General features: G+C 36.8%; 1 protein-coding gene and 1 pseudogene across 1 annotated transcript; one reads left to right on the top strand and one right to left on the bottom strand.

The window, feature by feature from the left end:
* Positions 1 to 40,335: 40,335 nt before the first annotated feature.
* On the top strand, positions 40,336 to 60,246 carry LOC130467264 (L-type lectin-domain containing receptor kinase S.4-like; annotated as a pseudogene).
* Positions 60,247 to 60,420: 174 nt separating this feature from the next.
* Positions 60,421 to 62,754, bottom strand: LOC110788873 (40S ribosomal protein S5). The gene is made up of 4 exons (XM_021993505.2): positions 62,559 to 62,754; positions 61,468 to 61,739; positions 61,055 to 61,258; positions 60,421 to 60,687 (listed from the first exon to the last, which is right to left on the bottom strand). Exons 1-4 carry the CDS (start codon positions 62,652 to 62,654, stop codon positions 60,633 to 60,635), a joined length of 627 nt encoding a protein of 208 aa, XP_021849197.1. The 5' UTR covers positions 62,655 to 62,754; the 3' UTR covers positions 60,421 to 60,632.
* Between the last annotated feature and the right edge of the window lie 9,335 nt (positions 62,755 to 72,089).

Genomic DNA, 72,089 nt, shown 5'->3' with positions numbered 1-72,089 from the left:
TACGTAAACGGATCAAGTATTTAATGGCATTAAATACTCCATCTATGAATATTCGGAACCGACGGATCTTGGTTTCAGTGGGAGCTAAGATCGTCACAGGCAAGAAATATGAATATTATCCAAGTCGTAGATGTTACCGGAAACGGAAACATGGTACGTATCGGAAAATATTGTTGGAAATGGAAATATTACCAGAATCGGAAATATTGCCGGAAACGGAAATATTGTCAGAATCGGAAATATTACCGGAATCGGAAAATAATTCCGGAAACGGAAATATTAAATATTTGTTCGAAACGGAAATTAATTCCGGAATCGGAAATATTAAATATTGTTCGTATCGGAAATAGATTCCGGAAATGGAAATTTAATCGGAAGCGTATCGTACGAATTAGCATCGGACGAGGCCTGCCGGACGAAGGCCCAGCACGAAGCCAGGCCATCGCCCAGCAAGCACGCACGCCACAGCCCAGCGCGCACAAGGCCGCGCATGCGTGGGCCGCGCTGCGTGGGCTGCTGCTCGCATGCGTGGGCAGCCCTTGTGGCTGCCGTGTGTGTGTGAGTTTGAGCTCATGCGAGATTCCTGAATCTGCAAGAGTCAGTGTATGATTAAATGTCTATTCCTATTGGATAAATTGATTAAGTAGAATTCATGTAGAATTCTAATTCCAATTAATTCGCATCCTACTAGGATTACGATTCCTTTTCCATAACTCTATAAATAAAGGCCTAGGGGTCATAATTTATATACAAGTTTCAAAGTATTCAAAAGTGAGTTTTTGAGAGAAAATTAAAACCCATCTTGCCCCAAAAGTGCCGAATTTTCTGAGTACCTTAAGGGCGATTCTAGTTGGTCAATCTTAAGGCGGATCCGGACGTGCTGTGGACTTTCTACGGAGGGACGACACTTGGAGTCCTAAAAGACTTGTTCTTGTTCGGTTCGGGCGCAGCTAGGGAAGGCACGCAACAAAGAGTATGCATCTAAACTATGCTAAATGATTATGTGTAAATAATATGTTTTCTGGGTTAATGGTTGTTTCCGCATGATTTATGTAAGTGTCATATGTATCATAACCTAACATAGGGTTTTTGGGAAGTGTCCAAAAACCTTAGTTATATGACTGGCTGATCTTTAGAGATGAAGACATGTGTCCTTATCTGGTGCGTTTTGAAATAAAGGGCTTTAAGGTGCCTTTTTAGGATTGGGCATGTCAAACGAGTTGGGCCTTCGTGCCATTTATGGAGGACATGTGTCAAGCTATCATTGGGACACGATGTCCAATTATTTTTTGCCACATCAATATTATATACGCATGATGTGATAATCCAGGCCATCCGGGTTTAAGAACACCCGTTATGAGAATTTGAAAATTTTATGTGCTGACACTCCCTCATATGTTGTATATATTCAAAGGCAAGACAAAAATGATGAGGTTGAGTTGTATTTCAATCGAATAGTTATAATGGATCGATTGAGAAAATAAATACAAGAGATATTAATGATATTGAAAAATTGTATAATGATAGGTGATTTAAAGTTCACCATGATAATAAGTGACCCGAAGTTCACCAGAATGGTAGTAGGTGACTTGAAGATCACCAATAAGTTTACAAGTGTTTTGTGATTGATTTAAGTATCATAAATAAGCATCTTAAATCTCTTGATTGGGGCAATCATACGTCAGCACGAAAAGAGAAAATATGAAGAAAATAACTGCATATTATATCTACTCCCCATAAACAATGTTGATCTCCAGAAGAGAATAAAAGTATGTAATATTTATCACAATACAGGTTGAAAAGTGTATTATTTAGTTGGTGAAGTTTTTTTATGCCCCATAACATATTGAAAATATTTTCCAACTTAGGGGGAGACGAGCAAGAATAAGTTGGCCAAATTGAAAGATAATAAATTGATCCCCATATGAGTAAGTGTACATGCCAACTTTATGTCCTCGAAGTATGTTTGAACATAAATATCTATGACTTGATTGTGTTAAATTGTTACATGTTCAAAGGCATAAAGGTGTATAATAGTCATTGTGCTCGATGTTACATATAGTAAGTGTTGAGAAATATATCTCTTGCCAATATTTATTTAAATCTCTACACCTGAAGTGTAGATTATATATACGGTTCCAACATAGTGATTATATGAAAAGGATGGCAAGATAATGCAGTTGATGATATTTTTGAAAATAAAGAAAACACTATTAATTATATAGTGTATGAAATACCCTTGAAGTGGTATAGATATCTGAACAATAATAGATGGCCCGTGAGAAAAATGAATGGTACCTATCGAATAAGTATTCAGATATCATTGCTGAATAGCATGCAAAGTATATGTTGAACAACTTTAATGATACCGGTAGATGATGGAACCGAAATATAATGCATATGTGAGAAATAATGGATTTTGAATAGGGGATCGTAAATCTATGTCTGTTTCGATGTAGACATAACTATAATGATCAAATGAGCTCATGGACCTGAAGTTCAACAAATTATGGATTTGAAATATCCACACTGTACAGTGTTTTGCATTTGAGTCTTACATTCATATACATGTGTAGTTAATAGGTAAATGCATCATTCATCATACATGTAGTTTGTTTTATGTTTTATCGTGGTATGTTGTAGAATTATCTAGTTATAATTTCATATAACATGTTTCAAAACTATTATGATGTCGTATATGAAATATGAATCCAAATAATGGTAAGACGGATTTGCAACTTTATGGAAATTTACAAGATGAGATTCCTGCTTCATTGGGCTAGTAGTTGCAAAAGAAATATAATATTGATTTAATAGTATGTTATGAATCATGCAAATAAGAAAAGTTCCTGAAGAACTTATTCATGATGTTCTTAAACATCTAGCCTTTTGAGTTTTGCATACAAACATCCCAACATTGATGAGATATTATCAAAACTCTAAAAGAGTGTTTTGGAATGTCGTCTCAACCAGTAGTTTGAGTACTTGAGAGTTTTGAAATATACATATTAATTTATTCATGAAAGAATTCTTTTACAAATATGAATCATCTTAAAATATAAGATAAAGGTATGTAATGTCCTTCCAATGGATATTATGTCATGGTCCAGAAGAACCATAAATAACATTATTAGCTATATTATACCTCCAAGTTGGACGATGATATTGTTATTTATCATGTATTTCCATGAAAGTATGACCAAAAAGGTTTGATCAATATTGATCAAAAACTACAATTTATGACCTCCAGAAGAAGGTATATATGTCCAATATGTATGGATAAGTTTCATACAAGAAAATGTATCTATCTAAGGTGAAGCTAAAGTATTATGCATCGAGAAACTCGGAAACAAACGTATCGAATGAGATAGAGAAAAGCAAATGATCTTACAAGCATTATTTTCAAAGAATTTCACCTCATCTGTTCAAGTGGAGAATTGAAGATTCAACTTAAGGTTTGGAGAATCGATTTTCAAGGAACTCAATACTGCTACATTTAAGAAGCTATTCAACAATGTTGGATCGATTGCACCAGAAGATTTCAAATGATGTATTCATCAGGGGGAGAAATACGCGTTGCGCTCTTTTTCCCTTAACCAAGGTTTTGTCCCACTGGGTTTTCCTGGTAAGGTTTTTAATGAGGCAACATTTCAAGCGTATTATAAAGAGCGATGTACTCTTTTTCCTTCACTCGGTTTTTATCCCACGTGGTTTTCCTAGTAAGGTTTTAACGAGGCATAATATTCAATAATGGACATCCAAGGGGAAGTATTATGAAATATTATGTGGATGCCCATTGTACCCCTAGTATCTTTCTGGAATATTCCAGATCTAGGGTTTATTGTTCTCCAAGCATACCCTATTATATTGTATGTATATATACCCTATTGTTCATGGAATAAAACATACCATTGTTCTCTCCCAATTTCTCCTCTCTTTCTTTCTATATCACAACACAAACGAACTTATATTCAAATTCTAAACCTTTTTCATGATTCATATGATTAGTTATATGTTTATAAGACTCATTTCAAGTTCGTTATGCACGCCTATGGTTCATTTGGGTCGATATAGGTTATTTATGGCCAAAAATGGCATTTTCGATCTCAACTACCAACAAACGAACCTATTTTCATATTCTAAACATTTTTCATGATTCATATGATTAGTTATATGATTATAAGACTTATTTCAAGTTCGTTATGCACACCTATGGGTCATTTGGGCAGATATAGGTCATTTATGGCCAAAAATGGCATTTTCGATCCCAACTACCAATAAACGAACCTATTTCCACATTCTAACCCTTTTTCATGATTCATATTATTAGTTATATGATTATAAGACTCATTCCAAGTTCGTTATGCACGTCTATGGGTCATTTGGGTCGATATAGATCATTTATGGCCAAAAATGGCATTTTCGACCCCCACTATCAACAAACGAACTTATATTCAAATTATAAACCCTTTTAATGATTCATATGATTAGTTATATGTTTATGAAACTCATTTCAAGTTCGTTATGCACGCCTAAGGGTCATTTGGGTCGATATAGGTCATTTATGGCCAAAAATGGCATTTTCGATCTCAACTACCAACAAACAAACTTATATTCAAATTCTAAACCTTTTTCATGATTCATATGATTAGTTATATGTTATAAGACTCATTTCAAGTTCGTAATGCACGCCTATAGTTCATTTGGGTCGATATAGGTCATTTATGGCCAAAAATGGCATTTTCGATCCCAACTACCAACAAACGAACTTATTTCCACATTCTAAACGTTTTTCATGATTCATATGATTAGTTATATTTTTATGAAACTCATTTCAAGTTCGTTATGCACGCTTATGGGTCATTTGGGTCGATATAGGTCATTTATGGCCAAAAATGGCATTTCGATCCCAACTATCAACAAACGAACCTATTTTCACATTCTAAACTTTTTTCATGATTCATATGATTAGTTATATGTTTATTTAGCCTAATTTTAATCTACATAGGTATATTTCGCCCACCAAAAGATGGTAATTAAATAGTGTTTATAGTTCCCACCAAAAGATGATAATTCAACTGAAACCTAACAAATATTATCAAACCATGAAAGAAATTATTTGTTTCAGTCTAATGGCCTTAACAACAATATTCACCGTTGATAAAAGAGTTGGCACAACTCATTATAGCCACCTTAATGGTGAAGAAACAACAATACTTTTAAAATTTTATGTCTTAATACAAAACAAAAGATTCCATACCAAAACCTTTCACTAAAACTAGCTACAATTTGTAATCGAATAATGTAATTCCACACCTTAATAATATTTGTAGAAAATTAAATACCTAACTTAAATATAGGACGCCATTAATGATAATGCACATAGGTAACAGAAAAACAACAAAGTTCTCACATTAGCCAAAGTCCTTAAGGTAGTGTTTGGTAACTTAGATTTCATTTGAAATAATTGAATTCAAATGTGGAATTTGAAATGCTACATTTGAATTCCAAATCAAGTGTTTGGCAAACACCAATAATTTCAATTTCATAATTTCAACTTCACCATAGAGTTTGATTTTTGATATTTCAATTTTATAATTCCATTTTTTTTAATGCTTCGAGTAGAAAATGTGTATATCATAGCTTATATTTAATTGACATTGAAGTCTAAAAGTTCCAGTTAAAATAACAATAATAATAATAATTTTTTTAAAAAAAAAGAAGAGAGAGAAAGTGGTGTACAGGGGAAAATCACGATTGATTTTCTGATGAGCGACATTTATGTCGCTCTTAGCTTAGGATTTTATGTTAGTTTTTATACTTTTTTATTGTTTTTAATAGCTTTTTGTGTGAATTTTATAAGTTTCCTTCCATCTTGTGCTTTATAGGTGATTATGATGAAAAGTGATGGAAAACAAGTAGAATCAAGCCAAAACAGGGCTTGTGCGATCGAGTGATGGTTTGTGCGCCCGAACAGAGGAGTGCAAATGGGCACAAGGAATATCCAGTTCTGTGCGATCGAACGTGCTCTGTTGTTCGGTCGCACAGGATTGATTTTTGGAGGCAGAATGTCTCTAATTTGGGATGCGATCGCACAGCCTACTATTCGACAGCACAGGTTTTGTGCGACCGAACGTGCTCTGTTGTTCGGTCGCACATGTTTGGTTATTGGAGGCAGAATGTCCCTAATTTGGGATGCGACCGCACAAGAGTTGTGCGCCCACACAAGGCCTTTCGTTCGAGCGAATCATGCTGCAGAGGAATTATGAGCCAAAGAAACCCCATTCGACCGAACAGGGTTCTTCGTTCGGTCGCACATGACGAAGGAAATGTTCTTCGCTGCCTTCGCTCGCACAGGACCCAGTGTTTGCTCGAATGACTCTTTTACATTCGGTCGCACAAAAGGTCTGTGCGACCAAATGGTTGCGCGCGCGGGCTGCTCTTATTCGAATTTTGGCTTCTATTTGGGGAAACTTATAAATATATTTTTCGATTATTTTGTTAAGGATAGAATTTTAGTTGATAATTTTAGATTCTAAAAGTTAGTTTTTCAGCATTTCTAGAGAGAGAAACTCTCCTCCATTGAAGCATCAATTTATAATTCTCTAAACTCTTCTTCTAATTTTGTGCAATTCAATTCAATTTCTTAATTCTTTCTTTTATTTTGATTGTTGATTGTTCTATAATTCCTTCAATTCTTGAATTCTTCTTGATTTTACTTTAGTTACTTTGATCTTTAATTCTCTTGTTGATTGTTCAATTGATTGTTCTAGTCTTTGATTCTCTCTTCCTAATCCTTCAATTTCATGCTTGCTAGTGTAGAATTAATGGATTTCTTAATTCCTAGAATGGCTAGTGATTAGATTTAGGTTAGGGAAAGGGGAGAATCTAGGGGCTTAATTAGGGGAATTTGATGATTTAATTGATTAATGATTGATGTGATTAAATTGATTTAGTGCTAGGATTTTCCATGATCAATTGAGTAGTAGTAGCAAATGCTAGTTGATTGAGTTAGATTGGAATGTATGATTTAGGTTTGGCAAGACATTGTGAGCCTAGTTCATGCAAGTGAATGATAGTTCCCATTATATGCAAGCTAATCTAGCTTGGGACTATGCGAAAGCTTTTCTATAGGCTAGGTTGCTTCGCGTGCTCTATCCAAGAGGTGGCGAGTACGTCATTAGTTTTCATTCCCCTATGTGCTATTTCATTGCATCATTCATGATTACTAGATGGTAGTTCATTTCCCCCGATTTCCCTAGACTATCCCCAACTCACTAACGTTTAGTTTCCTTGATTCAATCTAGTTTAATTATTATTTTGGCATCTTAGTGATAATTCAAATCAAACCTCTTGTTGGAATTAGCTTGACATTTAAACTCGAGAACCATCGGTTCTTTGGGACGATCCCTTTACTTGCCACTATAGTTCATATAGTTGGTTAGTCTAGTGGTTCTATAAATTTTGTTTGATTGTGGCGTTGATCTTTCAACAACAGAAAAACGCCCTATCATTTTCTTTGGTTGAAAGTGCAACAATAGCAATATGCAATTGGAAGTTACTCATTTAAGCTTTATGCATACTAAGTAATGAATTGGTACCACAAATAGAAGAATAAAATTGAAATAATTGAGCAAATCCTGAAAATTAAAGTTCTAACGCCGGCGAAGGAGTGGGGCAAAGTTCTTGAATTTCACGGTGATAGCAACGAAGAAGATGATTAGAGGTGGTTGTCGCAGTCGTGAAGGTGGAGGCAGCTAGGAAATTGTCAGGTAGGTGGATGGGGGTGGTTATGTAGGCGGCCGATGTGAAGGCGGTGGTGGAGCTGGTCGGTGTAAAGGCGGTAGTGGAGTTGGTCGGTGTGAAGGTGGTTGTTGTTGACAGCAAGAGATGAAACTGGAGTGGTGGTCGAGGCTTTTGTGGCGGTGTGAATTTGGGTGAGGAGAGATAAAGTACTGAGTTCTCGAATTTTGTTAATTTTTCATCCTATTTCGTTCGTTTCCCCCTAATTTTACCCAGGCGTTCTTAAAGATTTTGGGGGCCTACTCTAAAACTAAAAATTGGGCATTTCTCTGAGAATCAATTAGCAGTTAAATATTTTGCTCATACGCTTTTGATACCCAGATTCACATTTTTAGGAGGCATAATTTAACAATATCGAAGCGTCAAATGGATTGAAAAACCGAGAAAAAAAGTCATATGGTGCATAAGGCCCTGTTTAGTTCACCTTATATCAGGACCTTATTACTTATTTCAGATCTAATCAGATCAGATCAGACCAGATCAGAAAAAATAAGTTCAAATCAGATCAGATCAGAAAAAATAAATTCAGACCAGATCAGATTAAATCAGACCAAATTATTATTATTATTATTATTATTATTATTATTATTATTATTATTATTATTATTATTATTATTATTATTATTATTATTATTATTATTACTACTATTATTACAATTATTACTTTATTATTACTGTTATTATTACTATTATTACTACTATTATTATTAGAATTATTATTACTATTATTATTAGAATTATTATTATAATAATTATTATTATAATAATTATTATAATTATTATTATTATTATTATTATTATTATTATTATAATTATTATTTTTATTATATTATTATTATTATGGGAAAACACCAAAACGTAACAAGCTTAACAAGCTACAAAGATCAAGTGAACTACAAGAAGTTGGAGGGGAGCCGAGATACAATCTGGGCCCCCACTCCTCTAGCTATGGCGAACCCGATCCTGCTGAAAATGTGGGCAGCTGCTCGTGTCCCAATGTCGTGAGCCCTGGAGTACGTCTGGACCCGCTTCAGCAAAGAAACAGCCCCTTTCTCTAATTCCCCAAAAGAAGAGAAGGAAAAAGGAAAGAAACCGTAACCCAAAGCCCTACAACGTGCCGCATACTTATCCTGCTTCCGCTGCGCTGCAACCGCCACAACCCAACCCGGAACGAAGCCTGACAACCCAGATTGCGTCATAGGGGAAGACCCAGTCAAGTCAACACACACATCTAGACCGCCATCCCATGAATAAAGAAATATATCTGCAGGACGAAGAGCTCCATCACTCTCACTAGTCAGCCAAACATCAACCTCCTTGCGAGCAGAAATCCCCGACCGATAGCAAATATCCAAAAGGGTATCACGAACAACATTATGTCGATGTTTGATACCCACAATCCCAGCACAAGACACGGCATGATCCTCATAAATGTCCCCATCGAAAACCCGAGAGCAAGCAGAACACGGCGTCGAATCAGAGAACAACGGAATACCCAACCGATAGCAAAGAACCGAACGATAAGTCTTACCGTTCATAGTCTGGCCTAAACCCGAGATGGGGACTGCCCGCAACCAAGCTGAGGAGTGATCCCCCTGCTGTGATTTCCATGGGGCAACAAGACGTGAAGATAAGGAGTAAGCGGATTCCGCACCAGCAGTAACCTTCGTGAAATATATGTCTGCCAATTTCTTCATGAGTGTGGGGGCAGCGATCTCACTAGGGCTACTCATAAGGTCGGTCTCCACGGTCCTATTGGAAAGACCAAGAGCATCATCAAAGGCCGGTCCCGGACCATCAACACCTGAAAGCCGAAGAAGCGAATCCTGCAAACCAGAAGACTGCAAACGGGATGCAAGAAAAGCATTATTATATTATTATTATTATTATCATTATTATTATATTATTATATTATTATATTATTATATTATTATTATTATTATTATTATTATTATTATTATTATTATTATTATTATTATTATTATTATTATTAATATTATTATTCTATATTTATATCGTTGTTATTATATTTAATATTTTATTACTATTATTGCTTTAATAAAAAGAATTTTGTTGTCAGCGCAATTAAAATCTATTACTTAAGGCATAACAAAACATTCAAATTCATCATGTCCAAATTAAAATCTTAAGTCCAGATCAGAAACAATATGATTAGGTCATGTCCATATCAGAACTGATTTTTATACATCAGAACCATTATATATCTAGACTAGAACTTATAGGATCAGATAATATCCAGATCATAACTGATCTGTACAGATCATGTCCAGATATTGTTCAAATCTGCAAAGATTTTGTCTACATCAGAATCGATTCTTACAAAACCAATATGTTCAGATCAAAACCGATTTGTACAGATCATGTCCAGATTAAAATTGATATGTGTAGATTATAACTAGTCTAAATATCGAATCTGTACAGATTATGTTCATATTAGAATTGATCTGCAAAGATCATGTCCATATCAGAATTGATTGGTACAGATCATGACCAGATCAGAACTGGTCTATACAGATCATGACCATATCAGAACTGATTTGTACAGATCATGTCCAGATCAGAACTGATTTGTACAGATCATGTCTAGAGAAGAAATGATCTGTACAGATCATGTCCAGAGAAGAACTGATATGTACAGGTCATGTCCAAATCAAAACTGAACTATATAGATCATGTCCAGATCATATCTGAACTATATAGATCATGTCCAGATCAGAACTGAATTGTACAGATCATGTCCAAATCAGAATTGAACTGTACAGATCATGTCCAAATAAGAACTGAACTGTACAGATCATGTCCAGATCAGAACTGAACTATACAGATCATGTCTAGATCCGAACTGAACTCTCCAGATCATGTCCAGATCAGAACTGATCATATCCAGATCAGAACTGATCTGTACAAATCATTTCCAGATCAGAACTTCTGTACAAATCATGTCCACATCAGAACCGATCTGTACAATTCATTTCTAGATCAGAACTTATATGTCTAGATAATAACCGATCTATCTAGATCATGTCTAGGTCTATCTAATATAAGGAACAGTTAAATCATGAGAAAAATCAAATAAATAATAACAATATTATAAATTTGTGTTACATTTATTTTACACGTAAGTTGCTTAATATTAATAAATGTAGATTTTTGTTTAAACTTAGTTATAAAGAATCAGATCAGATCAGACCAGATCAGATCAGATCATATCAGACCAGACCAGATCAGATCATATCAGAAAAAATAAGTTCAGATCAGATCAGACCAGACCAAATCAGATCAGGAGAAATAAGGTGAACTAAACAGGGCCTAAGGAATGATTTCTGCTCCAACTTTTGATTTCTCTTCAAATACACCCTAACCTTCACAATAAGTAGGTTAAAAAAATTAGAAGTTATATATATATAGCACTATAGTATTTTTGCATAATTAGAGTACTGTTATTCTATTAAATATAAAAGTAAATAAAACCATTTGAGATTACTGGAATAAAATTAGGATGCTTACACAAAATCAAAGTCTTCTTCATCATTCACTGTTCGAAAAGTTGAAGTAGGGTTGCTGTTGCAATTCGAACGTTTGATGAGAAATATTTGGGAAAATCAATATTAAGTGTTCATAGCCATGGTTAATGGAGAACATGCTAAATTTTTATTTTTCCGTTGAATAATATGATATTAAAAAAATGCTATATTTTTCCATTGAAAATTGGGAGATTAATAGGAATTGGAATGATTTATTTTTGTAATTTGAAAAGTAGAAGTATTGGAGAAGATGGAAGAACAAAGTAGGATGGAAGATTGATGACGATGGCATGAGAAACTCCGAGGAAGGTGACTTTCCTCATCAAAGAGAGAAAAAAGAACCCAGATTTCTAAGTACAATATAATAGCGGATACTAAGGGTATACTTGTAATTGTACTACTGTACAATATTATTATATATATGAGTCCCAGACACCCGTATTAGGGTAAGCCGTATCATTATATTCACGTGGTATCAAGAGCCCTAGGTTTTTCCTTTAGATCCTAAAACCCAAAATTTAAATTTCTTTACAATTAAATTCGCAATTACCGAGAGCATTGCAAATACCGGATAATTTAATCTGCAATTACCAAGCACGCAATCTTTAATTTCAACTCTTGATTTTCTTGAAAATTAAACCCCATTAATTGATTTGCAATTGCAAATTCCAAGAATCAGATTCTTTGCTGGACTCTTTGTCTCGCTTCCGCCCAATTCTACAAATATTAAAGACGTTGACTTTGACATATAAGGGAAGATACATCTCCATTAACGACGTCCATGGATTTTCCGGCCACCCCTGCGCAAGGCTCCACTCCCCTGCAGTGATCCATCGAGAATATCCACGCAACTTCGTCCGGTTCGCAGCCATGCCCCACCACTGGCGCACCGGCTATTGGTGTCACCCAGCCACAACATGTCGGCGAACATCAATACGCAACTACCTTCATATGGAAGCCCTCAAACCCGACCCCACGCCGTCTATTTGAGGTTAGCTCGGCACAACATGGTAGTTCCCCTTCTGGTGGACACGGTGGCCTGACCGGTGGCTTCGGTCTCGTCAATTTTGGTTGTGGTAATTACGGACCAGATGGCGTGTTCCCTATCCAATTTGGTTCTTTAGAAGTCTTTCATCAAAACCCAGGCCCCACATGTGGATTATTTGGTGGTTCCACTTTTGTAGGAAGTCAGGGGTTGTTCCCACACGTCCCTACACCGTCTGGGTTAGGTCCTCCCCCCGGCTTTTATCCTTACGGCCCGAACTTGTCTCAATTGTCTGGAAATTTGGTAACTTCGACATCTAATGTTAAAAATATAGTTACTATTGTTCTTACTACTGTTGAAAATTATTTACCATGGCGTACACAGTTTGAATCTTTTTTGGTTTCTCATGGTCTGTTATGCTTTATTGATGGTTCTATTACTATGCCGAATATGTTTGTGATTGATAATCAAAACCGTCAAACTATGAATCCTGATTATTATCATTGGTTACGAATTGATCAAACAATACGTTGTTGGTTATTTGCAACTTTGTCTCAAGATATGCCTGTTAGGTGCATGAAGTTAAGTTTTCGCATTTGCTTTGGGAAAGACTTTAATCTCGTTTTATGCATGCTAGTATGGCCCGTTCTATGGAGTTGAAAACTTTGTTACAACATGTTGCTAAGCAAGAATCTCAGTCTATGGAGTCATATTTGCGTGAAGTAAAAATTCTAGCCGATTCTCTAGCTGCGATTAACTCTCCAGTTTCTACTCATGACTTGATTTTGCACACTGTGATGGGTCTTGGTCAAGATTATGATGCCTTGACAAGTCAGTTTATACATTTTAATGGTAACATTACCTTTCATGATGTTCTTCGGGCATTATTAAGTCACGAACAACTTATTAAAGGTCGTCAGGCTAGGGAACAAGGTTTTTCCACGCATCAGGCATTCTTGGTAAGTACTCGTTCTGTCTCGAATAGATCGGATAACAACTCCACTTCCTCTACTACAAGGAATAATTCTGAGGGATCCCGTAGCAACAATGGGGGTCGTGGGGGTGGCAAAGGTCGTGGAAAAGGTCGTGGTGGTCGTGGAAAAGGCCGTGGTGGGGGTGCAAATCAAACACAAGCCCAAACAAAAAATTCAGGAGGTACAACTTTATGTAATTCAGTTTTGTCATCTGATAGTGTTGTTGTTGCTCTTGCGTCCTGCGATACTAACAGTTTATTTGCAGGGAATTCTAATGTAGTGGGTGTGTTTGGTCCTAATCCTACAAATATAGTCTGTCAAATATGTTCCCATCCAGGTCATTCCGCAATTGCTTGCCCATCTGGTTATTCTCAGAATTCGAATGCCGCTCTTGCTAGTCTCACAGGAGAGCATAATGAGACTACTTGGTTTCCTGATTCCGGAGCATCTTCTCACATGACTAACGACCTAGGTATGTTATCTGATAAGTCTATTTATACTGGTCCTGTTCATGTTGAAGTAGCAAATGGCACTAAAATCCCAATAAAACATGTAGGCAAGGTCACATTAAACTCAAACAGTCGGTTTTAAAACCGTTTACCATTGTCCCAATATTAAATTTAATCTAATGTCGGTGCAAAAGTTAGCTAAAGATAACAACTGTACTGTGAGTTTTAATGGTTCTCATGTTTTTGTAAAGGACAACCAGTCGGGGGAGGTGCTTCTCAAAGCTTCTAGTCAAGGCAGTGTCTATCCCATCACCCTCACCAACCAACCTAGGAGATTAGTGGCTTTTGCGTCAATTACAGCTTCAGGTCCTACGTGGCATCGTCGTCTTGGTCATTGTGGTGATAGAGTATTAGGTGCTCTTAAGAGCAATAAGGCAATTGTTTGTGCCAGTAGTAATGAGTTTGATTGTGTTTCATGTTGCTTAGAAAAGTCTCATAGGCTACCTCTTTTGATAAACCTTTGCAATTAGTTCATTCGGATTTGTGGCAATCGCCTATTTTGTCAAACCTTGGTTTTAAATATTATGTTTGCTTTGTTGATGATTTCTCTCGCTATACTTGGATTTATCCTTTAAAACGAAAATCGGATGTGCATGCTCGATTTATGGATTTTAAAAAATTAGTTGAGAATTTATTTGACTGCAAAATTAAATATTACCAAAGTGATGGGGGTCGGGAATTTGATAATGCTCCTTTGCTTGATCATTTTCGAAAATGTGGAATATCTTTTAGAAAATCTTGCCCAGACACTCAACAACAAAAAGGTGTTGCTGAACGAAAGCATCGACATGTAATTGAACTTGCTCGAACGATGCTCATTGAGTCATACCACTTTGTAACACCCTAATAATTCCTTGCTTTTATAAAACTATTTTCCAACTTAAAATAAAGGAATTACTAAAGTATTACCGCCACCGTGATAACGGTTAAGGCTATTACCAGAATTACGCAGCGGAATTTAATGACAACTAACTTTTCAAAAACATAAATAATAAATTATCGAGGCCTCCTACAAGTTGGAACCATGACGGCCCAAAAACCAAAGTATATAAAAAGTTCAACGAATTCAAACATAATTAAAGTATTAAATAAAGTAGTTCGAAATACGAAAGCATGCAACTCTCTCAATCATCCCAAGCCACATGATTTCGATCTACCAACCTGCTATATTATTCTACTCCCCATCAATGCAAGTGCAAATGATAGATCATCATAGGGTCATTAAGGCAAAGGCCATGACCAAAAACACAAAGCACGTAGTCAGCAAAAGCTGAGTACTTACAAGAATAGAGTGAAACAAAACTAAAAACATACGTCACTCGCTAAAGTTCTAATCAACATGCAAAAGCCATTTAATAAATAACAAGCAAATCATGAATACAAGACTCGACTCTTGACTCACAATTTAATTAGAATAAGCTTCGAACGGGCCAAAAGAATATTCCATAAAGGAAAAAGGTGATGGGAACCAACCATACACCAAGTAATAAATAATAAAATCGGGCCATACCGAGTGTCGGGCCATACCGACGGAATTCCTGCGCATAATATAAATGAAACAACGTCTTGTATCATTAGTAGGAGTATGAGCTTTCCGGCAAGACTCCCCCCATTGTTCATACTCAAGGTATATACGTTCCAAGAGTTTTGAAGCTTGTTCTGGTTGCACTTTACGTTTATTAATATTTTATTAAAGGTGAACTCAAGACTCAACAATGTACACACATACAATTAATAAACAACAACCAAAACAATCTTATTTTAATGCCTTAAGACTTGTGATCAACCAAGCAAGACTCTTGTGAAATTACTACCATGTTCCTCCTCACGAAAGTGAGATTCCACATCATGCCCATTAACATGAGGGTTGTGCCCTTGCACGACAAATCCTAATTAATTTCATACAACATATTCCCAACTGAACCCTACATGTGCGGTGGCTTACGTGAGCTAACCCTTCACATGTGGTAAAATAAATAGTACAACGAAGTACGAATAATTAGCTTAAAGTATGCTAGCCATCCCGTACAATAGCATACAAATAAATAATCCATCCATTGCAAGTGAAATAAACCATACATGCATAAATATTGAACAACATGATTGACAATGAAATCCATACTCATAATAACCCCAACATGCTTGTTCAATCAATAATTCGACAATTCCAATAATATCAATCCACATGATCGTTCACCAAAGCATATATGAATCCACATAATATAATTCACATCAACAACAATCATGTAATGTCCTTGACAAAAAGTGTGGTCGCCCTAGACTTGTACGTACCTGGAATACCTAAGTACGGGGGCCACTGTGCGAATCACAACTTACTAGAAATCAACTCCTATAAACACAATGGAGAAACTTAATTATTATCCATGTTTACTAAATTTTCAGCAACTTTGTTTAGTTTTAAAACACTTGAATTAATTAGAACTTAATCGTTCATTAATAAAATAATAGTCTCAATCAATCGTTTAAAACCATAGCATGAAATTAATTTATTTTCATGTATAAAACCATTAAAAGTCGACGTTTTAAGTCTTTACAATATTCTGAAAAATATAATTGATTATCATAATTAAATTCATCATCTAATTATGCTAATCAATCGCCCATAAGGCTTAGATTAAAACTCCAATCATAGTTTGTAATTAAAACCATTAAAACTAATAAAAATTGAAGCTTTAATATATACTTCAAATCTGAAAATTATAATATTTCAATTCAAAACATTCTTCAATAATTCAAACATACAAATCCTCCAAATTCGGTGTTCATAACCGATCCCAGCATTTTAATTAATCAAAACCAATAATAATAATATAATTTAAATACGGAATTGAAATAGAATAGGCAAGGAAAAAGAGAATTATAGCAATCCGGCCTATAGCACGGAACAACCACGAATTGAATGTGATTGGGCGAAATAATTAAACGAACGAACAACACACACAAACACACGCACCTTGTGCGTGTGCGCGCGCGGGCGAGAACGAAGGCAACAGCAGGGGCGCGCTGGCGCGGGACGAGAGGGCGAGCAAGAGAGACGAGTGTGTGTGGGCGAGGGCCAACAACGCACAGAAACAACAAGAACAACACACATCAACAGCACGCAGCTGTGCTCTGCGGGTCGAGGGGCGTAAGAGGCGAGAGAAAAAGAGGGAGTAAATTACTGCAGCAGGATTTTAGCACGCTCATAACTTTTAATCTACTACTCGGAATTGATCGATTTGTGAGGCAAAGTTCAAGAACTTTTCGAGATCTACAACTTTTAAGGAGAAACCTTTTTCTGAAAACGAACGGAAATAGGAGAAAAACGGCTAAACATAAGTTCGACGAAAGAAAAGAAGAATTTAGGGTTAGGGTTTTATTTTTAGATTTAATGAACAATAGGGAGCGATTTTGAGGGTGAGCACCTATATTTATAGGCTTAGGAAACTCAAAGATGGGCTAGGCTTTAGGATTCCCTTTCGGGCTTCATTAAACATAGGATGGGCTTGTTTAATTTGTTTGGACTTGAACTCGGAATTAAATTGGGCTAGATTCATTTGAAATCGTTTTACTTTTTGAAACCCAATTAAATTCCCAACATTAAATAATAAATTCGTTTGGTAATAATTAAACTAATAAATATTCTAATTAAATAAAATACATTTAAATGCGTTTTCAATTCTAAAAATCATAAAAATACTTTATAAATATAATAAAATATATTTATAAAATACAGAAAAATACGAGGTATTACAGTCTACCCTCCTTAAAAGAAGTTTCGTCCCGAAACTTGGGCTCTGAAATCAAAACTTGAAATAAAAACTTGAGACTTTATGATACTTTATTGCGTTTTCTTTGCAAAAAGTTTTAGTTGTTGTACTCTTTAAGTAATTCAACATGACAATATGAAGTGCAATATCCATAGAAGGCACTAAATTAAGCACAGAATGAGGGAAAATAAGGTAAAAGCGCGAAATTCTACCGCACTCTACCCCCCATAAAAGAAACGAGTTACGACCCCGTAACACAACTACCCTTGGGAAATAGCTAGGGATAATTCTTTTTCATATCGTACTAAGTTTCCCGGGACCACAAAACTTCATTAGACCACAAAACTTTCATAATATTAACACCCTTAGTTCGTGTACTACGACTTGACAATCCAGGACTTTGAATGGTCTTTCCTTGAAAGATAAAATTTGGTCTAATTCTATGGTTTCCGGTTGCAACACATGCGACTTATCCTGAACATACTTTCTCAATTGAGATATATGAAACACATTATGCACTCTATGCAGGTCCATTGGTAAGACTAGTCTATAAGCTACCTTTCCTATCCGTTCTAGGATTTCATATGGGCCTATATACTTGGGCTAAGCTTTTCTTTCTTGCCAAATCTTATCACATATTTCATTGGTGAAACTTTGAGTAACAATTTGTCACCCACTAGAAACTTTTGTCAAGTATGCATAGCTCTTTTGGCGATCTTGCGCTGCTTGAATCTTTGATTGAATAGTTCTCATTTGGTTCACTGTGTCCTCTATCATTTGAGGTCCTAACACAATTGTTTTACTAGCGTCGCTCCAACATAGTGAACTTCTACATTTCCTTCCATACAAGGCCTCAAATGGTGTCATTCCTATATTGGCATGATATTGTTATAGGAAAATCAATCAAATCTAAACTATCTTCCCAACTTCCTTGGAAATCAATTTCATGTGCATGAAGCATATCCTCAAGTGTCTAAATGGTTCTCTCAGTTTGTCCATATGTGGATGGATGGAACACTATACTTATTTTCAATGTCGTGCCAAAGTTCTTCTGTACACTTTCCCAGTAGATTGAAAGAACCCTTGAATCCCTGTCTAGCACGATATCCTTAGGAACTCCATGTAACCTCACAACATTCTTAATATAGGCTTTAGCAAGTTGTTCCATTTTCCAGGTTTCCTTCATTGGTATAAACACTGCTGACTTAGTCAACCTATCTACCACCACCCAAATTGTATCATTCCCAGTCTTTGACTTAGGTAAACAAGTGACGAAGTCCATAGAAATACAGTCCCATTTCCAGCTTGGAATCTCTAAAGGTTGGACCTTCCCTTGAGGTCTCCTATGCTCAATCTTAAATTTCTGACAAGTCAGACATCTAGCCACAAATTCAGCCACTTCGTTCTTCATCCTTGGCCACCAATAGACCTTCTTCAAGTCCTTATACAACTTGTCACCACCTGGGTGCACAGAATATGGCGTATTATGCCCTTCTTTCATCAATCTCTCTTTCAATTCTCCACACTGTTGAGGCACGCACCACCTGCCTTTGTACCTCAAATTTCCATCATCATGGATTCGGAATTCTAACTCCTTACCCTGCGAAATCTTTTCCTTGATTCGCTCCAACTTTACATCACCATCCTGATTCTCTCTAATCTCATCAAATATCGACGGTTGGATGGTTAAGGCATTCATTATTCCCACAAGGCGTTCACCACTTACTATTTCAAGGTTCAAATGCTGCATGTCCTTACACAGCTCGTTAGCAACGACTAACGCATTAACACTATGACTTGATTTCCTACTGAAGGCATCCGTAACTACATTGGCTTTTCCCTCATGGTACTGGATATCCAAATCATAGTCCTTAATTAACTTCAACCACCTTTGTTGGCGCATATTCAAATCCTTCTGTGTGAAGATGTACTTCAAACTTTTGTGGTCCGTAAATATCCTACACTTCACACCGTACAGATAGTGTCTCCATATCTTCAATGCAAACACTATAGCAGCCAGCTCTAAATCATGGGTAGGGTAATTGGATTCATATGGCTTCAATTGCCTTGATGCATACGCAATAACCTTCCCGTTCTGCATCAATACACACCCTAAACCATTCTTAGAGGCATCACTATACACATCGTATGCACCACTCTCATCTGGTAAGGTTAATACTGGCGCGGTTGTCAATCGCGTCTTTAAGGCTTGGAATGCTTCCTCACACGGGTCACTCCATTCAAACTTGGTTTCCTTCTTCATCAAGGTAGTCATGGGCTTGGCTATCCTAGAGAAGTCTTGCACAAAGCGCCTATAGTAGCCAGCTAATCCCAGAAAACTACGAATGTCAGTCACACTCTTGGGTGTAGGCCATTCACTAACAACTTTGATCTAAGCAGGATCAACTGCCACTCCTTCTTTTGACACAAAATGTCCCAAAAATGCAACTCTTTCCAACCAAAACTTACACTTTGAGAACTTGGCATACAACTGGTTATCTCTCAAGGTACTCAACACCGATCTCAAGTGTTCCGCGTGATCCTCTTCACTCTTCGAATACACTAGGATGTCATCTATGAAAACCACTACAAACTTGTCCAAATAGGCATGGAATACACGGTTCATTAAGTCCATAAATATTGCAGGGGCATTGGTTAACCCAAAAGGAATAATAGTGAACTCATAATGTCCGTATCTAGTCTTGAATGCGGTCTTTGGTATGTCATGGTCAGCGATTCTCAATTGATGATAACCCGAACGCAAATCGATCTTTGAAAAGATTCCTGCTCCTTTAGTTGGTCAAATAGGTCTTCTATCCTAGGTAATGGATACTTGTTCTTGATTGTGACCTTATTGAGCTCCCTGTAGTCTATACAGAGCCTCATACTTCCATCCTTTTTCTTCACAAACAACACTGGTGCTCCCCAAGGCGATGCACTTGGCCTAATATAACCTTTCTCCAATAGATCCTCTACTTGGCCTTTTAACTCATTCATTTCTGCTGGAGCCATTCGATAAGGTGCTTTTGAAATAGGGCGGTTCCAAGCACTAAATCTATGGTAAAGTCAATAGGTCGATTGGGAGGCATCCCCGGGATCTCTTCTGGAAATACATCAAGGAATTCATTGACTACTGCAATATCCTCAGGCTGATCCTTGATCACATGCTCTAGGTTTCTCACATTACATAAGAAGGCTGGGTTCCCTTTACTGACTAGCTTCACGAGTTCCATTGCCGTGATGATTCCTATGTTCTTAGGCTTACCAAAACGACGATATTACACTACTTTGCCTAGGCTAGACCTCAAGTGAACCTTCTACTTCTCACAATCTATTTTGGCTTTGAACTTGGCCAACCAATCCATCCCTAGAATTACATCTAGCTCTCCTAACTCAAATTCCATTAGGTTAGATAGGAACACGGTCTTGGCTATGGTCAAAGGCACATCTCTATGAATTTTGGTACACTTCACTATACTACCAGTAGGTATGACTATAGGTACCTCAATTGGTTCAGGATCTTTCAACCCTAGTTTCCCCAAAGCATCTACTGATATAAAAGAATAAGTCGCAACAGAATCAAATAGAACTTTAACTAAAACGGAATTAATAGAAAAAGTACCCGCTATGACGTCAGAGGAAGTCTCCGCTTCTTGCCTAGATATCACATTCAACTTTCCTTGGGCAACTCCTTTGCTATAGCCACCTCCATTGGTGTTCCCATTGTTGTTTCGGTTCCCATTATGCTGTTGGTTTCCTCCAGGCTTTCCATGGTTCTGGTGGTTGCCATTGCTGTTGCTATTGTTACCACCTTGGTGGTTCCTTTGGTTTCCACCTCCATTTCCCCCATTCTGGTTCTGATTGTTCCGGTTATTGCCTTGGTGGTTACCTTGGTTAGGCTTTCCATTCTTAGAATAGCATTCATACTCCCTATGGCCTAACTTTTGACAGAATCTGCAAGTCACCAAATTTCCATCACAATCCTTTCCAGGGTGATTCATGTTACAATGCCTACATTCGTAGGTCCGTACTCCATTCCTTCCAGACTGATTTCCACCACCTTGGTTGTTGCGATTACCACCATTGTTAGCCCTAAACTGGAAATTCCCATTTCCTTTGTGCTTCTTAAAATTCCCCTGATTCTGATGGTTATTCCCTTGATTCGAGCTTCCACCATCCTTTCTCTTTTCAGCACTACCATTCTTCCTTTGCTGTAACCCATATAGGTGAGCAGCTTTTCCGTACAGGGTGTCTAATGAGGTAAAGGTCTCTCCAGACAACAACAGCTATAAGTCCATGGTCAAACCATTCTCAAATCTTTGAGCCCTGAGCTCTTCCGTTGCCACCACTTCAGGTGCAAACCTAGACAGCTCTATAAACTTAGAATAGTATTCCGTCACAGACAGACCTCCCATTTTGAGTTCAATGAACTCTTGCGCCTTTTGCTTTTTCAGATAAGGTGGGTAAAACTTGTTCCTTTGTGCGGTTTTGAATGCTTCCCATCCAAAGTTAGGTGTGGCTCTAAGGGTATTTTCACATCGTTGCCACCATAAATCAGCTTCACCTCTTAGGTAGTACACAGCACTATTCACCCTAAGGTTTTCGGGGTAATTCACAGCTACAATGAGTTTATCAAACTCTCTCAACCAGTTCTCAAGCACACTGGGTTCAATCTCTCCGCTATAGAGTGGAGGCTTGCTTTGAGCTATTTTCTTAAACATTTCCCCAGCCGGATCATGCATTGGGTTGGCTCTGGTTTGAGCTAGGTCTCGAACTACCTCAGCTAGTTGTCTAACCACTTCAGAAATCTCTTGGTTAGCCATATCCCTTCTCCTGAATAAATAAAAAGGCTAACTTTAACATTGGTTGGACATGACATTATTAAGGCACTAGTTCAACAACGAACCTACTCACAACAAGAACACATTTAGGCGCAACCTAGGGGAAGAGTTGGCGCCATTCTTGGGCCTTCTCACCCCACTATTCGATGCAAGTAAATTTAGATGGTTGCTACTAAACCACCTTGCACATAAAATTTCATTGAAGAAATAACAAGTAATCCCTTTGCGATACCCACAAGACTCAGAATTGAGAATTGAACTTAAAGGATAACGAAAAAGGAAATTCTATTCTTTTATTAAAACTCCAATGAATAAGTCTTACATCCACTAATGCCATAGCATTTATTCTCCAACTATGATAAAACTAAAACCATAAATAGTAGCTTTGCCACCTTATTAATCAACGAAAAATAAAACTAAGGATTACATTTCTCTAGAGACTAACGTCATCACGACGATCATTTCTTTCCTTGTATTGCTCTGGAGTAAAGTCTTGATCATTAGGATCATCCAAGTCTTCTTCCGGATCCGAGTCTTCATCCATAGCCTCATCATTTTGCTGTGGCTCACTATCCACCACATTATTCTCTTCAAACTCATCTTCAGATCCACTGGATATCTCAATAGTGGGTTCAGGAACTATAGGGTTAGGATTTTCAATCTCTACCACATCATCATCACTATCCTCCTCAACCTCACTAGCTTGCTCGTCATGGATCATGCCATCCTCACCATCACTTTCTATTCCTCCATAGCCCATACCTAGACCCGCAGAGTACTTCCCATCCTCATAGCTATTTTCTGCAACCTCTAAGATAGTAGCAAGAACCTCAGAATCATACTTCCACCTACCATCACTAGTCCCATATTTGTACCAATTAGGGGTACCATCACCAAAATGCATGTCACTGAACTTGTTCTTGAGGTCTATGTAAGGGTTCTTATGGGGTAAACAATGTATAACCATACTAGCCATCATATCTTTGTGCCTAAGGTGGGGCATATTCTTGGTCGAAGCCAAATAGTCACAAGCAAACACGATCTTCTGAACATACGTGCGAGGAGTCTCATTATCCATCTTCTCTAAGTATCCTAGACTGGTGAACTTAGAAGGTAGCATCCTTAATTCCTGAAAATTCACAACTCAAAAGTCTTACTAACGCGTTTCCATAGAAATTCCAACCCCAAAAGGATACAATAAATAGTTCGTGGAGCCATACAATTTCAATGCACAAATATATCCTCAACATTAAATATGATGCAATTAATCACATAAAGCAAGATAAAACATGGTTAGAACATATTCATGGCACTTAATAAATCACATTGTCACATAATATGCATTCTTAGACTAATATGCCCTTCTTAGTCTACCCAATTCTCACTTGAACATAATATTAATTTTCGAAATTAATTAAGAAATAACTCCTAACTTAGTTGAAATTATTTAAATTAAAATCGAAAATTAATAAGAATTATTGATTAATTAAATAAATAAATAAATAAATTTCGGATAATTTAAAATAAAAAAAAAGAAATCCGAAAAATTTAAAAAAAATAAATTCGAAAAATATTCGAATAAATAAATAAATAAATAAATAACTAAATAATTAAAATAATTCGGATATTTAAATAAAATAATTTCCGAAATTATTAAAATAAATTTGAATTATTTTCGAAATTTTCGAATAAAAAAAAAATTCGGAAAAATTAATTAATTTTACGTAATAATACAACTTTTCAACTCATTTCAAACGATCCAAAATAATTGATATTTGACCTTTAAAATATTGAGTACTCAAAATAATACGTTTTGACTTTAGAAAATTAATTTTCGAAAATCCTAAAGTTCCGCAATCGTAGTTTAAGGATTTACCACTTTGCACTATTAGGTAATGCAAAGCAGCTCTCAAACTAGAGCTCTGCAAATACCACTTTGTAACACTCTAATAATTCCTTACTTTTATTAAACTATTTTCCAGCTTAAAATAAAGGAATTACTAAAGTGTTACCGCCACCGTGATAACGGTTAAGGCTATTACCAGAATTACGCAGCGGAATTTAATGACAACTAACTTTTCAAAAACATAAAAAATAAATTATCGAGGCCTCCTACAAGTTGGAACCATGACGGCCCAAAAACCAAAGTATATAAAAAGTTCAACGAATTCAAACATAATTAAAGTATTAAATAAAGTAGTTCGAAATACGAAAGCATGCAACTCTCTCAATCATCCCAAGCCACATGATTTCGATCTACCAACCTGCTATATTATTCTACTCCCCATCAATGCAAGTGCAAATGATAGATCATCATAGGGTCATTAAGGCAAAGGCCATGACCAAAAACACAAAGCACGAAGTCAGCAAAAGCTGAGTACTTACAAGAATAGAGTGAAACAAAACTAAAAACATACGTCACTCGCTAAAGTGCTAATCAACATGCAAAAACCATTTAATAAATAACAAGAAAATCATGAATACAAGACTCGACTCTTGACTCACAATTTAATTAGAATAAGCTTCGAACGGGCCAAAAGAATATTCCATAAAGGAAAAAGGTGATGGGAACCAACCATACACCAAGTAATAAATAATAAAATCGGGCCATACCGAGTGTCGGGCCATACCGACGGAATTCCTGCGCATAATATAAATGAAACAACGTCTTGTATCATTAGTAGGAGTACGAGATTTCCGGCAAGACTCCCCCCATTGTTCATACTCAAGGTATATACGTTCCAAGAGTTTTGAAGCTTGTTCTGGTTGCACTTTACGTTTATTAATATTTTATTAAAGGTGAACTCAAGACTCAACAACGTACACACATACAATTAATAAACATTAACCAAAACAATCTTATTTTAATGTCTTAAGACTTGTGATCAACCAAGCAAGACTCTTGTGAAATTACTACCACGTTCCTCCTCACGAAAGTGAGATTCCACATCATGCCCATTAACATGAGGGTTGTGCCCTTGCACGACAAATCCTAATTAATTTCATACAACATATTCCCAACTGAACCCTACATGTGTGGTGGCTTACGTGAGCTAACCCTTCACATGTGGTAAAATAAATAGTACAACGAAGTACGAATAATTAGCTCAAAGTATGCTAGACATCCCGTACAATAGCAAACAAATAAATAATTCATCCATTGCATGTGAAACAAACCATACATGCATAAATATTGAACAACATGATTGACAATGAAATCCATACTCATAATAACCCCAACATGCTTGTTCAATCAATAATTCGACAATTCCAATAATATCAATCCACATGATCGTTCACCAAAGCATATATGAATCCACATAATATAATTCACATCAACAAAAATCATGTAATGTCCTTGACAAAAAGTGTGGTCGCCCTAGACTTGTACGTACCTGGAATACCTAAGTACGGGGGCCACTGTGCGAATCACAACTTACTAGAAATCAACTCCTATAAACACAATGGAGAAACTTAATTATTATCTGTTGTGGGCAAAATTACCATGCCTTCGTGTACCAATGAGGATGCGACACATGGCACGTATTACGCACCCTAAGCAGAAACCATACGAAGACTAGTCCACGGCATGGGTATCAATCTACGTATCTACAATGTATATGTATTTGTATTTAAGAATGTATAAATGTATGTAATGTACCTATACCTGAAAAGGGCCTAAGTAGTAGGTATTCCAAGTAGTATGAATAAGCACAATAGGCCCAAAAAGCCCACTATTGCCAAAAGGGGCCAGGGAATTGTAAGGAGAAAGGACACATGTCCTCCTCCCATACCCTAGCCAATCATGTAAAGGGAATATTAGGTCATTCCCACAAAAACCTAGTACTATAAATAGAACCACTTCCCTAGAAAAAGGGGTCACAATCAATACATTCAAGAGCAATTGCTGCTCTGCCTTCTCTCTACTTTCTCTCTCTATAAAAATTCAATCTTGTGAAATCCTTAGAAGTTACCGGAAAACCTCCAAGGTATCTCACCGGAAAAACCCCACAACATTATCCATGTTTACTAAATTTCCAGCAACTTTTTTTAGTTTTAAAACACTTGAATTAATTAGAACTTAATCGTTCATTAATAAAATAATAGTCTCAATCAATCGTTTAAAACCATAGCATGAAATTAATTTATTTTCATGTATAAAACCATTAAAAGTCGACGTTTTAAGTCTTTACAATATTCTGAAAAATATAATTAATTTTCATAATTAAATTCATCATCTAATTATGCTAATCAATCGCCCATAAGGCTTAGATTAAAACTCCAATCATAGTTTGTAATTAAAACCATTAAAACTAATAAAAATTGAAGCTTTAATATATACTTCAAATCTGAAAATTATAATATTTCAATTCAAAACATTCTTCAATAATTCAAACATACAAATCCTCCAAATTCGGTGTTCATAACCGATCCCAGCATTTTAATTAATCAAAACCAATAATAATAATATAATTTAAATACGGAATTGAAATAGAATAGGCAAGGAATAAGAGAATTATACCAATCCGGCCTATAGCACGGAACAACCACGAATTGAATGTGATTGGGCGAAAGAATTGAACGAACGAACAACACACACAAACACACGCACCGTGTGAGTGTGCGCGCGCGGGCGAGAACGAAGGCAACAGCAGGGGCGCGCTGGCGCGGGACGAGAAGGCGAGCAAGAGAGACGAGTGTGTGTGGGCGAGGGCCAACAACGCACAGTAACAACAAGAACAACACACATCAACAGCACGCAGCTGTGCTGTGCGGGTTGAGGGGCGTGAGAGGCGAGAGATAAAGAGGGAGTAAATTACTGCAGCAGAATTTTAGCACGCTCATAACTTTTACTCTACAACTCGGAATTGATCGATTCTTGAGGCAAAGTTCAAGAAAGTTTCGAGATCTACAACTTTGAAGGATAAATCTTTTTCAGAAAACGAGCGGAAGTAGGAGAAAAACGGCCAAACATAAGTTCGACGAAAGAAAAGAAGAATTTAGGGTTAGAGTTTTATTTTTAGATTTAATGAATAATAGGGAGCGATTTTGAGGGTGAGCACCTATATTTATAGGCTTAGGAAACTCAAAGATGGGCTAGGATTTAGGATTCCCTTTCGGGCTTCATTAAACATAGGATGGGCTTGTTTAATTTGTTTGGACTTGAACTCGGAATTAAATTGGGCTAGATTCATTTGAAATCGTTTTACTTTTTGAAACCCAATTAAATTCCCAACATTAAATAATAAATTCGTTTGGTAATAATTAAACTAATAAATATTCTAATTAAATAAAATACATTTAAATGACATTTAAATGCGTTTTGAATTCTAAAAATCATAAAAATACTTTATAAATATAATAAAATATATTTATAAAATACAGAAAAATATGAGGTATTACATTGCTTCCCGGTCAATTATGGGTCGATGTTGCGTATACGGCAACATATATAATAAATCGATTGCCTATCCCAGTTTTGCAAGGTGCTTCTCCTTTTGAAAAATTATTTTCAAAGCAACCTGATTATTCATTTTACTAGTGTTTGGTTGTGAGTGTTTTCCGAATTTTATTGCGAAACCTTCAAACATGTTAACTCCGAGGTTAGTTCAATGTGTTTTTATTGGGTATGCCCCGGGCTATAAGGGGTATCGTTGCTATGAACCAAAGTCGAGTCGTGTTTATGTGAGTCGTAATGTGAAATTCCATGAGTCGGTATTTTCGTATAGAAATCTAGTGTCATCTCGTCCTTCGCCGTCGACAAAATCTAGTGATACGGATCCATCTCTCCTCCTTTTATCGTCCCCTCTAACTCATAGTGCACCCCTAGTGCCCCCTAGCGTCACCCATTCGTCGAACCTTCCGTCGAGTCTTGGGTCGCCTAACGACGTAATTGTGCCGAATGCTTTTCCTATAGAACAATTAAATAGCTCGGTTAGTGAAATTTCCAAGGTCAAACAACAGGGACCATGGCCTGCCTGTGGCCTAAGTCCTCGTGCCACAGTAGTACCGTGGCACTCACTGCAATGTGAGAATTTTTCTAGCTGACAAATTCATATTCCAAGCCCACAATTACATTCTCCCTCTCCCTTGCGGTCGGCCCACCCACACCAAGAAGCCCACCAATCCAACGGCCCAACGTGATGATGAGTCCCCAACTCCCATAACTCAAACTCACGTAATTACACCAACATCCCAACATCAAAGTAATGATTTTGTCCCCTTGTCCACCACTCAATCATTAAATGTTGTTCCCTTGTCCACCACTCAATCATTAAATGACCCCAACACGTATAACCATTCTTTATCAACCTTGTCTCCGGTGCACCCTCACCTGCGACTACAACTCCTTCGACTGGTATTTTTGCGGCTCCATCTACGAGCAATGTTCACGAAATACGAACACGTGCCAAAGATGGAATTTTTAAACCAAAATCGATATTAAATCTCAGTACAGTTGAAAAAGAAAAAGCACCAACTTGTTTTTCAAAAGCTAATAAAATTCCGAAATGGCGTGAAGTTATGGCGGAAGAGATTAATGCAATGCTTGTCAACAAAACTTGGGATTTAGTACCATTTAATGCGTCAAAGAACTTGGTTGGTACAAAATGGATTTATACGATAAAAACTGACGAAGATGGTCATGTGATTAGGCCTAAGGCTCGTCTGGTTGCTCGTGAGTTCGGACAACAAGAAGGTATAGATTATTCTGAGACTTTTAGCCCTGTTGTTAAATCAACTACTATTCGGTTGGTTTTGTCTTTAGCTCTTTCCTCTAATTGGGTCATTCGTCAATTAGACGTTAAAAATGCGTTTTTACATGGTGATTTAATTGAAGAGGTATACATAAAACAACCTGCAAGTTTCATTCATCCTGATTTTCCTAAACACATTTGTCGTCTTAGGAAAGCAATCTATGGTTTGAAACAGGCTCCTAGAGCTTGGTATCTTCGCTTCAGCAGTTTCTTGTTACAACAGGGCTTCTTTTGTTGTCAATCAGATAATTCTTCACATTCATTATTTATCTTCTTCTTTATGTTGATGATATCATAATCACAGGCAACTCGGCTCCTTTAATCACCAAATTTATATCCCTTTTGTCTGCCGAGTTTGCTATGAAGGATTTAGGTGATCTACATTACTTCCTAGGAGTGCAAGCGATACGTACTTCCAAAGGTTTATTCTTGTGCCAGAAGAAATATGTTCTTGATTTACTTCTCAAATTCCATCTGCACACTGCTAAACCTGGGCGTACCCCACTTCCTAGTCGTACCACACTTTCGATTACAGACGGTGATTTACTATCTGATCCTACTGAGTATCGCAATATGGTTGGGGTTTTACCGTACTTGACTATGACAAGACCTGATATTACATATGTTGTGAATTTAGTTTCCCAGTTTATGCATGCACCCCGCACATCTCACTTGTTGGTTGTTAAGTGTATATACAGGTACTTGCAGGGTACTTCAGACTACGGTCTATGGCTTCGCCCCGCCCCAGACATGTCAATCATGATTGCCTACTCAGATGCGGATTGGGCTGGTTATCCTGATAGTTGTCGTTCCACCACTGGTTATGCAATATTTCTAGATGGCAACCTAGTTTCCTGGCGCTCAAAGAAGCAACCCACTGTCTCCAAATCTTCCACAGAAGCAGAGTATCGCGCTGTTGCATACACGGTACAAGATACTCTCTGGATTCGTTCCTTGTTAGCTGAGTTGGGAATCGTCATCCGCGCACCCGTGAAGCTATTTTGTGATAATGTTTCTGCGTCCTATCTTGCGGTGAATCCGGTTCAACATGATCGTAGCAAGCATATCAAAATAGATTATCATTTTGTTCGGGAGCGTGTTGCTCATGGTGATTTAGTTGTACGTTATGTTCCTACTGAGTTACAATTCGCTGACATTTTTACGAAAGGTTTTTCAGGTCAGCGTTTTGAGTTTCTAAGGTCCAATCTGCACGTGGTCCCCCCTGCACAGATTGAGGGGTGTAATAGAGGATACTAAGGGTATACTTGTAATTGTACTACAGTATGATATTATTATATATATGAGTCTCAGGCACCCGTATTAGGGAAAGCCGTGTCATTATATTCACACAATAAAATAGATGAAGTTTTTTTTGTTATAAATATATTGTATTGTGGATGCCCATTATACCCTTGACATCCTTATTCTATATAATGTACTTATGTGTACATATTATGTTAGTGGGAATAAGATCATAACCGTCTGTTTCTCTCTTCCCCTCTCTCCCTTTCTCCCTAATTTCATAACACGTTATCAGCACCATTGCTAATCGACGGGAGATAGATAACAATGTGAGCGACAAACAAGGAAACTATCAACAGTATTGTAAGTTTACTCTAATTGTTTGATTATTTAAATTTGATCACTATCACTACCGTTGATAACCGTTGGCCGCAATCAAAGAAAACTGCAATTACAATTAGATCTCAACTATTGGTACGCCAATTTTACATTCTGATTCATTATGAATTTTAGTTTTCTCTCTTTTTATAATTTATGGTTTTCACTGAATTGCTATCATCATTATAAATTTTAGTTTTCTCTCATTTTATAATATATGGTTTCATTGAATTGCTATCATCATGTTTCTTTTTTTACATGGATTTATTTGGCATTGCGTAGTCTTCGCTTGATATTTATTTGGTATGTTATTGTTTTTCTTGATTATGGTTACTAAAGGAGCAAAGGATGATTATTACTTTGTACAAGTATTCATAAAGCATTCGCAACTTTAAAGAAGTTAGGCAAAAAAATTGTGTTAACCGCCCGTTTTTCTCTTCCTTTCTCTCCCTTTCTCTCTATTTTATAATACGTTACAATGTTTAAAGCATATAAAAACATAAAATTATAATATAACCGGAAGGTCACAACATAAACACAATTAACATAAGTAAACCATCAGATTTTCATAATTAAAACAAGCATTCTCGCCTTCTCGGTGGCGGCCATTGTCATTGAACATCAAACACAAAAAAAAGTAAATGTATTAAATATAATCCTTAACTTATAAAACAAATAAATTAATATAAGCATGATAATCATGATCAATCACAAAACCAATTTCTAAATTCTGTGTTATGCACCTTTCTGTGATACGCATCAAAAGATAAAAAAAAAATCATTTTCTTTAAAGGAAAAAACAATACAACTGCACAGTGCATCTACTCCCCTTGATTAATGTTGATCTTCAGAAGAGAGTGAAAATATGAAACATTTATTAAATACACGCTGAAAAGTGTATTATTAGTTGGTGAAAGATTTTATGCCCCATAATATATTGAAAATATTTTCCCAACTTAGGGGAGACGAGCTAGAATAAGTTGGCGAAATTGAAAGATAATATATTGATCCCCATATGAGTAAGTGTAAATGCCAATTGTATGTCCTCGAAGTATGTTTGGACATAAATATCTATGACTTGATTATGTTAAATTGTTACATGTTCAAATGCATAAATGTGTATAATGGTCATAGTGCTCGATGTTACTATATTGATCTTGCCAATATTAATTTAAATCTCTGCACCTAAAGTGTAGATTATATATACGGTTCCAACATAGTGATGAGATATAGATTTATTTATATGAAAAGGGCAAGATAATGCAGTTGATGATATTATTGAAAATAAAGAAAACATTAATATATAGTGTATGAAATACCCTTGAAGTGGTATAGATATCTGAATTATAATAGATGGTTGGTGAGAAAAGATGAATGGTACCTATTGAATAAGTATTCAAATATCATTAATAAATAGCATGCAAAGTATATGTTCAAATGAGCTCATGGACCTGAAGTCCAAAAAGTTATGGATTTGAAATATCCACACTGTAAAGTGTTTTGCATTTTGAGTATTACATTCATATACATGTGTAGGTAATAGGTATATGCATCATTCATTATAAATTTAGTTTGTTTTATGTTTTATCATGGTATGATGTAAAATTATCCAGTTATTATTTCATATTACATGTTTCAAAACTATTATGATGTCTCATATGAATATGCATCCAAAGAATGGTAAGACGGATTTGCAACTTTATGAATATTATAAGAGGAGTTTCTTACTCCAATGGGCGAATAGTTGCGAAAGAAGTAAATATATAATGTTGATTTAATAACATGTTATGAATCATGCAAATAAGAAAAGTTCCTGAAGAACTTATACATGATGTTCTTAAACATATAACCCTTTAAGTTTTACATATGAATGTCATAAAATTGATTAAATATTATCTAAAATCTTGAAGAGTGTTTTTGAACTGTCGTCTCAACCAGTAGTTTGAGTACCTGAGAATTATGAAATATACATATTAGTTTATTCACGGAAGAATTCGTGTACAAATATGAGTTGATTCAAAATTATAAGATAAGAGTATGTAACTTCCTTACATTGAGTTTTATTTTATGGTCCAGAAGAACCATAAATTATATTATACCCTAAGTTGGACAATGATATTATTATTTATCATATATTGTCATGAAAGTATGACTAGAGAAATTTGATCAACATTGATGATTATTACTCCCTCCGTATTTTTTTAAGAGATACACTTACCTTTTCCGGCCGTATTTATTTAAGAGATACACTTGCCATTTTTAGTAACTTATCAACCCCACCATCTAATTAAATAATACATCTAATATACCCTATCACCTACCATCCTATTAAACAAATATTTTCATAAACTCACCCCACCCTCCACCCACCAAAATGACATGGTCCCCACATATTTAATTATTAAAATATCTATCCAACCCCACTTGTTTTATTATTTTATTTCATTCAATTGTTCTTCTTAATACCCGTGCCCGGCCAAGTGTATCTCTTAAAAAAATACGGAGGGAGTACTACTTATGACATCCAGAAGATGGTTTATATATGTCGAATGTGAAAGGATACATTTTGTAATATTATGTACAAGAAAGTATATTATTTCAGGTATTATTTTCAAAAGTTTGGTAATATAAATACTCACCTAATGCATACAAGTGAAGATTTGAAAATTCAAGTCAAATTGTGGAGAATCAATTTCCAAGGAGTTTCATGTTGCTACATTTGGAAAGTTATCAACGGTATTATATTCATTGAACTTGAAGATCTCAAGTGATGTATTCATCAGAGGGAGAAAATACGCGTTGCACTCTTTTTCCCTTAACCATTGTTTTGTCCCATTGGATTTTCCTGTTAAGGTTTTTAATGAGGCAACATCCCTAGCGTATTATGATGAGTGTTGTACTATTTTCTTTCACTAGGTTTTTATCCCACATGGTTTTCCTAATAAGGTTTTTAATGAGACATCATCTCATATACTTTACAGGGCCATTGTATTGTTTTAGATAATGAACATCCAAGGGGGAGTGTTATATATATATTGTATTGTGGATGTCCATTATACCTTTGACATCTTTATTCTATATAATGTACTTGTGTGTACATATAATGTTAGTGGGAATAAGATCATAACCGTCTGTTTCTCTCTTCCCCCCTCTCCCTTTCTCCCTAATTTTATAATATTTTTGGCATTTTTTTATTTTTAACCGGGGCGCTTTAAAATATTGGGTAGCATTTGTTCCAGTCATCCAAATCCCATCATATTTTATTTTGTAAAATTAATTAATTGGGTAGCATTTTATTTTGGGTGATTTGATGAAAAGAATCTAACTTTAAGATGTCCAAATTTTATTTGTTTGTCTTTTGGTGTTTTTAATTTGATCTGTATGCGCATGTTAGGATTATGATTTAGATGGTTATTTGCAGCTTATAGACCTTTTGATATGACTATGTAATCCCAAGATGGTCGGGCTTATCATCAATCATAGAGTACCACTGGGATTATGTCAAAGCTCAAAGCATGTTGTCTGCTGTTAAAGATTTGTTACATCTCCCACCTGAAGCTATTAAGCTAAGGCCCTTCTTGTGTTTGTTTGCAACGCTTGCTGTTATTTTTAATGAACCCATTGGATGATAGTATCCGACACCCTAAGATCCTTTCCACTAAAATATGGGCGGATGAGTTCGAGTGGGCAAACTCTGATTCACGATCTGGACTTTCACTAACTCCAAATTTCATCCGGCCAAATTTAGTACAAGTGAGTAAATCAAGTGACAGTTTTCCAATAATTGACAAATCAACAAAATTATTGATGATATAGTAAGAGCATGTGAGGACTGAGGAGTATGGATTTTTTCTTATCATCAATCATAGAGTACCACTGGGATTATGTCAAAGCTCAAAGCATGATGTCTGCTGTTAAAGATTTGTTCCATCTCCCACCTGAAGCTAAGGCCCTTCTTGTGTCCGATGATCCAAGTAGAGATGTTAGAGATGTTATGCTTAGCCTGGTGACAAAGAACAAGAGTGGAAGAGGAGTTTTCTGTATCAACTGAATACTGAATCAATAGAGGGGCATAGCCCTAGAAGGTGGAGGAAGTATTTTTGCATATCTGATATGTGCTTGTAAGAGGGCAGAGAGGCCAATATCTGATATGTATTTTTAGGTACATATCACCCCACTAAACGATAAAATAGAGATAAGAAAAAAATGAAAGCAGGTGCTATTTTTCAAAGAACAGATGCCATTTTGGAAAAATGGATGTCATTTTTCAAAAACCAATGCCATTTTCCAAAAACGGATGTCATTTTCAAACAAAATTGATTTTGTCCTTTAGCGTTTGTCTCATCCCCATTTTATCGTTTAGTGGGTGATATTGAAGGAAATAATGCCTTTGGTCTAAGTATGCATTCAATGCTAAGTCTAATAAATGCGGTTCAGTTCGAGTGGGCAAACTATAAGGATGAGTTCGAGTGGGCAAACTCTGATTCACGATCTGGACTTTCACTAACTCCAAATTTCATCCGGCCAAATTTAGTACAAGTGAGTAAATCAAGTGACAGTATTCCAATAATTGACATGGGAAGAGGAGAAATCAACAACATTATTCATGATATAGTAAGAGCATGTCAGGAGTATGGATTTTTTCTTATCATCAATCATAGAGTACCGAATTTTTTGAATAACATCACCTTTTAAAGTTCACGTTTTTTAAATAACCACCTTTTATGTTTTTTTTTTAAAAAAAAAACCACCTTATATCTTCAAAGCTTTAGATTTCACCACCTTTTTCTAACGTCTGTCAATTGCTCAGTTACTGGGGCCCACAACCAACGACCCAAAATTGATTTCCCTCCAATTCACTCGTCACTCTCTGTCTCTCTCTCTTCTCATTTACTGCTCTCTTCATCTCCCTTCATCTTCCAATTTCTTCCCCTCATTTATTCCCTCTGTACTTTTGTCCTCAACCACCAATTTCGAATCTCTCTCTCTCTTCCATCACTGTCTTTTGCTGCAACAAAGTACAAGAAGAAGCCAAGATTGGGGACCAAAGCATCTTCTTGGACGTCACAAGGGGGGACCAAAAACTCCAAGTGTGTGGTGTAATTTGTTGCGATTTGACGATTAAGGTATTAAACAATAACCCTAATCTCGATTTTGGTAATTAATTAGTTAAAAATTTCTGATTTTGTTGATTATGAACCCTAAAAAATTGAATTGTTAAAATTGATGCTATTTGGTGGATTAAAATATAATTAGGGTGTTATTCTATGAATAAATTAATTGACAATTTGTAATTGGCTTGTTGCACATGAAATTAGTTAAATAATCATGGATTCATGTTATTTGCTTGCCTTTAAATTGTCCCTTATTATCCAACATTGTAGGTATTTTTGGTCACCATCATGTTCTTGTCGTGTTTGTGTTACGTGTTTGTGTTCGGGTCCGTTAATATATTCGGGTTTCGTGTGTCTTGTTCAACCTCGTTTCGTGTTTCTGTTTTTGTTTGTTGTGAATTGTAAATTGAATTTTGGCTTTATTTTTCGGATTTTCAGCTAAATGGCACACTTGTATGAGGATGGGTTTGCTGATCTTAGGATTAAATTAGGTGGAGAATTTAAAGACACGACCTTTAAAGGCAGGCACATTGTGGAGTATGTGGGGGGTTGTGTTTACCTTAAACTGTATGTTTGTATTCAAAGCAAGGGAGTGAATGGGCTTAGGCAGATTGTAATTGAGGGGTTCAAACACTCTAATCTACTTATACCATCGGATGTGAGGATGTTTTACCGGATGAACGGGCGGACATTAACCACTGGGAAGGTTGAAATAATGAATGAAGAAGATATTTTAGGAGTTTTAGGGTCTAAGGACATACATGGATATGTTGAGATTTTAACTTTAGCAACATTTGAGCGACCCCAATTACCACCACTTCCTGTAACTCCGTTGTATAGAACCAAACTTCCCGAAACGATGATTTGGGGAACGAAATCGTTCCCGAGTAGATTTTCACTAAAATTAGATATTTAAAGTTGTTCTCGTTCCCGATTAAGTATGTTTTGTTCTTTTTTGATGATTTGGGGAACGGAATCGTTCCCGAGTAGGTTTTCACTAAACTTAGATATTTAAAGTCGTTCTCGTTCCCGATTAAGTATGTTTTGTTCTTTTTTGATGATTTGGGGAACGGAATCGTTCCCGAGTAGATTTTCACTAAAATTAGATATTTAAAGTCGTTCTCGTTCCCGATTAAGTATGTTTTGTTCTTTTTTGATGATTTGGAGAACGGAATCGTTCCCGAGTAGATTTTCACTAAAATTAGATATTTAAAGTCGTTCTCGTTCCCGATTAAGTATGTTTTGTTCTTTTTTGATGATTTGGGGAACGGAATCGTTCCCGAGTAGATTTTCACTAAAATTAGATATTTAAAGTCGTTCTCGTTCCCGATTAAGTATGTTTTGTTCTTTTTTGATGATTTGGGGAACGGAATCGTTCCCGAGTAGGTTTTCACTAAAATTAGATATTTAAAGTCGTTCTCGTTCCCGATTAAGTATGTTTTGTTCTTTTTTTGCAGATCGACTTTGAAATTGCCATGGAGTCAATCAGATTCCTTGATGAGGATGCTTATTGCTACCTAGATGACATCCAACCATTTCATTGGTGTAGGTGGGCCTTCATGACTGAACCCAAGTCAAACATGTTGTTAAACAACTTGTGTGAGACTTTTAATGCAGTCATCAAGGAGGCAAGAGACAAGCCAATTCTGACTCAAATGGAATGGATGAGGAGGTACATGATGAAAAGAAACAATGACAAATGGGAGGCTGCAAAGAAAATGCAAGGAAGGAAGCTAACCCCATACATAGGAACTGTTTTTGATGGGTTGGAGAAGTACAGCAGGGGTTGTATTGTGCAACAAAGTAGGGATGATCAATATGAGGTGGAATTAGGCAGTGATCAAGTCACTGGTGATTTGGCAAACAGGACTTGTTCCTGCTTCCACTGGGAACTGACAGGCATCCCTTGTGTGCATGCATACTCCTGCATCATGGACAAAAGAGAAAATTCAGATGATTATGTACATGAGTACTACAGCTTGGATACGTACCTAAAAGCCTATGAGAAGCCAGTGAAAGCAATGCCTGGTGCTAAGTTCTGGGAGAAAGTTAACCTTGCTGCACCAGTACCACCTAGGTATAAGGTACAACCTGGTAGGCCCAAAGCTAACAAGAGGAGACTGGAAGCAGGGGAGAAACAGGGGAAAGGGAAGAAGGCCAAGGGAGACCAACCTACCCAAGTTGAGCATCCTAAAAGACCTAAGAAACAGAACAAGTGTGGGAAGTGTGGTGGGCTAGGACACAACAAAACCACTTGCACGAGCACTGGTCCATCTGAAAAGCCAGCAAACAAAGGGAAGGGTGGTAGGCCCACATCCAACACTCCATGGGTTGCTGAACAGAGAAGAAAGAAGGAAGAAAGGGTACATAAGGCTGCTGTGGCTACAGCTGCATGTGCAGGATCTTCAAGTCAGCCACAATCCCAAGTAACCCAATCACAACAGTCCCAACCCCATCAGCACTAGACTCATACTCATCAGCACCAGTCACAACCTAGGGATAAAATGCCTATGAGGAGGAACATAACTTCAGATTTGTAATTTCTAGTGTGTAGTTAGTAGCATTTGAAGAAAACAATGTCTTTAAATGTAATTTTAGTGTTTTCTGAACAACCAAACAAATGGAGGTCTACTTTTGACTTAGTATTATGACAAGTAATGATAAGTAGTTGCTGCTGGTATTGTGTTCTTGTTCTTGCTGTTGCTATTGTACTGTTTTAGTTGCTGTTGTTATTGTGTAGTTGTTCTTGCTGATGTAATTGTGTTGTTTGTTGTTGGTGTTGTTCTTCTGCTATGTTTAGCTGCTGGTGGTGTTCTTCTTGCTGCTGGTGGTGTTGTATTGTTGTTCTTGCTGTTGGTTTAGTTCTTCTTGCAACTGGTGGTGTTCTTATTGCTGCATCAGTTCTGAATTGGCAACCCAACCAAAGTTGACTTAGGTTGACTTTGATCAGTCAACTTTGGTCAGTCAACTTTGGTTGGTAAGTTTTTGCTTAGGTTGATTTTAAACATGTTTCACTTTTAATTGTTGACTTAAAGTTGACTTAAGTTAACAAAAGTTGACTTAAGTTGACTTATGTCCGCAATAGTTCACTTTTAATTGTTCAATTCAACTCATTCTCGAGTTGCAATGACTAAATCTTTGATCGTTTACGATTCTTTCAAGATTGATCATTTCTTTTCAACCATTATTTCAATGTCGAATAATTGACGGGATTAGGAGAGGCCATACTCAATTTGAAAAGTTTTGAGTTGACGGAGTTTAGATCATTTCTTTTCAACCATCATTTCTTTTCAACCATTATTCCAACGATATTACATTTCCATCCATCAATTAAACGCAATCAATTCAACCATCGTTACACTAAATCATTCAATCATACCATCCTACATTCGGATCACTAACAACACCACTAATTCAAAAACTACTTGAATAAAATCACAACACCAAATACAATAACTACAAACATTAGGCAAGCCACGAATAACAAACTTTGATCTGCTCCTCCGTTAAGAATGTGCTTTTCCGGATCATTCATGATCCACCTTTTCGGGTAGCTCACCTCATCAAGCTTTTTTTTCATGTCATTCATCTCAATTTGCATCAATCTTTTCTCCAACAACAGATTCCTTATGACATCCCTCTGCCAGAAAGTGCTTTCCAAATCAGTCCACCAAACATACGAGCATCTCCGTGTATCGGTTTCTCGATCATAGAATTTGCAACCAATGAATTTTCGACCCGGATTTTCGTGGGTCCAAGAAGTCAGCCTTGCCACAGGAGCTCCACAATAACAATACTCTCGTGGACCATCAACCTGCAACAATCAATTGAGTTAAATTCCCCAAATCGCAAAACCCTCAAATTCAACAATTAAAAACCCTAATTTCAATTAACCTGTTTAAGCACGCGAACCATGTTGATTTTTGGGGGGAAGTGCCGAAATTGGATTGTTGATGAATCGTACTTGATAATTTGGGAGAAAAATTTGCGAATTTTTGAAAATTTTGGAGAATTTTTTGAGGTTGGAGTGCAACCATGGAGGATCAAATTAAAAGGAAGAAGAAGAAAGAAAAAGAGGAGGGAAAATGAATATGGCCGTTGGTTGTGGGCCCAGTAACGAAACATTTGACAAACGTTAGAAAAAGGTGGTGAAATCTAAAGTTTTGAAGATATAAGGTGGTTTTTTTTTTAAAAAAAAAAACATAAAAGGTGGTTATTTAAAAAATGTGAACTTTAAAAGGTGATTTTATCCAAAAAATCCTAGAGTACCACTGGGATTATGTCAAAGCTCAAAGCATGTTGTCTGCTGTTAAAGATTTGTTCCATCTCCTACCTGAAGCTATTAAGGTAAGGCCCTTCTTGTGTCCGATGATCCAAGTAGAGATGTTAGGATTTGTATTCATTATCGCAAAAGTCATGATGGTAAAAGATTTAGCATGTGGAGTGAGATCTTCAAACATCCTTACGGATGATACTTTTGCGACTACTTTGCCATTAGATCCTCCAAATTATAGGTATGAAATCTTTTATTTTACCAACTTAATTGTTTCCTGTTCTAATTTCATAAATTACAAGGCATTCATCTTTGCAATAACAAGTAATAATAGTGCATTATTTTTTAGAACGAATTAGTAATCAAAGTATGTTGAGGCTTCATAGTGGAAGATAATATAAATAGAGGAAATGAGTTACATTGGGCACTAGTCTGGAATGATCTAATAAGTTTACCTTTTTTTGGTAACCTATTATGCTTAAGATGAACATGGCTTTTTCATAACTGATAACAACATAAATAGTCATCTGTCAAATTACAAAAATTTATGCTTAGCCTGCTGACAAAGAACAAGAGTGGAAGAGGAGTTTTCTGTATCAACTGAATACTGAATCAATGGAGGGGCATAGCCCTAGAAGGTGGAAGTATTTTTGCATATCTGATATGTGCTTGCAAGAGGGCGGAGAGCCCAATATCTGATATGTATTTTTAGGTACATATCACTCCACTAAACGACAAAATAGAGATAAGAAAAAAATGAAAGCAGGTGCCATTTTTCAAAGAACATATGCCATTTTGGAAAAATGGATGTCATTTTTCAAAAACCAATGCCATTTTCCAAAAACGGATGCCATTTTCAAACAAAATTGATTTTGTCCTTTAGCGTTTGTCTCATCCCCATTTTATCGTTTAGTGGGTGATATTGAAAGAAATAATGCCCTTGGTCTAATAAATGCGGTTCAGTATTAATTAATTATACAAGTTAATAATTCAGTGAGATCAAGTGAACTGTATGCCTAGCTAGAGGCCGCTTCAGTTCAAGTGAAATTAATAATATTAATCCACAGCTTACTCTTGACTGAACCCGTAGGGTCACACAAATAGTACGTGAACGGATCAAGTATTTAAGTGAACTAAATACTCCATTTATGGATATTCAGAATCGACGGATCTCGGTTCTAGTGGGAGCTGAAATCGTCAAAAGGCAAATTATGAATACTCCGGAAACGGAAATATGGATCGTATCGGAAATATAAATATTATCCAAGTCGTAGATGTTGCCGGAAACGGAAACATGGTACGTATCGGAAAATATTACCGGAAATGGAAATATTGTCGGAATCGGAAATATTGCCGGAAACGGAAATATTGTCGGAATCGGAAAATAATTCCGGAATCGGAAATATTAAATATTTGTTCGAAACGGAAATTAATTCCGGAATCGAAAATATTAAATATTGTTCGAATCGGAAATGAATTCCGGAATCGGAAAATTAATCAGAAGCGCGTCGTACGAAATAAACATCGGACGAGCTTGCTAGACGCAAGGCCCAACACGCAGCAGCAAAGCCCGCGTACAGCAAGGCGAGCCAACAGCCCGCCAAGGCACGCAAGGCCCAGCCAAGCAGCACGCAAGGCCAGGCCCAACGTGTGGCAAGGCCAGCAAGCTGGCGCACCCCTTGTGGGCTGCGTTGCAGCTGTTGGGCCGAGCCAGCCCACCGCGCGCGGGGGCATGCTTTTCGTGGGCTGTTCGTGCGTGTTGGTGTGTTCGTGCATGTTACGAATCCTTAATCTTCTAGGATTTATCCGATTATACTATTTTCCTAAAACTACTAGAATTAGTTGTTTAGTTAAACACTAAATTAATAGATTTAATTAGTATCTAATTCAAATAAGATTAGATAAGTTGAATCCTAGTAGGTTTCTAGTTCCGATAATCCTATCCTATAAATAGGTGATGGCAATCACAATTTATGATACATCAATAAAAGTATTCATATAGTTTTAAGTTAAAAACTAAAGTTAATAATTTGCCACAAAATTATAACCGAATAAAATAATACCTTAGGCTAAATTCTAGTCAATTGAATCTAAGGCGGATCCGAACGTGCTGTGGACTATCTACGGAGGGACTACACTTGGAGTCCTAAACTTGTTCTTGTTCGGTTCGGGAGCAGCTAGGGAGGGCACGCTACAAATGTATGCATCCTAAATTATGTTAATAGTTATGTGGCAATTAATTTGGATTCCTGTCTTTATGGTTTTTCCGCATGAAATATATGTTTTATATTTGTCATAACCTAACAGTGGTATCACGAGCCTCTAATTAATTCCATAATAAATTATAGTTAACATGGTTAAATTTTATAAATTTGCAATGAATTAAAAGGGTGATTAATTTCGATTTTTGTAATTAATTGCAAATTCGTACGATTATTTAATTATATGTTCGCAGAATTTTCGGCAGTTTAGTTATTAATGGTCGGAATCGTATAATTTTATAGTGAATTTCGCATGTAAACGGTGTTTTAAAATTTTGACTAAAATCAAAGATTTGATGCCGAACCCAGAATTCCCAAATTCGAAGCCTAACTATGACTTTTCGGAGGTTTTAGTTTTTCGAACGCAAAATTTGTAATTTGTAGGATGTTAAATTAAATATTTGCGATTCTTGTTTGTAAATCTTGAATCTATAATTGACCTACTGTATATGTTTAACAATTTTAATGCCTAAGCTTGTTAATTATACAACTTAATTTGTAATTGTAATTAATTTGTTGAAATTCGAATAATTTAGAATTTGATTTGATTTTCATAATTAATTAGCAATTTAATTAGGAATACATGATTAAAAAACCACCATAATATTTGTGAAATTTTAAAATTTTAAAATTTTATGACCTAGATTTGAATCCATGAAAATAAACTTGATCGGAAATTAATTTGAATAATAAATTTTCGATTTTTCGCCCTAAATTTATGAAATTAATAAAATTTATTAATTCGTCGATAAATTTAAATTATAAAGTTTTGATTTTTATAAAATCCGTTCACGAATCTTGCACGCACGAAGCAATGGACGCTAATTGTTACCTTTAAAGGGTGTTGTATAGTGCGGGAATGCGACGACAAGCAAGGGAGCTCGTCGCGCATGCGGTACGAATGCAACGAGCAAGGGCGTGGCACGAGAGTGCAAGGCGGCAGCCTGCCTTGCGTCGAGTGCCGCGAGTAGTGGGCGGGTGGGGCGAAGAAGCAAGGCAAGCAAGCAGTGGTTGCGCGCGCGGGCAGCGAGCGATGCTCCGTAGCAGCGAGCGCTGCCTCGCCACAGCGAGCGAGCTGCTGCTGCGCGTAGGCGTGGCTGGCTCGGCTTGCTGCGTCTACGCGTGGCTGCTCGTGCCTTGCTATGCGATCAGTCGAGTGGGGCGTTGCTGCTACGTGGACTCGACGGGTCATGGGCGCGAGCCCATGGCCTCGTCTTGACCCGATTGGTTCGTTTTAATTTAATTTTGATTTTCAGTTGGAAAACGATTTTAATTAAATTTAAAATTCGTAATTTAATTTTTTCTCGGAATTTAATTTTGAATAATTTAATTATTATAAATTTTATTTATACTAATTATTTTACTAAAATTAAAACCTTGATTAAATTTAAATTAATAAATTTAATAAACTGAAAATAAATTAAAGGATTTAAATAATAATTTATATGAGCTTTAAATTTTAATTAAATTTGTATGTTTCCGGTTGGACTAGGAAATACAATTTTATGTTTAGAATTAGTAAATCATGTAAATTTCTTGGTTTTAGTGGGAGCGTTTTACTCATAAACTCTTGATTAGGCCTACATTCCTTTAAGGTTAAAACAACTCGATTAGAATTAATAAGGATTGAATAATTTGTAGATTATTGGAAGCCTTGATTAATTTCTGCAAATATTTATGTGATGCATAATATGTTCTACTAACCAGCTATGTGGGCCATTCATTGATAAATGAATGGGTGAATGGTATATTGTAAAATGTACTGTTTTGCAGGTTATGGGAAGTGACTAGTATGGCCCAAATAGGATAGAAAATATGGTCTGCGCACCATTAATTTGAATGTAATATTGGTCTAAAGTACCAAAGTTTTATTGCTTTAAAATGGTCTGCGTACCATCAAATAGTTGTATTTAGTTTCAATTATAGCATATCCTATTTGAAGAAAATGGCGCCTCCCATGGTGAAATTCAAGACGGAGTTACCAATTCATTTTCAAGACGGAGTTTGAAGTTGAAGCTGATGAAGTCGGCCATACTAGATCACATTTATATCTTATGCATGATTTAAGTTATTTATTGCTTTAAATATGTCTTAATTATGCATGAGAGTATGGCTTGATTATGTTGCATGATTAAGGATTTTAGTTCACTTAAAATCTAACCAACATGGTAAGAGCCTTAAGTTCCAAACTTTAAAAATTGAGTTAAAAGGTGTCATGCCAAAATAACACTTACTTGGATAACATTTACATCAATCTTAGTAATAGTTTCCGTCATAGCGAGGTGTTACTTATTGATCCTAAAGGGGTAAGGTACACAAATAATTGTGAGTACATGTTAGTTTTGGTGAAACTCAACGATATAAGTAAGGAGTCCTTTTATGTCATGGCAAAAAAGATAGGTTTACCTAATAAGACCTTTGATGCACCTATCAACCAAGAGTAGTTTCTAGACTATTAGCAAAGGATTTGCTTACCTAAAATATTTTAGAATTGAGTCTAAATACATAATGTGTTTAATTCTTCAATGATTTAAGGATCTTGGAATCATTTTATTCACACCTGCCGGAACAATAATTCGAATAAAATGCAAATGACTTGTTTAAATTGCATGATTGCTTTAATTTTCAAGTTATTACAAATGATAAATGTTTAGACTTTGCATGCTTCAATGTATGTTTTAATTATTGTTTATAATTAAATATCTTGCACTGTAGTAAATCCTTTTAGAAAGGTAACAATAAATTTCCTCGATTGGTAGTGAATCTAAGAACGATTCATGGAAATGAGAGAAAGTGAGCAATTTAAAATGTCATTTCTTATAACAACTTTTATGGTTGTTTTCGAGTATCAAAGTCGAATGGCGAACCAATTGGTGCTTGTGAATTCAAAATACAATGTAGTTTTGAGATCATAAAGCATTGAGTTTAAACGCTCAGCTTGACCAATGGTTAACAACCTAATATCTTTATCCATTTAATTCTCGAATGAGTCTAGTCCCTAGACATTCGAATAGATCGATGCTTAGAGAACTTTAGAAGCTTCTGGTAAGATCATCTAGTTGAAACAGAATATTCAACATAAATAAAATGGTAAGAACCTTGTTGGAGTGACATTGGACATGTCTAACAAAGTATAAAAGTCAACACTAGAAGTCAATTCTTAAAACTATGAGAAAGGGTACAAGAAATAGGAAAACAGGGAACAAATGAAAGGAATTTACGATTTCTTTTCTACCAATAAGTTTATATTTAAAGAGAAGTGACCTAGCAATCAAACGTCCTTGGTATCATATACCGCTTGAGGTTCTTACTTCGGTAATAACTCAAACAAATAAACAATGGAAGCTAGGCTACACTAATGGCCTACAAGTGGGAAATGAAGCATGGCAATGCTACATTAGTTGTAGGGTCATCTAGTTTGTTTTAAGTCATTTCAAAGGCTGGAACTTAATGGCTATTTTGTTCCATAATCAGCATACCTAAATTTCTACTTCAAACACAGAAAGACTCACATTCAAGAAAAACAAAAACGATGTTTGTTTGTTTATTTGAATGAAGTGGTCATTTACGGGATGAGTCATGTATGGTTGATTAAAACAAAAATTCTTTAACAATAAGAACTTTACTAGGTTCAAATCAACCCCTTGATTTGAGTTCCACTAATCTTTGGCATTGTTGCTTAGACCATATCAACAAGTTAACATTCTAAAGCTCTATTTTGATGGACTTTTGAAAGTTGATTGAATTCTAGATCATTCAAGACAAGCTAAGTCTTACTTGTTGAAAGTAACAAAAGATATGAACTATTGTTAGAACACCTAGACAATAGAGTTCAAAGCTAAAGAAAGATTTTATGACTTTATTATTTCACATGGTTTTGAGTTAATATGGATTTATTTACTCAAAGTGATATAAATTTGAATCTGTTTGGCTAGTTCAAAGATTCATAGAAAAGTATAAAAACGTCCACTTGGTAAGAAATCATAAAGATCTAGGATAGATCATGTTAATGATTACTTGAGACCAAAAATGATCATCAATGATTGTGTGTTGTAATTTCACGATCTACCTCCATAGGATATGGCATATCTAAGTTGGAATGATCTAAGTCAATTAGTACTTGATTCGATCAATGATGAATCATAAAGACCTTTCCTATAATTTCTAAAACAAAATGCTCAACTACCACTTGTTTTACTTATTAAAATATCTACCCAACCCCACTTGTTTTATTACTTTATTTCATTCAATTTTTCTTCTTAATACTCGTGCCCGGCCAAATGTATGCCTTAAATAAATACGGAGGGAGTATCCATGTTTCTTTTTCTTATTTTAACACACAAATCGACAAAAATCTAACCCAACGTACATAATCTTCTTCTATTGCACCAATGCTTTTTATCTTGCCACGTCCACTAACACACTCGTATACAACTAGTATAGTAGTATTACACTTACATAACTAAACTTCCAACCTCCACCACCTCCACCACCACCACGACTACCACCGCGCGCTATGGGTTGTACTTGTACCACTACCTCGAGGACAATTCTTAGTTGGTTAGCCCTTGTTATGGTTTTACGCGTGGTTTGGGGGAGCGAAGAGCCGAAGATGGTGCTTATAAGTTACATCGTCATTCAATTATAATGAGTAAATCCCTTTCTTTCTCAGAATTTAGTACATCTATTAACCCAAGGGTTGAACATGATGTGAAACTCCTAGGAAGTGCTAAGTTTTCAAGTGACAGACGAAGCATTCAGATTGCGGATATCTCAGAATCGGATGACCTTAGAGATCAAGCAGTGTAGACACCTACTTTTGTCCCCATTCTCGAAAGGGAAGGTTCGATAATGAGAACATAAATCTCCACGTGACAACGCATCTCCTATAAAATGAACGAATCTCAATTCCCCTTTTCATTTCACCCGAAACCTGCTATTTATGGAAACCTGCTAAAAATAGTAACTGCCGTAATGGGCAGCTGTTCAAAGTGGCAAGTCATAAAAGATAGAAACCTGTCAGAATTAGGTGTTGCACTCCAACATAAATCCTAAATGAGATAGAAAACTGCGAGAATCCTATTCCTAATATGATTCGGAAATAAGAGTGCGTATCAATTCCGCCATGAAATTGATACGCACTAAAAGACTCGATTAAGTCTCAAACACTACGGATTTCAGGAATCCGAATCTGACTAAGAAAACAGCCCAAACATCAATTTCAACGCCCAGCCCTGGGCGCCGAAATTGCATGGGTCCTATTTTCAACGCCCAGAGCTGGGCGCCGAAATCTTTGACGCCCAGAGCTGGGCGCTGAAAATACCTGGGTACGTGTTTTTTCCTAATTCTTTGTGGATTAGAACTCTGCAGTTCTATCTTTCCACGAACTCTCCCCTATAAATACAGCCCCAAATTCGACGTGAAAGAAACACAACACACACAACACATAATATATTCTGAGTATTGACTCTAAACCCCTTAGCCTAAGCCTCTCGCTGCGAAACTGTTCACGCGTTCTGTCGCAATCGATCCATAAATCGAACAGAACGTATCCTGTCCCAGAATTGAGATTCGTTAAATAAAAAGGAGAAATAGCAAAGTCAAAGTGGTTAGTTTTCTGAGAACCGTGACGCACCTCTCAAGGGTGCGTCGTAATGTGTCCCTTTTCGATGATTTAACTGCTTTCCTCGCCCTTTTTATGAACGTTTAAACTAACTAAATCTGATTGTTCTATCACGCCTAACAAATATAATATTTTTGGGAAATCGGATTATCATGCTAGGTCCCTTAATGCTATTTAAATCAGACAATCACGATCGAATTAGTATTATATGTTGCATATTGCTAAAATCAACTCAGATTAGTTTAATAGTTAACGCATGTCCCTTCAATTATTTATGCTGAGCTAGTAAGGATATCCTGCCTCTGGAGTTATCGACGAGCGAAGTACTCCTCTCGGTAGTTACAGTCCCCCGAACCCTCAATCTCTACCTTGCGGGTGTATGTTGAGAGATCCCCACACCAGGGATCACAAGGGAACCTATGGCCGTCGTGGTCAAACATAATTGCACTCCCTTTATGTCACGATAACCGGGTTTTGTCAGTTTTTCTCATTGTTGTTAAAAACTGAATGGCGACTCCTATATTACTAGTCAATTGGGTGTAAACTCACAGGAAATCAAATTACACTTGATTGAATAAAAAAGAATCGTCACACCCACGAGGGACGAGGTCACGCATTAGCCTCGCGCTTTTTCGACCCCCTCACAGTGGGTCAGTGGCGACTCCGGATAGTGAAGGAAATACTCGTGCTTGTAGGTAATCAAAATAGTCGAAGGGTGAAACGATCCTACCCCGCGTTTATTTCCCCATCAAGTTGGGACGACCTGAAAATCAGCATATTAATGTGAACGGGCAGAACCGCATAACGAATCTCGGCTCCCTCGGGAGTTGGGACTAAGGATACCTTTTTTTCGCCAATAGGGGGGTGCATACGCCGCGCATGTTGCCCACTCGGTACTTGTGCAGGTAGTACACCTATCCCGAACCCAATCGCTCGCTCATTAGGTCCCTCTCGCCTGCATGCCCCCTTGGCTTGCACTTGCGGGTTGGCCTCTTGAGCGAAATTCGTCTGTTGAAGACACTACCTCGACCGGGGCATGTGTTGGATCTACGATAGAAGCGGTACCAAGCCAGGCGCAAATAAACTACCCATAGAAGCCTATCATAAACTACGTGACATATTTAATTTTCAAATCCATGTTTGTAATGTAGTTATGTGTAGCGAAATATGTGATTGTGTGTGACAAACTATCCTAGAAAACCAACGACCTTAAAAATTGCCCAAACATTCATAGACTAATTTGCCAAAGAGTTATACCGAAATACGTGTTCCGCAAACCCGAACGATCGCCACAAAAAAGGCGACATTCGGGATGGCCTGTAACGAATCCCGCAAACGCTGCACAACGCGTAAAGGACGTTATAAGGCAAGCACGCAAAATTAAAGTCGTAAAAACAAAAGTATACGCAAACAGAAAACGAGAACCAGCCAGGGACGCATTTTCAACGCCCCTGGCTGGGCGCCAAAATTTCTCACGCCCACTGCTGGGCGCTGAAGTTGTTGCCTGGCCTTTTGGTCAGGCACAGCAGCCTCGGTGCCCGCGAATGAAAAAATATACGTAGCAAAAAAAAAACTTTTCGAAAAAAATTTGCTGCGAGGGCGTGTGAAAAGGCACTCGATTCTAAAAGCGACTTATAAAAAAATAAATAACTCTTTGTGTCGTTGTTAGGCCTCCTACGACGACAATGCTCGGCATCAAAACCGAACATGCTAATAATTATGAATGTCATATGGGCAAAGTATTCAAAAATAATGTTCAAATGAAGTTTTTAAGGAAAAATAATGTTCAAATGAAGTTTTTAAGGAAAAATAATGTTCGAAAAAAAATAAATCCGAGTCTAGACTAGGTTATGCCGAAGTACAATCTAAATCCTAAGTCTTAGTTGTCTTATCCATAGAATCGGTCCTAATGCTTGGTGTCATTCTGCAAGTTAAAAGGTTAAACCATATTGAGTCTCCCTTCCTAACATTTAAATCAATAAAGCACCCATATCTAATTGTCATCCCTTACTAAGAATTTACGGCCTCAATACTCTCTCTCACCAATAAAACGAATATATTATAGTATTTGCAAAATGGAAACAGTCACATTCTGGAAATCATTTCCCCATAGTCACACAACCCCCAGAGTGAACCTAAGGTATCAATACCATTGGCAAAAAATTAATGGCCTCAAGGCTTATGATCACATTGGGTCACGACTATCATAGTCCTCTCGAGCCACTCGCTCCTTTAAATACTCCTAAGTACGGACTAAAAGATTTTCCATGAATGCAACATGACCAACCATGAAAATACTCAAATCGGCATACCATAAGGCTACCATTGGGGTAAAGCAATACACACTAAGAGAGAAGCCGCACTAATGATTCTAGTCTTGCAAAAATAAAAATTCGATCTCCCCAATTAACTACCTTGCCAACATTAAGCAAAATGGCGCATGACAAATGAACACCCAAGGGTTAAAATCTAAAGTGTCAACCAACGAAAAGTATGGTCCAATTAGCCTAAGTCTGAGAGTCGCTTGGTCAAGTATTATAGGCTCACGCCACGTCATTATTTTGAGTCTAGGCCACCTCCTTGTATTCATACACGGGTTATAATCAGAAAGATTAATGAAAGTTTGAGTCTAAATCACAACTTCCAATTAAATCCCAGAAACTGGAGTCTGAAAAGAAACAAAATAAAATCATTTTCGATGTAATTCTTTCGTTAAATTTCAATAAGATAAAAACAAGGTTTTGAATCTACGCTATTTGCACATTTTAAGAAACGACTAAATACGCTTGCAAAGTAAGACAATTTAAAGGTCCACCCTAGGCCTACTAAAGCTAAAGGTCCACCCTAGGCCTACTAAAGTTAAAGGTCCACTATAGGCCTACCAAACGAGGCTCACTCAGTCTCGCCCCGTGACTCAAAAACCACAACCATCTACCTTTTAGCCCAAATAAAAACTTTGAAGAATTTATGTTGGGGAGAAATCCCATGCAAAAAGGAAAAAAATAGAAAGAGAAAAGGGAGAGCGAAAAGAACAAGCCATGAAATGCTTAAAAAGAGAGAGAAAGGGAGAGCGAAAAGAGCGAGCCATGAAATACTTAGCACGTGCCTCCCAAAGTGCGGAATTTACCCAAGCAAACGAAGGAAAAGAATTGAGTCAACCAATCCAAATCATAAAATTCTACGATGTCTACCCGTTCCAATTCTTATGTTCTTAGACGCCTTCGCTCTGGGGGCCCTGTTCAGCTCATTTAACCCATCCATGTTCTCATTGCCATAACCTAAGAAACCATTACCTCGACTCTTGTTCCTGAACTTGTTGTCAACTGCAAACCACGTACGGTCATTGACACGTGCGTCATGCCCATTATTTCCAAATCCCAAACCTACCCTTACACCACCATTAGCATAATGACCATTTAACTTGTTTGGATACATCCTGTTGATATACCCTTGAGTCATCCCCATGCTACTCATTGGCCTTGGTTGATGTAAATTCATGACAATAGTTTGAAGCCGCAAATTGTGAGTCCTAGCAGATGTAATCCTCATGCTTGACTAATACCTATACAAATTATCCTATCTCATTCAACCCGTCTTTCAAGCCGTCTTGAGTCACGAATAAAAAAAAACAGATAAAAGTACAAAAAGATAATAAAAAATGTAAAAGAAACTTTGCAAAGAACCTTTAAAAGTTCGTCTAAAAAGAAAAAAAAAATCATTTAGCGCACCAAAAAAGATCCGCCCAGAAATAATTTTCAGCGCCCACAGCTGGGCGCCGAAATCTTTAGCGCCCCTGCCTGGGCGTTGAAACTCTCTGCCTGCCAAGTTTTGTTCAGAAGTGCTCGTCATTTTATCCGCACATGCACGGAAAAATAACGAACACTTGTGGGGTACAACACGTATTCAGATATACGTACCACCAAAAAATACATGTACTCAAAAAAATAATATAAAATAAATTTTTGGATTACGGCAAAGCAACAGATTAAAATAATAAAAAACTTCACTTATTCTACCGATTCAAATAATATGTTTCCACCTCAGAACATACTTATCGAATTCGGCATTCTAAGAAACCATTTTCTAGGCTAAGAACTACGCAAGACCTGATTCCAAATTAAATCTATTTAAGGCGGATACGTAGGCAATCCATGATTCGGTCCAACCAATTTGCAAAAATATTAAAGCCTATAAGAAAAACAAGAATAAAAAATAGAAGTCCCTTATTGAAATTTAATTACTTGCAATCCAAGTCGAAAGAAAAAACTGAAAGCACGAATCCAAGTCATCAAGATGCCAAAATGAGCACACATCGAAAAATAATAAAGGCACGTACCCTTGCCAGAAGGAGCACTCACACTCCTAGGCACTTAGCCAAGACTCAAAAGAACGTTTGCCTCAATTAAGTGTGGGCTAGCGCAAGCGTCCATGACCTCTAAAACACTCGACTTGACCCTCCCTAAAGCGAACTAACTCACTTAAAGACTTTCTTTCACCACTAGACATAGTAATTCACTTAAAGACCTTCTTTCACCACTAGACACAGTCATGATCGCCAACAAGTAGTAAAGGCAGTAAGCTTGCAATAAAGAGAATTGTTCTACGGCATTGCCCCATCGTTCCTTCGAACTCAGGGCACCTGTTCATGGTAATTCAAATGCTCGCGAATCCCCTTTGAAAAAAATAAACAGACATTGTCAATAGGACTTGGCACTTAACCAAGGCTCACCCTACTCAGACACATGACACGGGCATCTAAAATCGAAATCTAAAAGCATCATTAATGGGAAGACATAATAGAAATTGGGGGCTAAAAAATTGAAATGGAAGAGCTAGGGAAAGAACTAAGTATACCTTGACCTTTTGTACAGACATACACCAAGTAAATCTAAGTCAGTTTGAAAACGGTTTATATTCCCGCAATTCTGGAAAAGACGGCCCTAAAAGCCTAAAGCATATGCCGAACGGGCACAAGTATATCTTGACGCCTGCACCCTGGCTTCCAGCAAATCCTTAGACAACATTCCAAAAATCGTAACAGTATTTTGATTCACTCATGTAATCCTGTACGAACCCTTCTATAAGTCAACCTACTTAGGACACCTCGGATTGTACACAGTAGGACTTGGATTTTAAATAATTTCCAAATAATTTCTAAAGACTTCTTCGAACATAATAAAGAGTCGTTGGTTTAATCTAAGTATGCGTTTATCCCGATGTTGCAAGTGAGTCAAAAAGATTTCTAAATATGATTATGGGTAAAGAAAGGCACCTAGCTTTTGGCCAAGGCATACTACAACATGTGACTACCTTGACCATGGCAATGTCGCACGATACGACGTTTACAAGAGAAGTAGCAAAATCACTACTCGAACGTACCTCGCACTAAAACGAGTCTGGTTCAAACTATTCGTGATCCATGTCACCATGAATGCATAAAAACGTATGCAAGGCATTATAGCACCAAGCCAATCCCGTAGCTACAGTTGGAGGCTTGAAAAAAAACACTCTAAAAATGCTCGAAATGACGATTTCATCGCAAATTCTCGACGCTAATGCTATACATATGTCATAGGGGCACAATCCTAAGCTTTAATCGTGTAAAACGAACCTTAGAATGGCTACAACCCCTCCCAAATTCTAAAGCACTACTTAGAATATATAAAGTCACCCCACTATCAAGGGTAACTGAAAATCGCGAGTCACCAAAACTCCGATCAAACTACTGCACATAACGCTCGCCCTACAAGCGTCCGTTACACAGTTTACGTCGTTCCAAAGCAAAAGCAAAAGAAAAATCAAGGATAAAAATAAAAAATATAAAAAACTATCTCCCCAGAAATCATTTTCAACGCCCAGAGCTGGGCGCCAATATCTTTAACGCCCCAGCCTGGGCGCTGAATCTTTCTACTAGCCAAGTTTTGCCCAGATAAAAAAAAAAAAAAACACCTATGAATCCTCTCATCGAACGAAGTAATAAGCCGTGCAAACCCACGCAGAAGGTGCTACACTTGTTCAAACACCTGAACGAGGCATGAAGTACTCCAATGCAAAAAATAACAATGATATCCCAACACCTGGAGGAATGTTCTAAGACACGCCGTTAGGCCACACAAGCCTACGTCACACCATAAAATTTAAACCATCCCACAGTACAAGTCTAAAAAAGTAAGGCATATTGCACTAATGTAGGCACGACCAAGAGCACGTGTAAAAGAGGCAAAACTACTTATCGCCCAAATTCAAAATGCAAGCCACACGACTTCTACATTAAAGGATTAAAAGTAGCAAAATATTACCTACCATGGAAGGGATAGCTCGCACCTACACGAGCGAAACCCCAAGGCATCTTTCTCGAAAGAACCTACAAAAATCGTACGCCAAAAGGAAGCATCCCAACATGCATACTTCGGGGCTCCAAGCTACGAAACAACCGTAGCAAAATAAAAAAATCTCGAAGCAAATGTTTGAACAATCGAAAGGGTACGATGTTTGAGCCCACTTCATGAATGGGCCTGAACCCTATCAAGCTTCTAAGCAAACTATTCAAAATCAGTCATTGCTCAAAAAAATATATGATTCAAACAAACTGATTAATGGACCGTACACAACGGCCATTCTATGAACGCTCGTTCGCACATACATATCATCTTTTCTAAGTATCGAACATTTACGAACGCGTTCAAAAGAAAAAAAAGAAAACGAACGAACGAACAAGAGGCCAACTGTGTCATCAAGAAAGCTCGCCAGGAATTATTTTCAGCGCCCAGACCTGGGCGCCGAAATCTTTAACGCCCAGGCTTGGGCGCCGAAAATGATCCCATACCAAAAAAAAAGAGGCCCCTGACTTCTATAGGGCCCTGCTGTATCCGTTCGACTCGAAAATTGCCGATTTCTGAAAGTCGCACCTCACGACTTTGTCAAGAGTAGCACACCACTACGAAGATCGCTCGCACTTACGAGCACGATCCCAAACACAATCAAGGACATTACAAAATGCGTATCCCCAAAGAACCTCTTTGACAAGAACTGACCGCCAAGCACGAGTGCTTGGTGGCTCGAAAGAAAATATATATTTCAAAAGAAAGTGTGCAAAGTTAAAACAATATTCCCAGACTACACTGTACGAAGTCCCGTGTTTGGATAACCTCAAAAGATAAAACCGGATTACAACCTCAAGACAAAGGTCGTCGTTGATACTTATACATAGTCCCCTAATCAAGGACCCAGGTAGTGGCAAGATTGAGCCGTAAAGACTAGCTCAAAACCATGAAAGATGATGACCACAAGACAATGGTCCGTCTAAGCACGTTGTCAACCCACATTCAGGTTACAACTAAACCCGAGCATCCCTCGAAAGAATTCGCTCCTGCGAGAATAAATAAGAAAAGAAATTCTCAAAAAAATCACAAGAAAAAAATGAAATAGGGACTTGTCCACCTCAGTCAGGCAAGACCGCGGCACACGAATACCAAATCGAAAAGACGAATTCAGGTTCGCTCACCTCCAGCGAGCGGGGCGTCCGCCCTTAGCGGACAGGGCTCGCCCACCTTCAGCGGGCGGGGTCTGCGTCACTAGCCGCGCAGGTCCTCAGTTTTCGAAAAATAAAGTCTTCAAATTTAAAATAGGCTCGTCATCTTCAGCCGGCGGGGTCTACGGCGCAAACCACGTAGGTCCTTATTTTCAAAAAAAACACAAAACAAATTTCAAAATAGATTCGTCCATTTCTATCGGACGGGGTGTCCACCCTTAGCGGACAGGTTCGCCGTCTTTAGCCGGCGGGGTCTACGTCAAAAGCCGCGTAGGTCCTTATTTTCAAAATTCAAAAACAGATTCGTCCACTTCTATCGGACGGGGTGTCCACCCTTAGCGGACAGGCTCGCCATCTTTAGCCGGCGGGGTCTGCGTCACTAACCGCGCAGGTCCTTAGTCGCTGCAGCGATAACTTTTTCTGGTTTTCCCTTTTCCAAAAATTAAAAGGATTGGTTTTCCGTTTTTTTCCAAAAAAGATCGATGTGCTGGATTTTCCTTCGTTTTACGTCCCATAAAAACAAGGGGGTTTTCTCGTTTAGCTAGCCCTGAAAATGAGAATCTTTAAAAACATTTTTACCTCGTGATTGGGATTGGCCAGGCCCAATTACACTTTATAGCTTTGATTTCGAAAACATCTGTAGCTACTCCCAATGACAAAGTGAGGGAGTTTCTACGCTTCTTTAGATACTTCCAATGACAAAGTGAGGGAGTTTCTATACTATCCGTTGACAAATCCCAATGACACGTGAGAGATATGTCGACACTTCAAGTGATGAACTTTAAGTCAAATGTTATCACTCGGGGGCTCGTGAGACCCTCGCAAAAGCAGGTCACCATGACTTGTGTGACGCACTCCGTCTAATACTTTGACCATCGTCTTACTCAAAGACTCAGTCAAAGTAGGGGCTAACTGTAGACACCTACTTTGTCCCCATTCCCGAAATGGAGGGTTCGATGATGAGAACATAAATCTCCACTTGACAACGCATCTCCTATAAAATGAACGAATCTCAATTCCCCTTTTCATTTCACCCGAAACCTGCTATTTGTGGAAACCTGCTAAAAATAGTAACTGCCGTAATGGGCAGCTGTTAAAAGTGGCAAGTCATAAAAGATAGAAACCTGTCAGAATTAGGTGTTGCACTCCAACATAAATCCTAAATGAGATAGAAAACTGCGAGAATCCTATTCCTAATATGATTCGGAAATAAGAGTTACGTATTAATTAAAATCCTAACGAGCCTAGAGTTCGTAACGGGCCCAGACGCATTCCGTCATGAAATTGATACGCACTAAAAGACTCGATTAAGTCTCAAACACTACGGATTTCAGGAATCCGAATCTGACTAAGAAAACAGCCCAAACATCAATTTCAACGCCCAGGCCTGGGCGCCGAAATTGCATGGGTCCTATTTTCAACGCCCAGAGCTGGGCGCCGAAGAGCTGGGCGCTGAAAATACCTGGCTACGTGTTTTTTCCTAATTCTTTGTGGATTAAAACTCTGCAATTCTATCTTTCCACGAACTCTCCCCTATAAATACAGCCCCAAATTCGACGTGAAAGAAACACAACACACACAAGACATAATTATATTCTGAGCATTGACTCCAACCCTTAGCTTAAGCCTCACGCTGCGAAACTGTTCACGCGTTCTGTCGCAATCGATCCATAAATCGAACAGAACGTATCCTGTCCCATAATTGAGATTCGTTAAATAAAAAGGAGAAATAGCAAAGTCAAAGTGGTTAGTTTTCTGAGAACCGTGACGCACCTCTCAATGGTGCGTCGTAATGTGTCCCTTTTCGATGATTTAACTGCTTTCCTCGCCCTTTTTATGAACCGTTAAACTAACTAAATCTGATTGTTCTATCACGCCTAACAAATATAATATTTTTGGGAAATCGGATTATCATGCTAGGTCCCTTAATGCTATTTAAATCAGATAATCACGATCGAATTAGTATTATATGTTGCATATTGCTAAAATCAACTCAGATTAGTTTAATAGTTAACGCATGTCCCTTCAATTATTTATGCTGAGCTAGTAAGGATATCCTGCCTCTGGGGTTATCGACGAGCGAAGTACTCCTCTCGTTAGTTACAGTCCCCCGAACCCTCAATCTCTACCTTGCGGGTGTATGTTGAGAGATCCCCACACCAGGGATCACAAGGGAACCTACGGCCGTCGTGGTCAAACATAATTGCACTCCCTTTATGTCACGATAACCGGGTTTTCTCAGTTTTTCTCATTGTTGTTAAAAACTGAATGGCGACTCCTATATTACTAGTCAATTGGGTGTGAACTCACAGGAAATCCAATTACACTTGATTGAATAAAAAAGAATCGTCACACCCACGAGGGACGAGGTCACGAATTAGCCTCGCGCTTTTTCGACCCCCTCACAAGCAGGCCGCGCTATCTACTCTTCGCCAATCCGGGTGTTTGATCCTACTAGCCATTAGCCAAACACCGGCTCCATTTGACACTTCATTCGCCTTCCAACTCAATAACCATACTTCTCCCTCGTACAATGATAGTAATAATACTCCAGGGGAATCTCATGGAGGTTAGAAGAATTCATTTTCATGATTTTGAAGCTTTCTAATTTAAGTTAGGAACCAATTTTGTGATGATGTCTTGAGATACTTTAGTAGTTAGAATGAACAAAAATAGCCTAGCTGCTTAATTATCCTCGAGTCACATTCACGCTTATCTGATACGCTAATATGAGATTGGGTACGGATTCATAATTTGCTATCTAATTTGCTAAATTAGTCTAAAATTGTACCATTTTCCTATTATAATTGGCTATTTCAGCTAGCAATTCATGGAGTTGATTAGAAAATTAGATTATAGACTGGTAGATAAAATGTGGCATTATGTTTTACAAACTACTAAGAATAAAAAAATGTATATGCAGGAGGAAGTGGACTGACCTTTCTAATAGCCCCAGACGAGTTCACAGTAGGTTGACCTGGTCCTTGGCTCGGAATGCTTAACGATGCTTGCAACGACGACTACAAGTTCATGGCGGTTGAGTTTGACACCCGCCAAAACCCAGAGTTTGGTGACCCAAATGACAACCACATTGGCATCAACTTAGGCAGCATTGTATCAAAAACAGCCATTAATGCTTCAGATTATGGCCTATCCTTTGAAGACGGGTCAACCCATTTGGCCCGAATCACCTACGATGGGTACACAAAAAGGATGGAAATCAGGGTCGGATCAAATCCAAATACTCCCTTAGGTTTAGTGTTTTCTGATGACATTGATCTTACACCATTTCTTAATGAATTATGAATATATGTTTGTGGGGTTCTCTGCTTCAACAGGAAACAGAACACAAATACACAACATTTTGTCCTGGAACTTTACCTTCAAAACCCCTGCAATTCTCCGATACCCGACAAGCGAGACGTGTGCGAATAAGATCAATGGCCTACCCATTAAAGAAAAAAGGCCATCTACTAATTTTTTGATCTTCATTTGTGTTGTGGTGCTCTGTTCTTTGATTCTCATCAACTTTTACTGCAACGGAATGAGGCCGAAATCTGATAGCGGGTCAGCATTCTTGGTCTTGTCGGAAAAGAAGCCCCGGCCAACACCGCCGAACAAGCCACGGCGGTTAACAGGGGCAGAACTGTCATTAGCCACTATAGGGTTTACAGATTGGGAGGTTTTAGGGAGTGATTCAACTGGGGCTTTGTATAAGGGTACCTTGCCTAACCGGTGCCACGTTGCAGTCAAACGATTCTCGGTTCAATTCTTAAGGTCCTTATCCTTAACCATGGACAGAAGGAAGTTCCTGAAACGGGTTGGGGTTTTGAGTCGGGTCAAACACCAGAGTCTGGTGCCTATCCGAGGTTGGTGTTACGATACAAGGGAATACATGGTGGTTTACGACTACGAGTACATGTTTAACGGGTGTGTCGATAAGTGGCTGGTCGGTTTTAAGGTGGTGAAAAACGTTGCGAATGGATTAAGTTACCTTCATTCACATCAACTAGCTCATAACAACGTCCAAGTAAGCAGTGTTTTTCTTGACGTGAGCTTTAAAGCCTTGCTTGGCGATTTCGGGTTGGGTGACCCGATTGGGATTTACCCAGTATCCAGTAAAAGTGTCGATGTGTTCAACTTCGGCATCTTTGTGCTTGAAGTGGTGGCCGGGAGGAAGAGATGGGTGGCTGAAACGAATTCTAGAAAGTCGGGTTCTAGTCAGAGTGAAATAGACATGGATGAAATGGACTTGGTGGATTATGCGCGAGAGGGATGAGAAAATTAAGATGGTTGATAGAAGATGAGCTCCGGGATTAATACCGATCAAGCCGTTCGGGTTGTCGACATAGCATTGCTTTGTACCTTGCCCGAGAACAATGGAAGGCCAAAAACGGATGAAATAGTAACGTTCTTGACCACGGACAGCCTCTTACCGCAACTGCCTCCAAATCGGCCTATTGTGTTGTTTCCGTACAATAGCGGCCCTCATATATGCGGAGGTTATGCCTGTGCTCCCTTCGGCTAAAGATCGAGGACACCAGCATACGAAAGAATTGTGTAAACATAAATTAGAGGAACCATTTTTTTGCATTTAGAAAAACAGTACTATTTGGTTGTAAATACTTGCTGTAAGTATAAAATGCTTGGACAAATCACAAAACTTCTCTTAAAACGAGAAACTATAGAGTATTGACCAGCTGAATAGTATACACACATGAAACTTAAAAGCACATCAGAAATGTTCACACTACTGAATTACTGGTTTGCAGCAGCAAATAAACATTTCAATTCCCAAGTACTTTAAACATTTCAATCAAGAGGAACGGAGAGCACGCAATTAAAACTGATCTGAAGATTCATTCAACTCTACATACGCGTTCCAAAGAAATGTATATCAATTTAAATATAAAGAGTGCGCATTGCTGAAAGAAGCTCTAGTACAGCTTTGATTCTTATAGAAAATCCATATAATCCAAAATTCAAGAAACAAGAGACAAAAAACTTAAGCTAAACATAATCCCTAACTTAACGATTGGCCTTGGCAACTCTTTCAATCTCATCTTTCTTCTTGATAGCATAACTGCAGAGCAAAAATAAAAATAAAAAAAATACTCAGTAACAGAAGCATTTGATGACCACAGTGTGGCTCTTGGCCATCTTTCAAACAAAGTACGTCCATTCAAGAATCATATCCACAGTTATCTCTGCGACAATTAAAGTCCTTCAAACCATGACCAAAATATGTACCACCCGTGCACATTTTAGGTTTTTAACAACCAAATCATAAGCATATAAAAAATTTAATAGCTACCATATACATCACTAAATGTATATTGTTGGTTCTTAACTTCTTAATAGTATTATTTTAAAATTTAAATCAAGAAGATAAGCTACACATGAAATCAAGTAACAACTCCTATATGGTGGTTACAAGAAGAGTGAATTACCTGTTGGATGAACCCTTGGCAGCATTGATAAGTTCATCAGCAAGGCACTCGGCAATGGTCTTAATGTTCCTGAAAGCACTCTCACGAGCTCCAGTTGTAAGAAGATAGATTGCCTGATTAACACGCCTGAGAGGCGAGATATCAACAGCTTGACGCCTCACAACACCAGCAGAACCAATTCTAGTAGCATCTTCTCTTGGTCCACTGCATAACACGATATGGTTTAAAAAACAACAAGGGTATAATCAAGTTTGAAACACATTGAAAGCAATATGTTGCAAAATGCATTTTTATTGGAAACATGTGAACCAATACCCTATCATTGCTTTCTACACAAGCAAACACGATAAATTTGGTGCAAAGCAACAAAAGAAAGAACTTAAAAAAAAACCAGAGAGTAAGGTTTCGGGTACCTGTTGATGATCGCATCAACAACAACTTGAATGGGGTTCAAGTCAGTCAAAAGGTGGATAATTTCCATGGCATGCTTCACAATGCGAACAGCCATAAGCTTCTTTCCATTGTTGCGTCCGTGCATCATGAGAGAGTTGGTCAACCTCTCAACAATAGGGCACTGAGCCTTCCTGAAACGCTTCATTTGATATCTTCCAGCAGTGTGAGGGACGTATGTGGCGTGCTTAACAGCAGTCACTCCAATGTAATCAGCCAAAGCCATGTCATGAACCTACATATCAAACCAAGAGCATTCTTAACACTCACTCCAGTGACCAGAAATAACAAATCCATCTAATTTGAATACTCTATAAGTTACATAATAATAATAATATTCATCTGATCTCACAGTGATGGCATTTACAACTCAATCATGATTAATGAAGCTGCTATTTAATTCTAGTACTTGATGCACCAATTAAAATAATCTGGATATTCGTTAACATTTTACCGCAAGTTCACCTAATAATAGTGTTACTGGTAGTGTAATTAAAACTGTAGTGTAATTAACTAAATACAGACCAACACAGAGAATTCATTGATACAACAATTACTGGAAAACGAATTAGATGGAATGCAACTTTACACAACATCACCATACCAACTACTAACAAAATCACAAGATCAAAGGACATAGGTAACACATTCCCCAAATGAAATAATGCTTAAAATTTAAATTTTCCATCTCAAATCACCAAACTACAGAGAAAAACAACCAATATTCAATAGTGTTTTAACTATACAATTCATTTGCAAATCATAATCTAAAATTAATAGAAAATTATAAGTAAAACTGTTAAAGATCCCAAACAAATTATCAAATAAAAAAATAATCTAATTTATCTCTCAGCAGATTAAACCCCTTTTTTTGTATGAATTAGCTACAACACGAGTAATATTACAACACACAAGAATGTATAAATTAGCAGAAATTAACGAAATCACAGGCTTTTAAAACATCAAAGAGAAGACCTTAAACTGAATTTCAGAGAAAAAAGAGGATAAAAATTAAGAAAATAGGATTATAGAGAAGGAAGAGAAGAATACGAACAGTGACATCGTCGAAGGTCCATCGGCCGAAGAGCTTGACATCATTCACCAACGGATCGGGAGTCTCGACTGGGAGTGCCACATCCGCCGCCGCCATGGTTAGAGTTTGAGTTGATAGAATGAAGGAGAGAGAAAGAAGGCTGAAACAGCAGAGAACTAAAAGCTCACAAAAACCCTAGTTTTCCAAGTTTTGGAGGTCACTGAATCTATATGTGATGAGCTAGAATTTTGCCCTTGTGCAGTTGTGCGGATTGCATGGATATGGGCCAGTCAGTTTTGGGTTACAAAAGCCCATTTGTTTCAATAATTTATCCATTCGGTTTTGTAATGGAGCTGATGACGGGCTGGATAATCCGAAAGTTGATTACCTCTAGACCTATTGATCCGGATCCGATTATCCGATCCGATACCCGAATTTCCCGAAATGACGATTTGAAGTTAAGCCCAAACCCGAAATTGATCCGAATCAAAATCCAACAGACACGAATTGACCCGTTATGTGCGAAAGTTGTATTAACCCAAACTAAGTAACCGAACCGAATCGACCAGAATCTTAAAATAATTGAACTGAATTGACCCTGAATCATCTGGCTCCAAATATTGACTAGTTTACTATATCATGAGATACATGACCTAATCCGACCCAAAAAAAAAGCTCTAACCCTGAAAAAACTGGTCCGATATAAACTGACCCAATATGACCCGCACCGAAATTGACCAGAAATGTTGACCCGGATCAAAGCCGCCCCGACCATGCACAAACGACTGTATACCCTATACCCAAATGAACCCGGCCGAAATATGTAATCGACTCGAAGTAGGAGCGACCCAAAATGACCTGAAACGAGTTCATTTGATCCGAAATCGATCCAAACCACTTTTTGTCAGGTGTAATTAACTCCAAGGCTCCAACTCCAATACTCCACATTCCAATAACGTACTCCACTAGTTAATGCCCTGACTTGTGCTTGATTTTTAAATTCATACATGAATCAAACTTTTAAAATTAATCAACACAAATTGGTCATCAATTGCTTAGACGAAGTATTTAAAAAAAAAATCATATTACAAAATACTTTGTAAAACGTGTATATGTTTTCGCAAAAATAGTATAATGACGTGAAATATTATATACTTTAAAGTACAACCTGATGTATTTATTTGTTGAGGTCGTAGTAAAAGGAGAAATTTAAAAAATATTAAAAAATAACTTATACTCCATATTAAGTTTTTAGGGAAATGTAAAATCATTTTACAATTTCCAAGAAAAAATCAAATAAGTTACGATTTTTAAAAATTAAATTCTTTTTTTAAATAACTTATACTCCATATTAAGTTTTTAGGGAAATGTAAAATCATTTTACTATTTTACTATTTCCAAGATAAAATCTAATATATATATATATATATATATATATATATATATATATATATATATATATATATATATATATATATATATATATATATATATAATTACAACAACGTTAAGCAAATACAGACCCTAAATAGTATACGAAAATAGTTTAAAATATGTTAGATTGCAAATCAACTTTGAATAACACATGAACTAATGAACTAATATTATCATGAATTAATGTCAACTGCAATGCACATGAACTGAATACTACCTACAAGTGTATTATCATGAATTAAGCAGTCCATGATAATATGATTTACTTGTGTTACTTAGGTGTATAAATGCAGACTCACTGCAGTTAGCAGCAGCAGATAAAACAATTGACAAGCAGTAGCATATATATACCATTAAACCAACATACATATCCTTCACGTTGTCAAATTCTATACCTGATAGACAGGTGCTCTTGGTGCAATATTTCTGAACAGAAATGGCAACAAAAGTCATATTTCTCAAGGTTAATACAAACCATTTCTACATATATGCCATAATTTCCTGGTATTTTCTTGCGTAATCCTCAAACAACATGAATACAGATAAAATAAGAAGCATTAATAATTACTGAATGTAGGTTACAGACACACCCCTAATACATATTCCACAAGGGGTCCAAAAGGTGCAATTGGGTATTTCATAGGAACATAAAATTATAAGTGATTTATGTTCTTTTTAGAAAACCCGCACCACACAAGATAGGTTAGATACTAAAGTCTAGACCATAAGTGGTCGTTGCTTGCAAAAGGTGTACATGGTTGGGGCACTACTTAACTTTCACACACATATAATAGTTACCTAATAGACCATGTGCACATACAAAAGGGAGGGCTTCATGACGTATTCACGCAGCATTGGCGTGCTCCAAAGCATCCTCAGGATGCGTGTGCTGTAAAGCATCTTCGGCATGTGTGTGCTCCAAAGGATCCTCAACAACATCCACAACAACATCCTCAGCAACATGTGCTGCCTCGGGCTCTTCTAATGCCACATGTTTAAGGCACCACTGTAGAGCATTGCTTCTGTAAAGGTTTGTTGTTGGCCCAACCTCAACCAAACATGGTTAGTATGTAGCATTTCCTTCGCAGCCTCAATAGCAGGGCCATCACGCTGAAAAACAACAAGTATGGATTGCTCAATAACCAGGTGTATCGTATTAACCCCTCAACAATCTACTCTAAAATTAATCCACAATTCTATAATCAACAACTGTGAAGAAATAATGCCCTTGGTCCAAGTATGCATATAATGTTAAGTCTAATAAATGTGGTTCAGTATTAATTCACAAGTTATTAATTCAGTGAAATCAAGTGAGCTGAATGCCTAGCTAGAGGCCGCTTCATTTCAAGTGGAATTAATTATATTAATCCGGCCACATCTTTCTCTTGACTGAACCCGTAGGGTCACACAAATAGTACGTAAACGGATCAAGTATTTAATGGAATTAAATACTCCATCTATGGATATTCGGAATCGACGGATCTTGGTTTCAGTGGGAGATGAGATCGTCAAAGGCAAGAAATGAATACTCCGGAAACGATGATATTGCCGGAAACGGAAATACGGATCGTATCGGAAATATAAATATTATCCAAGTCGTAGATGTTGCCGGAAACGGAAACATGGTACGTATCGGAAAATATTATTGGAAATGGAAATATTGCCGGAATCGGAAATGTTACCGGAAACGGAAATATTGTCAGAATCGAAAATATTATCGAAATCGGAAAATAATTCCGGAAACGGAAATATTAAATATTTGTTCGAAACGGAAATTTATTCCGGAATCGGAAATATTAAATATTGTTCGTATCAGAAATAAATTCCGGAATCGAGAATTTAATCAGAAGCGTATCGTACGAGGCCTGCCAGACGAAGGCCCAACACGAAGCCGGGCCATCGCCCAGCAAGCCACAAGCACCACACGCAACAGCCGAGCCACGCCGCGCCCAGCGCAAAGGCCAGGCCCAACAGCGGCTTTGGCGCGCGGGGCTGCGGGATGGGCTTCGTCGAGAAGGGCTGGTGCTGTGCGTGGGCCGCAAGGCCTGCGTACGATGCTAGCGTATCACTCGAAGTGTGTTACTCGGATCCTATGGCTACCAGGATTCTTCATATGATTAAATCCTAATCCTAATAAAGATAGAATTTGTTTAATAGAGTTTTAATAAGATTCTAATTAAATAAATTAGTATCCTAATAGGATTCCAAGTCCTTTTCCATAAATCAATAAATAGGTGCCTAGGGTCACATATTTATATCTAGGATTTCAAGTATTCAAACAATAAAAAGCTAAGATTTTTAAGTAGAAAAATCAGCCATATTCTTGCCCTATTAGCCGAAAATATATAGTACCTTAAGGGCGATTCTAGTTGGTCAATCTTAAGGCGGATCCGGACGTGCTGTGGACTATCTACGGAGGGACGACACTTGGAGTCCTAAAGACTTGTTCTTGTTCGGTTTGGGCGCAGCTAGGGAGGACACGCTACAAAGTGTATGCATCTGAATTATGCTAAATGATTATGTGTAAATAATATGTTTCCTGGCTTTATGGTTTTTCCGCATGATTTATTTTTATTCATATGTATCATAACCTAACAAACTGTACATATAATACCAACTTGAATTCACTTCGGAAATATTGTATAACAGGAACACTAAGACCAAATTGTTTATTCCCACCAAAACAAGAAGCTGAAGCTGCATCGTAACTATCATAACTCAAACTTTTGAGGTTCTTTTGATTTTCTGGAAGTTGTGTGCTTAACTATGACTTTTCGGAGGTTTTAGTTTTTCGAACGCAAAAGTTTGTAAATTTAAGATGTTAAATTAAGTATTTGCGATTCTTGTTGATAAATCTTGATTTTTTGATTGACCTACAGTATATGTTTAACAATTATGAATGCCTAGACTTGTTAATTATACAACCTAATTTGTAATTATGATTAATTTGTTGAAATTCGTATAATTTAGAATTGATTTGTTTTTCATAATTAATTAATAATTTAATTAGGTATACATGATTAAAATCCACCATTAAAATTGTTAATTTGTGTTAAATTTTAAATTTTTATGACCTATATTTGAATCCATGTTAATCGGAAATTAATTGATTAATAAATTTTCGATTTTTCCCCCTAAAATTATGAAATTAATATGATTTATTAATTTGTCGTTAATTTTAAATTAACAAATTTAAATTTTTACAAAAATCGCTCATGAATGTTGCACGCACAAAGCAATGGTCGCTACGTGTTACCCTTAAGGGGTGTTGTATAGTGTGGGCACGCGACGACGAGCAAGGGAGCTCGTCGCCCATGCGGTACAAATGCAACCAGCTGTGCGGCACGCAAGGCTCTACGCCTTGGCATGCGCGCAGTACGATGGGCGAGGGCAAGGCACACAACGATGACCTAGATGCGTGTGGGCAGCATTACGCTGCGCCACAACAAGGAGCAACAGCCACGACGCAGCAATGCTGCGCGCAGCGTAGCCCGCAAGGGCTGCGTGTGTGTGTGGCTTGGGCGTGGGTGCGTACAGCTGTGCGGGGTATGTGCGACGATCAATAGGCACGGGGCATGGGCCTCGTAGCTCGATGGGGCTTGGGCGTAAACCCAAGTGCCTCGTCTTGCAAAGTATTTATGCGTTTCGTTTTAATTTTAAATTTTCAGTTTGGAAATAATTTTAATTAAATTTAAAAATTAATTATTTAAATTGTTTTCTCGGATTTAATTTTGAATATTATAATTATTATAAATTTTATTTATACTAATTATTTTACTAAAATTAAACCTTGAATTAATTTAAATTCATTTAATTCAACTGAAAAATAAATTAAATCAATGGATTCAATTATAATTTTATATGAGCTTTAAATTTTAATTAAATTTGTATGTTTCCGGTTAGACTAGAAATACATTTTTATGTTTAAAATTAGTAAAGCATATAAAGTTATTGGTTTAAGTGGGAGTATTTTAGTCATAAACTCTTGATTAGGTCTACAAATCCTTTAAGGTTAAACAACTTGATTAGAATTAATAAGGACTGAATAATTGGTAGATTATTGGTGCCCTTAATTAATTGCTGCAAATATTTATGTGATGCATACAATGTGTTTTCACTAACCAGTTATGTGGGCCATTCATGATAATGAATGGGTGAATGGTATATATTGTATATGTACTGTTTTGCAGGTTATGAAGTGACTAGTATGGCCCAAATATGATAGAAAATATGGTCTGCGTACCATTAATTTGAATGTAATTGGTCTAAAGCACCAAATTTGTTTTTCAATTCAAATATGGTCTGCGTACCATCAAATAGTTGTAATTAGTTTAATTATAGCTTATCCTATTTGAAGAAAATGGCGCCTCCCATGGTGAAATTCAAGACGAAGTTTCCAATCCATTTTCAAGACGGACTTTGAAGTTGAAGCTTCAAGATGAAGTCGGGCCATACTAGATCACATTTATCTTATGCATGCTTTAAGTTATTTATTGCTTTTAAATATGTCTTAAATATGCATGAGATTGTGGCTTGATTATGTTGCATGATTAAGGATTTTAGTTCACTTAAAATCTAACCAACATAGTAAGAGCCTTAAGTTCCAAACTTAAAAATTGAGTTAAAAGGTGCCATGCCAAAATAACACTTACTTGGATATCCTTTACATCGATCTTAGTAATAGTTTTCCGCCATAGCGAGGTGTTACTTATCGATACTAAAGGGGTAAGGTACACAAATAATTGTGAGTACATGTTAGTTTTGGTGAAACTCAACGATATAAGTAAGGAGTCCTTTTATGTCGTGGCAAAATCGATAGGTTTACCTAATAAGTTCTTAGACGTACCTATTAACCAAGAGTAGTTTCTAGACTATTAGCAAAAGGTTTTTGCTTACCTAAAATGTTTTAGAATTGAGTCAAAATACATAATGTGCTTAATTCTTCAATGGTTTTAGGGTTTTGGAATCATTTTATTCACACCTGCCGGAACAATAAATTCGAATAAAATGCCAATAACTTGTTTAAATTGCATGATTGCTTTAAATTTCAAGTTATTACTCATGATAAATGTTTAGACTTTGCATGCTTCAATGTATGTTTTAATTATTGTTTATAATTAAATATCTTGCACTGCAATAAATCCTTTTAGAAAGGTAACAGTAAATTTCCTCGATTGGTAGTGAATCCAAGAACGATTCACGGAAATGAGAGAAAATGAGCAATTTAAAATGTACGTTTCTTTTAATGACTTTTATGGTTGTTTTCGAGTATCAAAGTCGAATGGAAAACCGATTGGTGCTTGTGAATTCAAAATACACTGTAGTTTTGAGATCATAAAGCATTGAGTTTAAACGCTCAGCTTTACCAATGGTTAACAAACCTAAAATCTTTTTCCATTTAATTCTCGAATGAGTCTAGACCCTAGACATTCGAATAGATCGATGCTTAGAGAACTTTAGAAGCTTTTGTTAAGATCATCTAGTTGAAACAAAAATATTCAACATAAATGGTAAGAACTTTGTTGGAGTGACATTGGACATGTCTAAACAAAGTATAAAAGTCAACACTAGATAATTCAATTCTTAAAGCTATTAGAAAGGGTACAAGAAATAGGAAAACAAAGGAACAAATGAAAGGAATTTACAATTCCGTTTCTACCTAAAAGTTAATGTTTAAAAAGAAGTGACCTAGCAATCAAACTTCCTTGGTATCATATACCGCTTGAGGTTCTTACTTCGGTAATAACTCAAACAATGGAAGCTAGGCTACACTAATGACCTACAAGTGGAAAATGAAGCATGGCATTGCTACATTAGTTGTAGGGTCATCTAGTTTGTTTTAAGTCCTTTCAAAGGCTGGAACTAAATGGCTATTTTGTTGCATAATCAGCATACCTAAATTTCTGCTTCAGACACAGAAAGACTCACATTCAAGAAAAACAAAAAAAAAACAATGTTTGTTTGTTTATTTGAATGAAATGGTCATTTACGGGTTGAGTCAATATGCTTGATTAAAAACAAACAACTCTTTAACAATAATAACTTTACTAGGTGCAAATCAATCTCTTGATTTGAGTTCCACTAACCTTTAGCATTGTTGCTTAGACCATATCAACAAGTTAACATTCATAAGCTCTATTTTGATGGACTTTTGAAAGTTGATTGATTTCTAGATCAATTCAAGACAAGCTAGTCTTACTTGTTGAAAGTAACAAAGGATGTGAACTATTGTTAGAACGCCTAGACGATAGAGTTCAAAGCTAAAGAAAGGTTTTATGACTTTATTATTTCACACAGGTTTGAGTGAATATAGGTTTATTTACTCAAATATGATATAAGTTTGAATCTGTTTGGCTAGTTCAAAGATTCAGAAGTATGAAATCCACATGGCAAGAAATCATAAAGATCTATGTTAGATCATGACGATGATTACTTTAAGACCAAATATGATCATCAATGATTGTGTGCTGTAATTTCACGATCTAGCTCCATAAGATATGGCATATCTAAGTTGGAATGATCGAAGTCAATTAGTACTTGATTCGATCAATGATGAATCATAAAGACCTTTCCTACAATTTCTAAAACAAAATGCTCAACTACCACCAAACTAAACCAAATTCGTCAAAGCTATTGAAAAGTAATTTCAGAATATCTTTTCATAATATATCTAAAGAGTTGCTAAAGTCAGTTGGAGCTTAGTGTTTGTTATTCAACAAACTAAGGCCCAAGTATAGATATATATTTCATTGTGATTTATTCAAATGAGACACAAGGGTATTGTTTCTACCACGAATTTTTGAGAACATAATGTTTGTTTGCTCGAAATGATGTCCTTTTGGAGATTCGTTTCCAAAATTACAAGTGGGAGAAAATAGACCTCGAAAGTCTTCGAGGCGAACAACAAACATAAATGGACATTCCGGAGGCTTTTCGAAGTTCTTCAGAAAATCCGAACACATATTCTTAAGGACTTTAGAAGTGGCTTTAAAGAATATACACCTCTTAGAAGACTTTACAAGTGCTTCAAGGAGAACAAAATATTCAAAGGACTTTCAAGTGGCTATTGATATTCTATTGTTTGATGTTCTATACCCAAGTAGGCATAGAGTTCAAGTCACTGAAACTATGAGATTCTTCTATTAGATAGTGAAGAAACATAGAGTTCAGGTCACTGAAACTATGCGATTCTTCTATTAGATAGCGAAGAAACCTACAACTTGCAGTCAAACTATTATCATGTAGATTAATGAGTTTGTGACTTGTAAGAAAGCTATGACGTAACCCAGATTCCCTAAAATGGTTAGAGGCCATATACAGACTCAATGTTTTAGACGGTTAAAGGCCATAAAACATACTTAATGTTTTGATGACAAAATTGAATTTTTTTTGATTTGCAAGAATAGATTAAACACCTATTGGTTGCAAATTGGTTTTAAGTATAAAAACCATCAAACATGGAATTGTGTTCACACACAAAGCTAGATTAGTTGCTAAAGGTTAAAAGAAAATTCACGGTGTGGGTTGTGTTGAAACCTCATGCAAAATCGTAATGCTTAAGTCTATAATTCAAGCAATGATTGCATATTGGTACATATGGCAATTGGATGACAAAACGTATTCCTCAATAAAATGTTGGAAGAAAACTATGTACATGGCATGTCATAGGATTTGTGGATCCAAATAATGTTTGAAATGAATGCTAGCTTATGAAATCTAAGTACAGATTTAAGCAAGCAATTGGGAATTGGAATTGTATTTTAGTGAAGCTAATAAGTATTTTAGTTTCATAAAATGTACATGATTCTTATAGATATGTAAGAAGTTTAGTGGGAGTACATAAAACTTAATTGGTCCTATGTGTGTCATACACATATCTCTCTATTATGAAATAACATTCGAATGCTAATGACTTAGATTTGAAAATTATTCATCAATGACGGACCAAGGCGAAACTTAGTGCATACTGGGTATTAAGATCCATTTACAAAGATCTTATGATATTGTTTTAGATTAAGTAATGGCATTTACTAAATCAAACACGAAAGAATCAATTGGAGATATTCGACCCATATGAATAAATCTAAGTAATCAATGTTTGAACTATGTATAAGCATT

Source organism: Spinacia oleracea, chromosome 2 (assembly GCF_020520425.1).
Source record: "Spinacia oleracea cultivar Varoflay chromosome 2, BTI_SOV_V1, whole genome shotgun sequence".
In the NCBI taxonomy this organism is placed as follows: Eukaryota; Viridiplantae; Streptophyta; class Magnoliopsida; order Caryophyllales; family Amaranthaceae; genus Spinacia; species Spinacia oleracea.
This window is presented reverse-complemented; position numbering and strand designations above follow the sequence as displayed.

Coding starts and splice junctions, on each gene's coding strand:
- LOC110788873 (XM_021993505.2), bottom strand. CDS start 62,654: ATGGCGGCGGCGGATGTGGCACTCCCAGTCGAGACTCCCGATCCGTTG. Junction 61,740..62,558: donor GGACCTTCGACGATGTCACT/GTTCGTATTCTT, acceptor TTTGATATGTAG/GTTCATGACATGGCTTTGGC. Junction 61,259..61,467: donor GTTGATGCGATCATCAACAG/GTACCCGAAACC, acceptor CGTGTTATGCAG/TGGACCAAGAGAAGATGCTA.